The sequence below is a fragment of the Bos indicus x Bos taurus genome, chromosome 1 (assembly GCF_003369695.1).
Source record: "Bos indicus x Bos taurus breed Angus x Brahman F1 hybrid chromosome 1, Bos_hybrid_MaternalHap_v2.0, whole genome shotgun sequence".
In the NCBI taxonomy this organism is placed as follows: Eukaryota; Metazoa; Chordata; class Mammalia; order Artiodactyla; family Bovidae; genus Bos; species Bos indicus x Bos taurus.
In genome coordinates, this window is record NC_040076.1 from 87,692,563 (window position 1) to 87,764,651 (window position 72,089).

Here is a 72,089-nt window from a genome sequence, read left to right on the forward strand (position 1 = left end):
GAAAATAAGAACATTACTGTCATCATAGTAGAGAGAGTCAGCAGTAATCAAAAATCGTAGAATGTACTCGGATGCTAAGTTATGCATGGGAGCAAATTAACCTCAAAATCTTAGTGGCTTAACAGTACTGTGGTTATTTTTCACTTGATCAGTCAATTGTGGGTCCACTGACTTTCCAGGGTAGCTCTGACCCAAACAGGGACTCAAGAATCTAGTTTGCTTCTGTATTGTGACTGTTCTCTCAAAACCTGGCATCCAAATTGCAGGATCACATACTGGCTCTTAAAAACTTTGAGTTAGAAGTGACTGCAGCCATGAAATTAAAAGACGCTTACTCCTTGGAAGGAAAGTTATGACCAACCTAGATAGCATATTCAAAAGCAGAGACATTACTTTGCCAACAAAGGTCCGTCTAGTCAAGGCTATGGTTTTTCCAGTGGTCATGAATGGATGTGAGAGTTGGACTGTGAAGAAGGCTGAGTGCCAAAGAATTGATGCTTTTGAACTGTGGTGTTGGAGAAGACTCTTGAGAGTCCCTTGGACTGCAAGGAGATCCAACCAGTCCATTCTGAAGGAGATCAGCCCTGGGATTTCTTTGGTAGGAATGATGCTAAAGCTGAAACTCCAGTACTTTGGCCACCTGATTCGAAGAGTTGACTCATTGGAAAAGACTCTGATGCTGGGAGGGATTGGGGGCAGGAGGAGAAGGGGACGACAGAGGATGAGATGGCTGGATGGCATCACTGACTCGATGGACGTGAGTCTGAGTGAACTCTGGGAGTTGGTGATGGACAGGGAGGCCTGGCGTGCTGCGATTCATGGGGTCGCAAAGAGCTGGACACGACTGAGCGACTGAATTGAACTGACACACATTATTTTCTTTCCCAGCCCAAAGTCAATCACAAGGGTCATTTAACTGCAAGTGTCTAGGGAAATGTGGAGTAGCACATGCTTATTTGGTGAGCAGTATAGGACCTTGCATTGCTTCTTCTTCAAGTATAAGTCTTATTTTTAGGAAGGTGCAAAATAGCAACAACCTTTCAATAACATTTACTTTTTATTTTATTGGCTCACTCAATGTTGAACGTTGTCTTTTCTCCATTTTGGAATATTGCAAATCAAGATATGAGCAATTATGGATATATCTTTTCATGGACATTGGTTTTATTGACTTGTGTAAATATCTAGGAGTGAAATGCCAGAGTCTATAGGCAGTATATTATTAAATTTATAAGAAATGGGAGAACTGTTTTTGTTGGTTGTATCATTTTACTCTCCTACCTGTGGTTTATGAGAGTGTCAGTTGTTCCATATCCTAGCCAACATTTGTTACTGTCAGTCTTTTTCATTTTAACTGTTTTTCCCTGGTAGCTCAGACGGTAAAGCATCTGCCTACAATGCGGGATACCCAGGTTCGATCCCTGGGTCGGGAAGATCCCCTGGAGAAGGAAATGGCAACCCACTCCAGTACTCTTGCCTGGAAAATCCCATGGACTCAGGAGCCTGGTAGGCTACAGTCCATGGGGTCGCAAGAGTCGGACACAACTGAGTGACTTCACTTGACTTCAAAATAGCTTGAACCTTAGTGTGACTTAGGGGGATAAAGTCAGAGTAACTACACAAAATGATCCATCTTTTAGTGGTTTTTACAAAAAAACCCCACACAAATTGTAAAGAAAAATCACTAAAAATTGTAAACAAAGATGAAATAATTAAAGCTGCCTTGGAATTAATTTCAGAATTCTTGCGGACAATGATGCTATGGAATAGGAGAAAGTTTGATGATGATTTGGTACTGTAGATTCTGCTAAAATATGTTTTGCTTCAAAAATTGGTATCCAAGCTGAAACAATTGAACTTTTAAAAATAAACTGTTGAAGGACCCCTTTTTATATGCTCAAAACTTGTACTCAAACATGTTGAAGACAAACATTGATCTAACCTCTCACTGATTTTTGTTTACAATGTTTGTGAATTCATGTTTATCTGCAAAGTACAAACAAAAATATTTTCAACAAGATGATTAGTTTTTAGTGAACAGAATAGCAACTGAAAAGATTAATAAATGTGGTGAAATTTATCAGATATAAAGTTGGAAGGTGCTTATTTTCTGAATTTATTAGTTAATACTGCAGCATTTATTGAAAGCATTTCACCTGAAAAAAACTGCCTTTTTGCTTAGTATGTTTAACAGGATGGTAAAAATGACCACTTGTGAATGTTTTTACTGAAAAAAATACTATAAAATGCTTAGACATAAACCTACCTAATGAAGTAAAAGACTTGTTTGTACTCAGAAAACTATGATGCTGATGGAAGAAATTGAAGACAACACAAACAGATGGAAAGATATACTGTGTCCATGGATTGGAAGAATTAATATTGTTAAAATGACAACACTACCCCATGCAATCTACAGATTTAATGCAATTTTTTCATGGGATTCACCAGGCGAGAATACTGGAGTGGGTTGCCATGCCCAGGGGATCTTCCCCACTCAGGGATCAAACCCACGTCTCCTGCGTTGCAGGCAGATTCTTCACTGCTGAGCCACTAGAGAAGCTCAAAGTATGTATGCATAAACAGAAAATTAATTCAGAAAAACTGTTAGTTGTCTACCTAGGCATGATGAGTTATTCTCCTTAAAGGGCCTGCATACACTAGCTTTGGGTGATTGCTAAGCAACCATTGTATTAATTAAGTCATTTCTAGAAAAGAGTCAATTTGGTTTGTCCTTGGTAGTATTGGATGGTGTGTTTCAGCCAAAGAAACTGCCTTAATTTCCTGCAGTATTTGCCTACTACTAGGGTACATCTTCAGAGAAGTCAATGGCACCCTACTCCAGTACTCTTGCCTGGAGAATCCCATGGACGGAGGAGCCTGGTAGGCTGCAGTCCTTGGGGTCCCGAAGAGTCGGACACGACTGAGCGACTTCACTTTCCCTTTTCCCTTTCATGCATTGGAGGAGGAAATGGCAACCCACTCCAGTGTTCTTGCCTGGAGAATCCCAGGGATGGTGGAGCCTGATGGGACAGAGTCGGACATGACTGAAGTGACTTAGCAGCAGCAGCAGCAGGGTACATCTTGCTATAAATAGGTCTCATTGACATTTTAATTACAGTAAGTCCCCTACATATGAACAAGTTCCATTCTGACAATAAGTTTGTAAGTCCAACAAAGTTAGCCTTAGGTACCCAAAGAACACAGTCAGCTATATAGTAGTGTACTGTAATAGGTTTATAATACTTTTCTAATAATATATAAAAATAAACAAAAAGAATAAAGAAAACATTTTAAATCTTACAGTACACTACCTTGAAAAGTAAGGTAGTACACTATAATAGCAGCCATACAGGGCCTGGCATCCAGTGAACAGACAAAAAGAGTTACTGACTAGAGGAGGGAGAGGAGGTGGGAGATGGAAGAGCTGAAAGATCCTCAGCAATAGGAGTTGGAGCACAAGCTACAATTTCACTCAAACTTGAGGTTGACGGAACCCATGTTGGTATCTTTGGAAAGCTCTCAACTTGAAGGCTCATATATAGAGGACTTACTGTAATGCTTAAAAAATAAGCACACAATGTTGTGAATGTACTTAGTGGCACTGAACTAACAGTTAAAAATGGTCAAAATTTATGTTATGAATATTTTACCCCCAAATAGTCCTATGGAAAAATTTACAAGTTAACAGAATTTTAACATTAATACTTGGCTCAGCTCATCTCTCAATGTCAACCCTGAATGTGCTGAGGTTGACTGTGAAAGGATGTGACATTATAGCCTTAGCCAATCTCTTCCTAGCCTTTCTTGTCATGCAGGTGAGGTTGAGGGTGGGGTGGGGAGTGGTGGTGTGCCAGAGAAGGTCTCTCAGTTCAGTTCAGTCACTCAGTCGTGTCCAGCTCTTTGCGACCCCATGAATCGCAGCACGCCAGGCCTCCCTGTCCATCACCAACTCCCAGAGTTCACTCAGACTCACGTCCGTCGAGTCAGTGATGCCATCCAGCCATCTCATCCTCTGTCGTCCCCTTCTCCTCCTGCCCCCAATCCCTCCCAGCATCAGAGTCTTTTCCAATGAGTCAACTCTTCGAATCAGGTGGCCAAAGTACTGGAGTTTCAGCTTTAGCATCATTCCTACCAAAGAAATCCCAGCTCCTTCAGAATGGACTGGTTGGATCTCCTTGCAGTCCAAGGGACTCTCAAGAGTCTTCTCCAACACCACATCTCTTGCCAGTTCTGCTGTTACGTAGAGGGCAAGTCTGCGTACATGTTTTCTTGTGTGATTGGAGACCTCTGAGTTGGCAGCAGCGCGCTATTCTTCCTTCATCCTGGAGAAAGGAGCAGTTCAAAGGTTCTGTCGCAGCAGGTGGGACGATCCTGGATATTCTGGCAGCTCCCCTCTGCCACTCTTAGCAGGCAATCAGCGGACGGAGGGCAGGGCTGGAATGAAAAAGGCTTTGGATCTCAGTGACAGGAGATGAAAGTTGCGAAAACTCTGCCCAGGTTTCTGCTCTGGATCAACTTTCCAGGTTATAGGATGAACAAACTCTTAAGACTGGCGGTGGTGCGTCCTCCCTGGGACTCGTGCCTTTGTCCCCCACGCCGGCTCAGAGCCGCTGCGCTCACAGTCCCGGCACCTGCCGGGTGTGCACCCCACCCTCCCGGCGTGCTGGAGCCTCCTCCGCCGCCGCGGGCCCTGCTCCACCAAGCACATGCGCACTGGCGACGCCGGGCCGGCGCCTTCAGTCTCCTCCTCCGCCGCCTCCCGATTCCGCAGTCACTTCCTGCAGCTGTTTCCCTGTGGGTCCGTTTGGACTGACTTTTGACAGTCAGCCTTCAGCTGTGGAGGGGGCTCTGCCCGGCCAGCCGAGAAAGTTACGCGGAGGGAGGCGGAGTAGAATCGGGCCGAGCCAGGCGTGGAGGACGGACGGCGGCGGGCGTCCGGGGCAGGCGCGGCGCCCAGACTCCCGGCGCGTCCCGGGGGTTCCGGTAAGTGCGGGCGATCGCGAGCCTCGGGGCATTTAGGACATTTAGGAGCACCAGAGCGACCAGGCTAGCAGTTCCTTTCCGGTGCGGTCTTTCCACCTGCCCTCCACGTGACCGGCTTGCGGTGCTTTTATTTATCTGTTTGTTTTTAAAGCATTTCACGTGTACTGTTTGGATCCTCTAGCTGTGGAGCTGCCTTGGCCCTAGCGCTTGCCCCCGCCCCGTGGGAGACCCGGGATTCCATCTTTCGTGATGGCATCCTCATGGGTGCGTGAGTGCGTGTGCGTGTATGTGTGTGTGTGTGCGTGTATGTGTGTGTGTGCGTGTATGTATGTATATGTGAGTGCGCTCTCTTGTGTATGCATGCACGTTTTAGAAATGTAAGATATATGTGGGCGATGCTGAAGTATATGTAGCTCTGATTCAAATATGTGAAAGGTTTCCTAGGATTCGGGCCAGTCATAACTGAGACTGGAGAACATTCACCAGTTCACCAAGGCCTCTTCTTCCCCAGGTTCTTTCGTTCTTTTGGGTCTTCCTTCTGTGATATACCTTACAACTGATTATTGTTTTATTGTCCTCTCTCATTCCTTCTCGCTGTGTTCTGATGACCTCTGAATAATGCTCACCGTCTTTCCCTCATTTTCGGAATTCCCAGTTACAGACTTACCTAGTTTCCTGAGGTGCTAGTAACCTGTTCTCTTATTGTCTTTCCTTTCCTCCGAAGATTTCTCCAAATGAGAAAGTGGTTGTCTTTAATGCAGTATGTGAAGAGTAGGCCCTAGTTCGATCATGAAAACTATGCTATATGATCATTCCTTTTCTTTAAACAGGGTAGACTGAGAAGGTTTGATTTTCTTTATTGTCCCCTCAACTCTTTCCATACCAGGACATTAACCACCATAAATCCTTCATTTATGCTACTTCAAGCATTAAATTGAATGGCTTTTATGATCTGAGGAATATTTTATTTACATCAGGCGTCAAGTTAGTTTCTTTTAATTTAATGCAGTAGTTGAACAGACCTGAGTCCTATATGCTTTGAATCTATTTATATTCCACCATATCTACTTTCACTGAAGGCTTTGTTTTTAGATTTTTATTTTATGCTAGTTTTTTTTTTTTTTGCAAGTATAGTAATACCTGATGTAATTGTCTTGTATAGATACTTTTGGGGGAGTTGACATCATTTTGATTGTTAAATATTACAAGAAAGAATTTTGGACTATCTAGGTATTCTTTAAACATTAAAAGATAAAATGTGATAGTGGGTAAGTTTGTACTGTATGAGAATTTTTTCTTCAATTCAGGAGATTTTATCAGGCCTTTATTATGATGGAAGCCTGTAGACCACGCTGGGGGAGACACATGCTGGTATTTCCTCAAGTGGGAGTGAACTTTTATAAAACAAGTCCAGACATGTCTAGGCCATTGGTAACATTTGATTTTCTCTTTATATTGTGTATTTCCTTTATCAAGATGTTTTAACATCCTCCTCCATCATTTATCTCTGAGCTGGCAGCTTGTCATTGGCACTTTGGTATCCTTTTGTTTCTGTACAGGTGGTATATGTAGTCTTTTAATATTACTAATTGTCATGATTAGGTAGTTAAAATTTTTAAAAAGGGGTCTTTGTCCCCGTAGTTTTCTTTTTTAAAATATCCGTATTTGCCTTTGCTTTCTGAATGTCTTTACTTGGTTTAATTGAGAGGAATAATGTGATTATAGAGAACCTGACTTTTTAAATGTTCTAAATCTGTATTGCTTTTTAAAAAATATTCTCAGAGGTATGGACAGCATATTTCTGCTTGAGAATAAAATAACATTATTGTTTTTCTAAATATTATGCTTATTCAACAATATGCTTATATGCTTATTCAACAATATGCTTATATGCTTATATCAACAATATATGCTTATATTCAACAATAAGAAATATTGTTGAATACTATGACTAATGATGTATGTACTTTGCCATTTAGTACATTATTTTCCCATTGCACTGATAACCTCTCCTGCTCTAAGAGCCTGAATTTAGTACAAAAACTGTTATTTGGTTGAAATTTACAGGTGTAGATACTTATTAAGTGTGGTAAAAGAGATTTAACTTTTCAAAATTGTTCTTGGTTGATTTCAGTAAATCTATTATCATAAAACCTATACTTTTCTATTGCAGATGGAAAATTTTGGCACTTAAAATAGCTATGTTCAATTGACCAAAAAGAGGTTTTAATAGTATTGAAAGTGGAAGGAATAGAGGATTTTGAGATAAGGATTTTAATTTGGGTCAGTTAGAATCGTGGGAACTCAAAGCGCATAGTGTGGTTCATTTTGAGATACTCAGGGTTAGGGGCTTCCCTCATAGGTCAGTTGGTAAAGAAATCACCTTCAATGCAGGAGACCCCATTTTGATTCCTGGATCAGGAAGATCCACTGGAGTAGGGATAGACGCACTCCAGGATTCTTGGGCTTTGCTTGTGGCTCAGCTGGTAAAGAATCCGCCTGCAGTGCAAGAGACCTGGGTTTGATCCCTGGATTGGGAAGATTCCCTGAAGAAGGGAAAGGCTACCGACTCCAGTATTCTGGCCTGGAGAATTACCTACATCAAATAGTGCATGAAGTAAGCGTCCAGTGGGGTACTGGATCATACTGCCAGGGCCCCAGTATAATTCTAGTTCCTCAGTCTTTTCAACTATTTGCTTTCTCTTATAGTCTCTATTGTTTCCCTCAGAAAAACCCAGTATGTTCCAATCCCAGTTCAGTTTTACCTGTTTCTCCTGCCTCTGACCCAGATGGCAACTTCTAATCTTGAGTATCTCAAAATGAACCACACTATGCGCTTTGAGTTTCCACGATTCCAATTAACCCAAATTAAAATCCTTATCTCAAAATTTACTCTAGAGAGAGAAATAAAATACTCTGATTTTATAGGAGATTAATGAATCAATCTAAGGCTACATGAGGTGGGGTCTTCAACTTGAGCCTGTGGGGCACAGGCATGTAATATGAATAGAAGCAGCAGACTGAGTGGGCACTTGAGGCGGCCTAGAGAAGACAAGCTTGGGTACCCAGGACAGTGCCTCTCAATACTCACTAGCTATTGTTGCCCATGTAGGACTATGGTCCAAGTGTTGTCAGATCCCCCTTTTATCAAGAGGAGCCACAAATCTTTTGATTTTGAAATGTTGACAACCAATTCAATTTAAAAATGAAAGCAAAATGAAACACTGTGTATTCCAAACAGAGCACATCTGTGGCTGCATGTGGCCTTCAGGTTGTTTGCAACCTCCACTTTGAAGATTCAAATCAATTTTTTTGGTATTACTAGTTGATCAGAAGGTACATGTTTATTTATTTTTGTCACATTTAGTGACTCAAGAGGTTTTCCAAGATATTAGAGTATATGTCTAATATTAGCTATTAGATATATAGAGTTCCTGGATAGTTAAGCTAGTTCTAGAAGTGTTTGCAGTAGTTTGAACAGTGACACTCTTGATTTCACTGTTTTTGATATTATTTGGATGCAAAGATAGTTTGCATGAAAAGGGGATATTTGCTAAGGTTCTCTGCTGGTGGGATTTTTTTTTTTTTTGTCTATGTATGATTATCATCAAGAATGTTTTAAGTGTGCCTGAGGGAAGGGGTCTGGACTGGGTGACCTTTGATGTTCATTTCAGTCATGTGACTTTTAGATTTAATTAGCCATGGATGCAATGCTATTAATGTTCATGGGCCAGAGGGACTGCAGTTGGAACTGTGCCAGGCAAAATCAAGCCAAATCCATAAAGCTCTTCTCAGTGGAAGAGTGTTGTGTCAATGTGGATTAACAGATGGGGGAAGTGAGGGAATGAGGGAAAAGAAAGGGAGTCCCAGAGATAGTTTAGAGAAGTAGAGGAAGGAACCTATGATGTGGTCATTTACATATCATATTGCTGATGACACATTTTTAAGTTTTTTTTTTTTTTCAATATTTGCTGTTGATTCAGATTTGAAGACCTGACTTCTCCTCATCCTTTGGATGATGCCCAAGGCTTTTCTACCCAATGATCCTCTTGCAACACGCCGGGCTTCCTCCGCCTAAGCGGCCCTCATCCTCTCCTCCTATGTCAGTGGCCGCCAGGTCTACAGGAGCCTTGCAGCTTCCACCGCAGAAGCCTTTTGGGCAGGAGGCTTCCTTGCCTTTGGCTGGAGAAGAAGAGCCACCTAAGGGAGGGGAACAAGACACTGCCCTGGAGGAGCTATGTAAGCCCCTGTACTGCAAGCTCTGCAATGTCACCTTGAACTCAGCGCAGCAAGCCCAGGCTCATTATCAGGTAAGGGAAGAAAAGAAAAATCAAGCATCTAGTGGGAGAACATTTCAGGGCTCTGCCCAATTCACAGGTGTCTATGAAATGACCATTTGTGTCTGGAATAATACAATGGCTAAGTGTTTGGCTAAAAGCACAGTGTTGCTACTTTAAAAGAAAACATCACTTTTCGTGGAATGGGATTTCTTTCAACTTCCTACACTTAGCTGTGTGGCATCAGTTTACCTGGGGTTTTGTGTGCGTGTGTGCTCAGTTGCTTCAGTCACGTCTGACTCTTTGTGACCCTGTGGACTGTAGCCCTCTGGGCTCCTCTGTCCAGGGGATTTTCCAGGCAAGAATACCAGAGTGAGTAGCCATTCCTTTCTCTAGGGGATCTTCCTAACCCAGGGATGGAACCCACTTCTTTCACATTTCCTGCATTGGCAGACAGATTCTTTACCACTGGTGCCACCTGGGAAGCCATCTGTTGTTTTAGGCAAATAAAATCACCTATGCATGTTTGAACCTGTGGTCCTAAGGAGATCAGTTGTTTGAAGTATTGTGTACCATACTCAATTCAGTGTTAAAATTGTCTGAAAGAATTAGTTTTATAAATATTCTCTTCCAGCTAATGCAGTTTGTATCAGTTCAGAATATTCTTTGTCTATGAATCTTAAGCTTTTCCTTTTGACCTCTGTCACTGCTAAGGAAAACACAGGTATGTTTCTTGATTGTTTTCTGTATATAAAATTATGTCCTCTTTTTTTTTTGAGAAAAGAGATCTAAGAAGCCATTGAGGCCAAATGCCATTGAATGAAAATATGTTTTCTGGGTCATATTGATTTGACTATTTATTCTCTGCATGAATATCTGAAATAATAGGACAGTATGGTAGAAGGATATTTGTTAGGAAGATGTTTCTCCTGTTGTGCCTCTGTAACTTCCTTCAAGTTTTTATTTACTCTGGGTGTAAGTCTTTGCTGTTCTGTTTAGGGCTGATCTTCAAGGTGGCTAATTGCGTCACTTCATGATTGTACATCAGAGACATTTTAATGGTGAATTGTTTTCTTTGGGATTTAGGGGAAGACATGTTACTTGTATGGAGTTCCTGTTGTTGGCTTGATTTTGCCCTCCAACGCAAAGAGTTAATTATATCATCCGATCTTGGCATGTCGCTGTTGCTCCTTGACCAGTGTGTTCGTCGCTCTGTCGTGTCCGACTCTTTGATCATTATTGGTTCATAAAAGCCTCTTCTGGATTTATCTTACGTTTCTTTCTTTCCCCACCCCCCACTCTCATCCCCTCTGTGTATCACTTCCCATGACAGTGGTTTGACACGGCTTCTTCTTTTGCCAGTTTTACTTTTCGGTTGTGGCCTGTTAGGATGATCCATGTCAGATTCAACTCACAGTGCTATTAACAGCTTTGTCTTCATTTGTTTCTGTGGCATGTTTGGTCTTATGGCCTACGACTCATGGAAATCAAGCCTGGTTTCTAAAGTTTTGATTTTTTGCTGTTTAAACCATTAACTTGGGAGCAAGTTAATTGTGTGTCATATACACATGTAAGTACCATTTACAGAAAAGTTGTCTGCTTTCATGAGGGAAAACTCTTGGGCAATATGTAATTTAAATATATGTGCATGGATTGTACATACACCTCCTGCCTTTTTCCTTCCTAATATCTCTTTGTGACAGTGATGGATGCTTCTGGTTATGCATAGAGTTCAATTTGATCAGAGTCATTGGATTATAAGGCTTAAACTAGATAAGAAAGAGAACCAGAATTTATTTAGGTTTTTTTCTTTTCTTCTACACTTGTGTGTATGTGTGCTCTGAACTTTTTAGCTGATGAGTAATATATACTTAATTTCAGCTTCCTTGGTGATACAGTGAATATATGAATTAGAAAATATAAGAAAATGGAATTAAATTTTAGATAATCAGAATTTTTAAGTAGAAAAGTTGGAGAAGGACAGCCTGTTCTAGAAACAATTTAAGCAGCCAAGAACTGAGGAAAAGTAGAGTAGAGAAGAAGCAAACTGGTACCTAGAGAGTGGAACCTAATAGAAAACAACAAGTTTGAGTGTAATAAAAGCCAGTTCTTAAGAGCTCAGAAGCAAACATTTGAATGAAACCAGTGTTACTGCTAATTCTTAGGGGAAGAAGTTTTCTTCCTCTAAGAAACAAAGCAAGCTGTTCATGTATAAAAGTACAGAGCAGTTTCATTAGGATAGCATACTGCTAAGTCACTTCAGTCGTGTCCGACTCTGTGCGACCCCATAGAGGCAGCCTACCAGGTTCTGCCGTCCTTGGGATTCTCCAGGCAAGAACACTGGAGTGGGTTGCCATTTCCTTCTCCAATGCATGAAAGAGAAAAGAGAAAGTGAAGTCGCTCAGTCGTGTCCGACCCTCAGTGACCCCATGGACTGCAGCCTTCCAGGCTCCTCCATCCATGGGATTGTCCAGGCAAGAGGACTGGAGTGGGGTGCCATTGCCTTCTCCATAGGATAGCATAGAAGAAAGCTAATCCAGAAATGAAATCTGGATTTCAACCTGAGAGAAATGTCAGCATGCGAGAGTGTGGATCAAAGGGTAGATCAGAATAATAAATAATCTGAGTGTGAACACAACATATGTGGGTGCACCAACATAGGAAAAAAGCATAGAAATGTTATCCTGAAAGATACATCGAAGACTATACCAAGGGTACACGAATAGGCTGTGATTTAGGAAGTCTTCTAGAGACAAGGGTAAAACTAATGAGTGAGGCTTACTGAGGACCAGAAATGGGCAGAATAGCAATGATTGTACACTGATACAGCAAGGTGGCTGATGAGATGATGGAAATAAAGTTCTATTTCAACTCTAAAACATGCTTTGTAATTTTTTAATACTGACTGGTACCAAGACCACAGATTCATTATGTGTGAGATAAAATGGATCAGTGGTAGCCTATTTATAAGCTAGAAACACATTCATGTGAGGTAATAAATCACAGTTGATTACATTACTCAAAATGTTTTAGTCAGTTGATGCCATTGTTGAAATGTCAAAGTTTCAAATTGCCCAGGGTATTGTAAACAGCCTTCAGTCTGGTTTGTGTGGTGTTACGGTAGAGACTGACCATATCATGCTCCAGTAATCCAGGACACACAATGGAAACTGCTCAACAAATACTTCCCTTTAAGCTCACTGAGATTTTCCCCTGCCATCCTTGTGTTCCTAAGCTGGGGCTGCCTTAGTGATGACCCATGCACATCAGTGGTCATCACAGATTTAGTTCTATTCCTAGGACTTTTTAACCCAGTCAGCTTGCTTCAAAATAACGCTTTGCTATTGTTTCATTTTTAATGATGGTACATATTTTTGTGGTCTCAAAATGATGACTTTAGTTATAATTTAAAGTAAAACCTTTGGAGGAAAAATATGTATTCATTTTATTAAAATCTGTCTGTAGGCTTCAGGTGACTTAGGGTAAGCCAGACATGGAGCAACATAATACTGTTTCAGCAGCATAATTGCCCAGAGGAAGAATCACTTTAGGATAGAAGGTCATTAATAGAAATGTAAAAAGCAAAAAGCATTAGATAAATTTTGCTAAGGCCTCTACATTTTGAAATAACATCAACCATTTTTTCCTGTTAATTCATGTAACTCATTTGAAAAAGAACTAGTTATTCAAGGTACATTTTAAAAATCTGTCATCAACATAGATTTCTATTCATAATATTTAGTAGCCAAACAACAACATACCATAGTAAGTAGATTAATTTGAAAAACACAGAACACAGGGCAAAAAAGTAGTTCTAGAATTGAAATACATAAGGTAGTGACCTTAATTCATAATTCAGAGGATACAGCTGATGTTATCCCCAAATTTAAAGTACTGATTTTGGCACATACATTTTTACGTTGATCACCCAGCTTTGGATGATGCCAGCTTTGGATGGCATAATCTCTAATGTCAGCTAATGTTTATGTTTTTCGCTCCCCACCCCACCCCCATCCCCCACCCCCCCCCCCCACCCCCCCGCCAGATTTCCCATTTGATTGTTTTCCAGTTGAACTTGCAGTGTACTGAGAGTGGTCAAAATAAACTTTGTTGGTGGATAGAAGCTCTCTGTGACCCTGTTAGCTGGATCTCACCACCTTTCTGCTTCCCTGTCGCATCCTGCCTACATCTTGCACGCTTAGTCACTCAGTCATGTCTGACTCTTTGTGACACAGGGCAGGCGGATTCTTGACTGCTGAGCCACCAGGGAAGCCCCCTCCCTACCTGGTTTCTTTGCATTTCACAATAGATATCCTTTCTTCTTTACAAGGCTGATTCCTCACCCTGTGCTCGGGATTTCATCACCTGTCATCCCTTCTTTACCTCAATCAGATTAAAAACATGCTTAGGTTTTTTCCCCCATGTCAATAAAAATAGCGACAAAAACCTTTCCTTTCCTTTTAATTCCTCTTGTTAGCAATCTTTCTTTTCTTCTGTCCTTAAGAGTTCTGCTGGATATACTTGTCTTCTTCAAGTTTTCATTTCCCTACCCACCATACTCTGGTTTCCATTCTAGTATTCTAGTGAAATGGTCCTTTTCAAGGCTATCTGTGACATTAGAGGTGAAATCTAGCTCCTTCTCACTTAGCCTCTTTGTAGCATTTGCACTGGTAACAGTTTACTCCTTAAAACATTCAAAGATATTTTTCTCAAAATAATGCCTATAGAATAAAGATTTATAATGAAAAGCAGTAATCACCTGTTCTCACTTCCACAGCTATGCCCTACCTTTTCTTCTCTATTCTTCTTTCTGCCTCCCATCTTGGGTTGGCTCTAGTTTTATTTTGACAACATCAAGTTTTATAACATTTTTGTTTATTCTATAATCAGATTAAGTTTCCTATGCTTGATATTTGCAAGTTGACTTGAATTGTTAAAAATTGATATTTAGCTTTTGTATTATTAGTAGGGAAATGTTCAGTGCAAAGCTATTTATTTCTTTCTGTTTCCAATGTCATGGTTCCACACCACTTAAAAGAGATGTTCAAATGGATAGCTCTTTCTTGAAAGTCACCAGTTCCTCAAAATCATTCCCTTTTAGTTTCCTTCAGATGTGTATTATAACTTTGAAATAGCCTTTTGTTTTTCCCTGAGTTTCTCACACTTTCTTAAAAAAAATAGAAGATTCTTATGCCTTAAAAAAATCTGCTGCTGCTGCTGCTAAGTTGCTTCAGTCGTGTCTGACTCTGTGCGACCCCATAGACGGCCTCCTACCACGCTCCTCTGTCCCTGGATTCTCCAGGCAAGAACACTGGAGTGGGTTGCCATTTCCTCCTCCAGTGCATGAAAGTGAAAAGTGAAAGTGAAGTCGCTCAGTCCGTCCATGGGATTTTCCAGGCAAGAGTACTGGAGTGGGGTGCCATTGCCTTCTCCGTAAAAAAAATCTACTAGCTTCTTAATCTTTCTTTTTATTGTTTATAATCCATTTCACTTATCTTCATGAAACCCACTGATTGCTTGTTCTAATTTGAACCAGATACTTTACATTTGGATCATGACTTCATTGTGTATCTTTTTTTGTTTCCAGTAGTTTTTCATTGCTTTCATTTCCCCCCTTCTTTTTGTTACATGATATATCTTTATCATATCCTCATTTTCCCCTCCAAACTCTTGATCACTCTATGTATTGTGTGGAATCTCCTTTTTGCCCCCAGATCCTTCTGTCTTCTTGCTCCATTCTCAACTGGTTGCCCTCTGAGTTTGCTGCACAGCTGTTAGTTTTGAATTTTTCTTCATTGCTCTATGGCTTAGGTTGCCATTTTCTAAATATGCATGTTTTCCTTTTTTTATCCTATTTTGTTGGAGTACATCTTCACATTACTTGAAGGAAGAAAGGATAAATATAAATGTAAATTACAGCACATTTCTCTCTCTTTAAAGTGAAGTAGTAATGAGTGGAAAATAATATTTTTCTGAGACATCTTTGTGTGTCTAAAAATGTCTGTATTAGAACTTCATACTTGACAGTTTGGTTCCAGGTTGACTATTATTTTCCTAAAAGGTTAAAAGCTATACCGCATTGTGTGTGCATGTATACCTGTGTGTTTTGTTTTGTTTTGGTCTTCCTAGTGTTGCTGGAGAGAAATCTTATTCAGATTCTTTTTCTCTTGTGGGTGACCCACTTTAATTTTGGGCTTTTTTTCCCTGGAAGTTTTTCAGCTTTCTTTTTTATCCTTGGTATCTAAAATTTCAGAGTGATGGGTGTGTTTCGGTCTGGGTCTTCATTCATCTGTCCCTGTCAGCCCTAGAGGATCCTTTCAGTTTGCATACTCTCATTTCTCTTGAGCTCTGGGGAATTTTCTTTGATATGATTTCCTTGATAATATTCTTCTCTATATTTCTCTTTTTTTCCCCTGGTAATTCTATTAGCACTATCTTGGATTAGCTGGATTGATTCTTCATATTTCTTATTTCTCCCTTTTATTGAATTTCTGAGAGGTATTCTTGAATTCTAATGCTGTGTTGAATTTTTTTAATTTTGATAATCATATCTTTAATTTTTAGGGGTATATTGATTTATTATTTTCTTTTCTAGCATCTGTTTTATAGGATATTAGTTAATATATCATGGGGTCAGACTAGTGTTTAAGTTCTAGTACGAAATACTCACTAGATGTATGGTATTGGAAATATACCCTAATTTCTCTATGCCTCATGAAGATGGTGATGATAATGATGATACTTATCATACCTGCAAGTTAGTAGGTATAAAATATTTAGGACAGCCCCTAGTACTTGAGTGAGTCCTTAATTGTGTTTAGTTGTCCTAAGGTGCAATGGAGCAGGGTGGTTTGGACTCTGGAACAAGAGTATTCTCATTTCTGGCATTTACTTGTGGCTTTGGGCAACTTTTATTTTATTTTATTAACTTCTAAATGTGAATAGTTTTATTGTATAAAACGCTTCTTAAAAATTTCTGCATGCACCTCATCAGATTCCCCCAATATTAATATTTTATATACCTAAAGTATAGTTATCAAAATCAGGAACTCAATACTGATAACAACAATATTATCTGCTCTACAGACTGTTTTGTTGTTCAGTTGCTAAGTCATGTTTGACCCTTTGTGACCCCATGGACTGTAGCACACCAGGCTTCCCTGTCCTTCACCATCTCTCAGAGTTTGCTCAAACTCTTGTCCATTGAGTTGGTGATGCCATCCAACCATCTCATCCTCTGTCGTCCCCTTCTCCTCCTGCCTTCAATCTTTCCCAGGATCAGGGTCTTTTCTAGTGAGTTGGCTCTTCGCATCAGGGGGGCCAGAGCATTAGAGCTTCAGCTTCAGCATCTGTCCTTCCAATAAATATTCAGGGTTGATTTCCTTTAGGATTGACTGGCTTGATCTCCTTCCATTCCAGGGGAGTATCAAGAGTCTTTGCCAGCACCATAATTCAAAAGCATCAATTTTTCGGTGCTCAGCCTTCTTTATGGTCCAACTCTCACATCCGTACGACTACTGGAAAAACCATAGTTTTGGCTATACAGACCTTTTACATTTCATCAATTGTTTACTAATGTCCTTTCTCTGGTTCAGGGATTCAATCCTAGATAAATTTTTGCATGTAGTGTTATGTGTTCTTTAATGTGGATGGGTTAAATTTTTCTATGCTTTTTACTGTCTTGCAGTTTTTGAGAAGTTGTTTTGTAGAATGACCCAATTTGGGTTTGTTTGTTGTTTTCTTATGATTGAATTCAGGTTATGTGGGGTTTTTTTTTTGGACAGGAATACCACAGAACTGATGTTGTGTCTTTCCCATTTTTTCATATTGGAAAGGACTTGATGTGAATATTTCCATCACTGCTGCTGTTCACTTTTGATCACTGATTAAGGTGGTGCCTGCTGGGGCTCTCCTTTGTAAAATTACTGTTTTTCTTCTTATGTTTAATAAGTATCATATGGGGAAACACCTTGGGACTATGTGAATATTTCTCATTCTATTTTTACATAGTGATGTACATAATAGTGATAATAGCATCTATTAATGATTTTTCCCTGCAGTAATTATTACCGTGGTGTTTGCCAAATGGTGATTTTTCTGCTTCAATCATTCTTTCTATATTTATAGTTAGAATTTTACTTTAATGAAGAACTTTCCCAAATAATTAGTATCACTATGGATTGTAGATTCTTATATTAATTCAGGGATATAAATACTTACTATAATTTATTTTGATGTATTCACTGTCTCACATTTGACCAGTGTGTTTCCCTTCAGGCTGGTGCTTATATTCATTTGACATGTCCCCATTATTTTTGGTGTAGTTCCTTACTTTCTGACAGTACAAAGTATTCCAGGATTTTTTGGTACCTTCCCCATGTCAACCATTTCTTCAAGGAGCCAGTTTTTTTTTTTTAAATTGGAGAATGGTATTTAGAGACCAAAATCTGAGTGTTGGGTGTGCCTTTTGGTACTCGAGTGTCATTGCTTCTAGATCTTCTTATGATAGAGCTAGTTATATATGTTTCATTATACACAGCACACACATTCACACACACGCACACGTACACACTCACAGTACACATAAAAATAGTTCTGGGATTGATAATCTATGTCCTTTTGGAAAATAAGCATGCTAATGAGAGGATAATATTTATGTCTTGTTCTTTTGGTGTCTAGCATTATAGTGTGTAGTCAAAATACTGTTTTACAAAATTACTTAGGTTACAAAGATGCTGCTCTGCTAGTGTTGTCCTTTGTAAAGTTATTGTTTTTCTTTTTGTGCTTGGTAAGTATTATGGGAGAGATACTTTCAGACTGACTATGTGAATAGTTTTTTCCTTCCCTCCTCCTTTGGTGTGGTCATGTGATTTTTTCATACAGTTAGGCTTATTTCTGTTTGTACTTATTTCACTTTGGGTCTTCCCCAATTCTTGTTGACTTTGATTCTTTTTCTAAGCCTGTAGAATGTTAATATAGTTCTAAAAGTCAGAATCATACAAAAAGGTGTATTTATTTAGAGTTTTAATTCATTTTTATTGGAGTAGAGTTGCTTTACAATGTTGTGTTAGTTTCCACTGCACAGCAAGGTTAATCAGCTATATGTATACATATATCCCTCTTTCTTGGATTTCCTTCCCTTCCAGGTCGCCACAGAGCACTAACAGAGTTTCCTGAGCTATACAATAGGTTCTCATTAGTTATCTCTTTTATACTTAGTATCAATAGTGTATGTATTTCAATCCTAATCTCTCAATTCATCCCACACCCCCGCTCCCCACCTGGTCTCCATATGTTTGTTCTCTACACCTGTGCAAAAGGTATATTTAGAAAGGTGTCACATTATATCATCCCTTGTACTCCTTTTTCATTTTCTCCTCATTTACACTATTTTATATGATTTTACCAACCTGTTCAGTTATTTACTGTTTTACTACCTGATTTGTCAGTTTTTAATGGTATCCCAACTGTTGCCTATTACAGAATCAATGAGCTTATTCTACTTTCCTTTTCCCATTTTTGTTGCATTATTTCCATTGTGTCATAATGTATAATATTTAAACATTAATCTTTCACTGTCATCTTCACCTTTTTAGTGTTTGATACAGTTCAGTTCAGTCTCTCAGTCGTGTCCAACTCTTTATGACCCCATAGACTGCAACATGCCAGGCTTTCCTGTCCATCACCAACTCACAGAGCTTGCTCAAACTCATGTCCATTGAGTTGGTGATGCCATCCAACCATCTCATCCTCTGTCGTCCCTTTCTCTGCCTGCCTTGCCTTCAATCTTTCCCAGGATTGATCAATTTAGACACCTGAAAATAACATCAGTCCTTTTGGTGGTTTCCCCAGTCATTTCTTGGGTGAATGAAGTGTTAGTAGATTTTTCAAGAGTGCCTTTTAAGTACTGAATTCCTAAGGTCTTGTGTATTTAGAAATATTTTTTATAGTCTTCACATTTGATACAGGAATAGTTGGCTGGGCATAAAATCCATGGTTCACACCTTTATTTTTTAAAAAAGGCTGTTCCATTATTGCCTTGCTTTGTGTATTGTGGACGCCATTCTAATTCCTTAACCTTTGCAAGTTATTTGATTTTTGCCTGGAGAGTTTAAGAGGACTTTTTTTTTCTTTTCTTTGAAGTCTCATACAGTTTAAAAGATCGACTGGAGATTTGATTGTTCTGGGTTAATTTTCCCAGATACCTGGCATGCCTTTTCAATATGTAGATTCGGATCTTCATTTACTTTTGGACAATTTTAGACGCTTTTGAACAATTATAGTTTCAAATGTTAGTTCTGTTTGATTGTTTGATTTTGCTTTTCTTCTCTGGGGACTCCAGTTCTATATAAGTCATTCTTTCTTGTCTTCCACTTCTATTGCTTCCTCTCTTGACCCTTTACATTTTTTTATTTTTATCATTTTTATTTTCTTGACTGCTTTTCCGTCTTTCATCAATGCCTCTTACTACATTTCATTTGAGTCTATTCTTTGACAGTTGGGTTTACTCCTCATTTTGGATATAAGTACTTTTTACTTTCTAGAATTTAATTATCCTTCTTTTCATTTCTCATTATATTTTGCCTAATTTTTCTTTGTACAATTTGAATTCCTATTTCAAGGTGATTTTTTTTATATCCCCAAGTTTTGTTTGAATATATATTTAATTCTGTTTGGAGTGTTGTTTTCTTTTGTTTCTTTTTGTTTGTTTTGGAGGTGTAATTCATTTGCTGAGATGTATTTTTTTGGTAACTTTGTGTAGAATTGATTTCTTTTTGTGTATTTAGTATGTGGGTTTTGGGTAGTTTATGAGATTCATAATTCAGTGGCAACCTCTTCTATCACTGTAGCAAAGTCCAGTTCTTTAATAATTTTTTTTTTTTATGGTGGTCCGGAGAGTGTTTGTATGTCCTCTGATTTTTTTTTTAAAATTCACTTTTGACTGCACTGGGTCACTGTTGCTGTGCAAGGGCTTTCTCTAGTTGTGGTGAGCAGGGGCTACTCTCTAGCTGTGGCACGCAAGACCCAGAATGTGCGGGCTTCGGTAGTTGTGGCTTGTGGGCTCCCGAGTACAGGCTCAGTAGTTATTGCACATGGGCTTAGCTGCTCTGAGGCATGTGGAATCTTCCTGGACCAAGGATTGAACCTGTGTCTCCTACAATGGTAGGCAGATTCTTTGCCACTGGACCACCTGGAAAGTCCTGTCGTCTGAATTTTGCTTTGTTCTTTTTTGTCCTGAGGATGCTGACTTTTCCCATTGCTTCTCTTCCTCTTCACCTGCTTGTTGCCAAAGGGTGCTGCTCCCCTCCTTTTTGCCTTTTTCTCCTCTAAAAGCCACTTTGAAGATAGCCACTTCAGATCCTGTGTACATTTAAGTCCCTGTCTAGCAGTCGGTGACTGGATCATGCTTTAATATTTATAAAATTGGGGGATTTACTTTTTCTGGTGGTGGTTATAAAGCAATCTTAGCTTTATAATCTAGCTGCAAGCTCCTTCTCTGTGTCCTTCGGTTGTTGTTGGACTGCTCTCGCTTACTGGGAAGGCTTGTGGCAGGAGCATGAGTGATTACTCATTGGGATTTGATGTCTTTTCTTTTTTACTTACTGTTATTTTGGAGTCTGGGCATTCTGTGGCTTCTAGTTGTATGGAGGGCATGGATTTTGTGTTTTGTCTTTCTTATTGTTCTGTGTTGTTTGTGGAGGATGTATGGAGAAACGCAAATCTAGGCAGCCTCTATGGAGCTATCTGAAAACTCTTGGGTAAATGATTAACTCATTGAACTTAGTTTCCTAATGTGTAAAATGGGGACAGTAATTTTACCTACTTGATAGAGATTTCATGATGGTTAAATGAGATAATATTGATAAAGTGTTTAGAACACTACCTGTCACATGAGTGCTCAAAATTGTTAGTCGCCATTGTTATCATTAATGTATGGATGCGATATTTGCTCAAATACTGCTGTAGATACTGGTTTGGAATTAAATGCCTGATACTATCTAAGGTTGATCCCTCCTGTAATCCTGTGTACCTCATTTTCTTCTGCCTTTTTATGGACTGTGGTTCTGTAACTGTGGTATAGGTCCTGCATATCTGTTCTTTTGTTTTAGTGACTTCCTCCTGTTGCCATGCAAACAAGCCTAAGCCATCTTAAATTTTTTTTCCTACTGATTCATTTCCCCTTCTAACTCTGTACTCTGTTTCTCTGCTCCATGTTGTAGTAGAACTTGTCCGTATAGCTGCCTGTATTATACTGGTTGTCTCCATTTTCACCTCTCCCATTCTTTCCCTTCATGTGGTCTTTTATCCCCCACTACTCTACTGAAGTGGTTCTTACCAAGGTTATTCTTTATATCTGTTATATCTGTATCTTTTCAAATCCACTGTTACTTCTCTGTGCTGACCTGGTAGAACCATTCCTTTTTTTGTTATTGCTGTTTTAAAATCATTTTGAAGCCCCTCAGATACAAAAAATATTTGAAATAATATAATGGACATGTGTATTTGTCATGTAGCTTCTAGAATGAAAAGCTAGAGTCATCTAGCTTCAGTTCAATTGAACTTGTGTCCTTTCCCAACTAAGTTGCTCCTATCTGAAAGGTCAGTTTTCATTCCAGTCACAAAAAAAGGCAATGCCAAAGAATGTTCAAACTACCACACAGTTGCACTCATCTCACATGCTAGCAAAGTAATGGTCAAAATTCTCCAAGCTAGGCTTCAACAGTATGTAAATAGAGAACTTCCAGATGTTGTAGCTGGATTTAGAAAAGGCAGAGGAACCAGAGATCAAATTGCCAATATCTGCTAGATCACAGAAAAACTAAGAGAATTCCAGAAAAAACATCTGCTTCTGCTTCACTGACTACACTAAAGCCTTTGACTGTGTGGATCACAACAAACTGTGGAAAATTATTCAAGAGATGGGAATACCAGACACCTTGCCTACCTCCTGGGAAATCTGTATGCAGGTCAAGAAGCAACAGTTAGAAATGGACATGGAACAATGGACTGGTTCCAAATTGAGAAAGGAGTACGTCAAGGCTGTATATTGTTACCCTGCTTATTTAACTTATATGAGGAGTACATCATGCAAAAGGCTGGGCTGGATGAATCACAAGCTGGAATCAAGATTGCAGGGAGAAATATCGACAATTTCAGAAATACAAATGATACCACTCTAATGACAGAAAGAGAAGAGGAACTAAAGAGCCTCTTGATGAAAGTGAAATAAGAGAGTGAAAAAGCTGGCTTAAAACTCAACATTCAAAAAGCAAAAATCGTGGCATCCGGTCTCATCACTTCATGAGAAATAGATGGGGAAACAATGGAAAGAGTGACAAAGTTTCTTTTCTTGGGCTCCAAAATCACTGCAGATGGTGACTGCAGCTATGAAATTAAAAGACACTTGCTCCTTGGAAGAAAAGCTGTGGAAAGCCTAGATAGCATATTAAAAAGTGGAGACATGACTTTGCTGACAAAGGTCTGAATACTCAAAGATATGGTTTTTCTAGTAGTCATGTATGGATGTGAAGGTTGGACCATAAAGAAAGCTGAGTGCCAAAGAACTAATGCTTTTGAACTGTGGTGCTGGAGAAGACTCTTGAGAGTCCCTTGGATGGATAGCAAGGAGATCAAACCAGTCAATCCTAAAGGAAATCAGTCCTGAATATTCACTGGAAGGACTGATGCTGAAGCTGAAGCTCCAGTACTTTGGCCACCTGATGGGAAGAACTAACTTATTGGAAAAGACCCTGATACTGGGAAAGATTGAAGGTAGGAGGAGAAGGGGATGACAGAGGATGAGATGGTTGGATGGCATTACTGGCTCTTGGTTGGATGGCATCACCAGCTTGATGGACATGAGTTTGGATATGAGTCTGGAAGTTAGTGATGGAGAGAGAAGCCTGGCATGCTGCAGTCCATGGGGTTGCAGAGTTGGACACGACTAACTGACTGAACTGAACTGAACTGAGCTGCTTTTATGCTCCCAGATGTAGCCACTATACTAAATTGGTATTTTTGTCCCCCACCTCCCCTCCCACCACTTTTTTGTATTTTTGCTACATATATATCTTCCTACATAAAATGTAGTGGTTTCATATTTTAATGCTCACATTAAAGTGATTATGCCTACATATCTTCTTTTCCAATATGTTCTTTTTATTCAGGATTTTGTTATAAGAATCTTTTTTGTTGTCACACAGGGCCTAGTATTTGTATTTTAATCATAGTATAGTGTTACATTGTATAAACAGACTACAGTTTATCCATTATCCTGTAGTTGGACTCCTAAGTTGTTTCCACTTTTCAGTGGTTACAAACAGTCCTTCTGTGAACAGTCCTCATAGGTGAGTTAGTCAGTTTGGTCAGACAGTCATGTCAAAGTGTCCTGTCTGACTTTTGGCAACCCCATGGACTGCAGCACACCAGGCTTCCCTGTTCATCACCAACTCCAGGAGCTTGCTTAAACTCATGTCCATCGAGTCTGTGATGCCACTGAATCATTTCATCCTCTTTCTCATCCTCTTTTTTCTCCTGCTGTCAGTCTTGCCCAGTATCAGGGTCTTTTCAAATGAGTCAGTTCTTCCCATCAGGTGGCCAAAGTATTGGAGCTTCAGCTTCAGCATCAGTCCTTCCAATGAATTTTCAGGACTGATTTCCTTTAGGATTGACTGGTTTGACCTTGCAGTCCAATGGACTCTCAAGAGTCTTCTCCAACACCACAGTTCAAAAACATCAGTTCTTCAGCACTCAACTTTTTTTATGGTCCAACTTCCACATCCATACATAACTACTAGAAAAACCATAGCTTTGACTAGATGGACCTTTGTCGGTAAAGTAATGTCTCTACTTTTTAATTTACTGTCTAGGTTGGTCATAGGTTTTCTTCTAAGGAGCAAGCATCTTTTAATTTCATGGCTACAGGCACCATCTGCAGTGATTTTGGAGCCCAAGAAAATAAATTCTGTCACTGTTTCCATTGTTTCCCCGTCTATTTGCCATGATGTGATGGGACTGGATGCCATGACCTTTGATTTTTGAATGTTGAGTTTTAAGCCAACTTTTTCACTCTCCTCTTTCACTTTCATCAAGGGGCTCTTTAGTTCCTCATCGCTTTCTGCCATATGACTAGTGTCATATGGTGCCACTGATGACAGGTTATTGCTATTTCTCCTTGCAGTCTTGATTCCAGCTTGTGCTTTATCCAGCCTGGCATTTCGTATGATGTACTTCTGATATAAGTTAAATAAGCAAGGTGGTCATATACAGCCTCAACGTACTCCTTTCTCAATTTGGAACCAGTCCGTTGTTCCATGTCCAGTTCTAGCTATTGCTTCTTGACCTGCATACAGATTTCCCAGGAGGCAGGTAAGGTGGTCTGGTATTCCCACCTCGTGAAGAATTTTCCACAGTTTGTTGTGATCCACACAGTCAAAGGCTTTAGTGTAGTCAGTGAAGCAGAAGTAGATGTTTTTCTGAAATTCTCTTGGTTTTTCTGTGATTTAGCAGATGTTGGCAATTTGATCCCTAGTTCCTCTGCCTTTTCTAAATCCAGCTAGAACATCTGGAAGTTCTCGATTCACATACTGTTGAAACCTAGCTTGGAGAATTTTGAGCATTGCTTTGCTAGCGTGTGAGATGAATGCAACTGTGTGGTAGTTTGAGCATTCTTTGGCATTGCTTTTCTTTGGGATTGGAATGAAAACTGACCTTTTCCAGTCCTGTGGTCACTGCTTAGTTTTCCAAATTTGCTGGCATATTGAGTGCAGCATTTTCACAGCATCATCTTTTAGGAGTTGAAATAGCTCAACTAAGATTCCATAACCTCCACTAGCTTTGTTTATAGCGATGCTTTCTAAGGCCCACTTGACTTCACATTCCCGGGTGTCTGGCTCTAGGTGAGCAATCACAGCATTGTGGTGATCTGGGTCATTCAGATATTTTTTAGTATAGATCTTCTGCATATTCTTGCCACTTCTTCTTAGTATCTTCTGCTTTTGTTAGCTCCATACCATTTCTGTCCTTTATTGTGCCCATGGAAAAAGCAAGAGAGTTCCAGAAAAACATCTATTTCTGCTTTATTGACTATGCCAAAGCCTTTGACTGTGTGGATCACAATAAACTGTGGAAAATTCTGAAAGAGATGGGAATACCAGACCACCTGATCTGCCTCTTGAGAAATTTGTATGCAGGTCAGGAAGCAACAGTTAGAACTGGACATGGAACAACAGACTGGTTCCAAATAGGAAAAGGAGTTCGTCAAGGCTGTGTGTTGTCACCCTGTTTATTTAACTTATATGCAGAGTACATCATGAGAAACACTGGACTGGAAGAAACACAAGCTGGAATCAAGATAGCTGGGAGAAATATCAATCACCTCAGATATGCAGATGACACCACCCTTATGGCAGAAAGTGAAGAGGAACTAAAAAGCCTCTTGATGAAAGTGAAAGTGGAGAGTGAAAAAGTTGGCTTAAAGCTCAACATTCAGAAAACGAAGATCATGGCATCTGGTCCCACCACTTCATGGGAAATAGATGGGGAAACAGTGGAAACAGTGTCAGACTTTATTTTTCTGGGCTCCAAAATCACTACAGATGGTGACTGCAGCCATGAAATTAAAAGACGCTTACTCCTTGGAAGGAAGGTTATGACCAACCTAGATAGCATATTCAAAAGCAGAGATATTACTTTGCCAACAAAGGTTCGTCTAGTCAAGGCTATGGTTTTTCCAGTGGTCATGTATGGATGTGAGAGTTGGACTGTGAAGAAGGCTGAGCGCCGAAGAATTGATGCTTTTGAACTGTGGTGTTGGAGAAGACTCTTGAGAGTCCCTTGGCCTGCAAGGAGATCCAACCAGTCCATTCTGAAGGAGATCAGCCCTGGGATTTCTTTGGAAGGAATGATGCTGAAGCTGAAACTCCAGTACTTTGGCCACCTCATGTGAAGAGTTGACTCATTGGAAAAGACTCTGATGCTGGGAGGGATTGGGGGCAGGAGGAGAAGAGGACGACAGAGGATGAGATGGCTGGATGGCATCACTGACTCGATGGATGTGAGTCTGAGTGAACTCTGGGAGTTGGTGATGGACAGGGAGGCCTGGTGTGCTGCGATTCATGGGGTCGCAAAGAGTCGGACACGACTGAGTGACTGATCTGATCTGATCTTGTATGAAATGTTCCCTTGGTATCTCTAATTTTCTTGAAGAAATCTCAACTCTTTCCCATTCTATTGTTGTCATAGGTAGATCCTTATATGTATGTTTTCTTGAAGAGATCTCTAGTCTTCTCCATTCTTTTTCCTCATATGTATGCTTTTGTTTGGAATACCTGTAAGTAAATATCCTAGGTTATAATGTATCTAATTAGACTCTTTTTTTGAAACACCTTGTTCTAGACTTCCATAATGCCACAGTTGTCTGGTTTCCATTTTACTTCATTAACCAGACATTCTCAATCTCTTTTTTCTGGACCCTCATTCCTTAGGCTCTGTTTTCTATCTTCCCATTTCTTATGATCTTTGTCAAATGCAATTCAGTCATGTAACTGCTGTGCTTAAAGTGCTTCAGAGCCCCCTGCTGCCTCTAAAGTCCAAGGTCTATATCATCGACAAAACCATACACAATTAGCTCCCTGTGTGTATCAGCTCCTACCTCTTTTCCAAAGGATCCTGGAGAGCATCTCAAGCAGACTGCCGTTTCCTTACACTGTTCCTCTGTTAACAGTTGTCTTTCCCTTCATTCCTTACCTGCCTAGTAAACTTGCTCATTTTAAAAGATAACTCCTAATGCTCCCTTTCAGGGAAGCTTTCCCTGGTACTCTCAGGCAGAAGTAAGCCTTCCCTTCTCTTTGTTCTCTTAGCAGTTTGTTCCTTATTTGCACTCTAATAGTGATTTGTTCAGCCAACAAATATATAGTGATTGCCTGCTATGTGTTAGAAATTGTTCTAGAAATTGGGGCTAGAACAGTACACAAGATGGACAAGGTCCTTATTTTCAAGGAGTCTACATTCCAGAGGGTAGGAAAGAGAAAAAAATAAGCAAACAAACATTATTTCAGTTATAAATGGTACTATGATGAAATAAAACCAGACAGTGTGGTAATGTGATTCAGCATGTGTGTGTTGGGTGGGGGAAGTGTTGTTCGATGGGGGTGACACCTCAGATTGAGTAAGATGCTGTTTGATGTTGTTTGAACTGAGACTTGAAAGGTAAGAAGGAACCAGCCATGTAGAGATTGGAAAGAACATTTTAAGCAGAAAGAATGGCAAGTGCAATGGCCTTAGAGTCGATGTGTTTGGCATATTTTAAGTGTATGTGTTTGGTTGTCAGGCAGGAACATAATGAGGAGGCGGGCAGGGAGCTGTGTGAAATCAAATCTGAGAAGTAGACAGGGCCAGATCAAAAAGGGCTTACAGGAAAGATTCGCTGATTATATTTTAAGTGTAGTAGGAGGCCATTGGAAAATGTTAAGTGAGACAGTGACCTATCAGTTTGGCTGGTATGAGAATACTAGGAGGATGAGAGGGACACCAGAGACCATTAGGGGTTGTTGCCTACTGCAAGCGAAAAGAGTTGGTGGCTTGGAATACTGTGGTATTTCAGTGTCCATGGAAAGAAATGGAGTAACTTAGAATATATTTTAGAGGTAGGCTGACAGGACTTGCTGATGGATTGAATGTGTTGGCTTTAAGGAGGGATGGAATCAAGGAAAGGACTCCTTGGCTTTTCTTGAGTAACTAGGTGGCGAGTAATGTCATTTACTGACATGTGGATGAATGGTGGTGGCGGCAGTGATGAGATCGTTCTGTGGTGGGGAGGGAATTAAAATTTATGTTTTAGATATTTTAAGTTGGATATATCTTCCCTGGTGGCTCAGAGGTTAAAGTGTCTGCCTCCAGTGTGGGAGGCCCCACGTTCGATCCCTGGGTCGGGAAGATCCCCTGGAGAAGGAAATGGTAACCCATTCCAGTATTGTTGTCTGGAGAATCCCATGGATGGAGAAGCCTGGTAGGCTACAGTCCATGGGGTCACAAAGAGTCGGACACGACTGAGCGACTTCATTTACTTACTTACGTACTTAAGTTGGATGTGCCTCTTAGGTGGCTTTCCCATGTGGCACAGTGGTAAAGAATCTGCCCGCCAGTGCAGGAGATAAGAGATATGGGTTCAATCCATGGGTCAGGAAGATCCCCTGGAGGAGGAAACGGCAACCCAGTTCAGTATTATTGCCTGGAAAATCCCATGGACAGAAGAGCCTGGCGGGCTACAGTCCATGGGGTCACAGAGTCGGACACAGGTCAGCACAGCACACACATACACATGCCTCTTAAGGCTGCAATGTATGGACAGCAAGGAGGCAGTTGGCTATACGGCTCTGAAGGTCAGGGATTGTCTTAGTCTGTCTTAGGCTCAAACAACAAACATCTATTTCTCACAGTTGCAGAGGCTGGAAGTCTGAGATCAGGGATCTAGCATGGGTGGGTTCTGAGGTGCTCTTCCAGATTGCAGACAGCCAGTTTCTCCTAAATCCTTACATGGTGGAAAGCGAGCAAGGGAGCTCCCTAATATCTTCTTTTAAAGGCAGTAATTAGACTCTACCCTTGTGACCTCATTACCTCCCAAAGGTCCCACCTCCAACTACCATCCCATTGGGAGTTGATTTCAAAATAGGAATTTTGGAGGGACATAAGCAATCAGTCTATAACAGGAATAGTGATAGGTAATTTCAGGAATCGCGAACTTACTGATTGTATTTTAAAGCTATGAGACTGAGTAAAATAACCTAGGGTTTGTGTATGGATGGAGAGAAAAGAGGGCTGAGGGTAGTGCATTGGATACTGCAGCCTTTGGAGAATGAGAGGCTGGGAGGTAAGAGGGAGTCATAGAAGATGATAGAAGGAAGGAGTATCAATACTATTGTGCTTCTTAGAGTTACAGTATAATAAAGGCACACATGTGATCACTGGATTTGACTCCCTGGAAGTCACTGTGATAATGGTAAGAGCACCTTTATGGCATTTCAGGGGCCATAAGGTGGAATTTCACTCATTCCTTTAACTACTTACATATTTGTCTCCTCCTCTAGACCATATGCTAGCTAGTCCTTTTTATTTCTAGGGTTCAGCATATATAGTAGATGGTATATAAATATTTGCCTACATGTTTTGTTTTTACAGTGCAGTTTAAAGAATAATATACAGTTTAACCCTTATTTAGGATGCTTTTGGACTGCCCCTTCCCACCAGTTTTTATCAGCTCAGCCATAAGCTTGAGAATGATAAATTAAAGGAAACGTGATGAGAGAGGCAAATCCATTTTAATAGAGGTTCACAGTGTATCCTGAAGCCATCATGCTGTATGAAAAAGGGTCTTGCTTTGGATTTAGAAGGCTAGCCTCACGCTGCAACCCCACTGCTAGGCCTCGTGAAGGTGTCGGAAGCAAGTTCTCTATGCTGCCTGGATTGCAGTGTCTCAACTGTCATATATGAATAACATTAACAGATTCCTCTTTCAGGATTTTTGTGAGTGGCAAATGAGCTAATGCCCAGGAGAGTTCTTTGTAAGTAAAAAGATACTCTGTAAATGCTATTTTTGTAAAAGTAATTGGATTATCCATTTCATTACTGACTTCTAAAGTAGATTAGATCGGAGTGTCATAAAATTCATATTTAGGCAGTGGCGTATGAATGGCAACAAGTTGGGAGAGGACACAGATCACTAGAAAATGGTTGTTTTCCTGAAATATATAGGAAATTAATGTCTTTTGACTTTGTTCGCTTATCTCTCCCAGATAAATTTAATCATTCTGTTACAGTCAAAGAGTAGAGTCTTCTACTTTAAGATGTAATAAGCAAGTCTACCTACTATTTACCCCACTGTTGCATATCTCTGAAAGAATAACATGTATTTTTTTCTTTTTTAGTAAATATGTTAAATCAATTTGATACATCTTCCTCACAGTAATTACTCATTTCATTTTACTTCTAGGGTAAAAATCATGGTAAGAAACTTCGAAATTACTATGCAGCCAATAGCTGTCCTCCTCCTGCCAGAATGAGCAATGCAGTGGAAGCTGTGGCTGCTCCAGCTGTTTCAGTCCCTCCGCAGGTAAGACTGGAGTGTCGGGGTGGGAGCTGTCCCGTGCACAGGTGGTCATGGATGAAGTTTGTCATCTGTGTGTCCATCAAGGTACAGCTGAGCCAGTACTCCTAAAACGCCCTTCTTGGTGCTTTTAGCTCATTGATAACTGGATTTAATGCAAAAATTCATGAATCTGAAGACTTCTTATTGGATTTTGTTATGGTTCATAAAGTGATGAAACAAAATTATTTCATGAGGCTTTCTTTATGCATATTTGAAAATTCTAGGTTAAATGGTCCTGAATGTCTACATAAAGCCCTGAATGAAAAGAAAGATTTTTAAACATTTATCTCGATTGTGATCAATCCTACTGACTTTATTTTTTTTTTAAGATTTTTTTTTTATGTGGACCGTTTTTTAAAGTTTTTATTGAACTTGTTGCAATATTGCTTTTTTATGAATTTTTTTGGCTATGAGGCATGTCAGATCTTAGCTTCCCAACCAGGGATCAAGCTTGTGCTTCCTATATGGGAAGGCAAAGTCTTAACCACTGGACCACCAGAAAAGTTCCCCCATTGACTTTATATATGCCTTCCAGCAAGATCAGTTTCTTGAAGCTGCCCCTTTCTTCTGTACAGAGAGCCTGTATACACTCTTCCTGGACTTTGGTATCATGACCCACACTTGAGAGCCAAGTTCCATTTACTCTTTGGGAGACAGGTGTTTGAGGCAAGATATTCCTGTATTTTAGTACTTTCTGCAATATGGATTCTAATCTATCTTTGAAGTATTATTTTTTTATAGGTCATAAATGTGTGTGCTCAGTGCTCAGTCTTTCAATTGTATCTGAGTCTTTGAGACCTCATGGATTATAGCCCACCAGGCCCCTCTGTCTATGGCATTTTCCAGGCAAGAGTACTGGAATGGGTTGCCATTTCCTTCTCCAGGGGATCTTCCCAACCCAGGGATTGAACCCATTGAACCCTGGATTGGCAGGCAGGTTCTTTACCACTGAGCCATCAGGGAAGCCCCTTAGGTCATAAATAATAATAATAATTAATAATCACTTTGATGCCAGGTACTCTGCTAAGCACTTTTCAGACAGTACTTCATTCAGCCCCGGGACCAGAGTGAGATGAGGGATGTGCTTGACTTAGGCACAGAATTTAAGAGGGAGCTAAAATACTCAGTTATCAAGATAAATAATATATTTTTAAAATGCAAAATTAATGTGAAAAAGTCAGTAGTGAACAAAATGGCAAAAACTTAAAGATAGGATAAGTGTTATTGATTTTCCTTTTGCCTTAGGCTGCAATATGGTTTGGCATGACACTGTTGCTGATCCTGTCTTTATTTAAAATTTTGATATTTTGTTTCTCATTGATTTTGTTGGCTGTATGGCAGTTTTTTGATTTGTGAAAATATTCCACTAAGTATTTTTTCATCCTGATTGCTAAGTTTTCTAATGCTTCCTTATATTGGGTGCCCATGGCTCCTTCCTTGCCTCCTTCTTGGCCTGGGTCCTAACTTCATTTAATGCTTGCAACAACTCAGAGGTATTGACTTATTTCTCAATGTGTGCTCCATGGGCCAGCAGCATCGGTCTCACTTGGAGGTTTATTATAAGCCCAGGGAAGCCAGATAACTTGTTTGTGGTGGTACAAATTTTGTAAAGTGGGGCAATGATTTTTCTTGACCTTATACCTCTACTCCTAAACACCATGGTATAATTTTACTTTTCTGATTGTCAGTCCTTATGATGTGGATAGCAGTATCCACTGTTCTATCCTCCTGAATTTGTGCGGTAAATGAGATACGTTAAAAACAGAATCAGAGGACAGCAGAATACGCAGAGAGATCTTCAGGCTGAGGAGTTTTCCCAGTGCCAGTTCTTGAAGGCTGCTCGAGAATTGGATGGCTCCTTCCTGTTAGAGACTGTTTTCAGCTGGTTCCACCCCTCTGGGCAAACAACCATGGGCTTTTTTCATAGCACAAATCTTTATGATTTTTGAACACAGTTATCCTGTCCCCAGAAAATCTTCTCTTCCAGGTGAAACAATGCTGTTTGCTTCAGCTGGTCCTGATATGACACACTTTCCAGATTCTTTATTGCATATTTGATTCTTTAGCCAAAATCTAGTTTGGCGTGTTTTGTTAACCCAGCAGTAGTTAACTGAGTGCATACTATTTTCCAGGGATTGTGTTAGGTTTCCCTTAACTGTTTCCCAGCCTGAATACAGTTGTCTGGACCTGTTGGTTATTTCCCCCAAATTATACTGTATCTGTGGGTTTCCCTGATGACTCAGATGGTAAAGAATCTGCCTGCAAAGCAGGAGACCAGGGTTTGATCCCTGGGTCAGGAAGATCCCCTGGAAAAGGGAACGGTACCCACTCCAGTATTCTTGCCTGGAGAATTCCGTCAACAGAGGAGCCTGGCAAACTACAGTCCGTAGAGTCCCAAAGAATTGGACACAACTGAGCAACACGCACACACACACACTCTCTCTCTCTGTCTCTCTGTCTCTCTCTCTCTCTCTCTCTCTGTATGTGTTAGCTGCTCAGTTGGGTCTGACTCTTTGCAACCCCAGGGACTGTAGCCCGCCAGGCTCCTCTGTCCATGAAATTCTCCAGGCAAGAATACTGGAGTGGGTTGCCAGCTCCTGCTCCTATACATACTATATCTGTAGCTAATTTATAGACTCTGAGGATAGAGGTTTAGTTTTTATACATATCTGTGTGTCACTTTTGTATTAGGTTGCAAGCCCTATAAATAGTAGGCATTTAGTACATGCTTGTTAATGGATTCTGGGAAGACTTTTTCTCTCTGGTAATGTGAGTTTAGACCTTACCTGTGCTACCTAAATTTTCCTTGCTGGGTTTTTAAACTTCTTTTCTGAAATTTCTTCAATGAAAATAGCAATGAGGCATTCATCAGCTTGGTACACAGGTGATTGTAATGCAAAACCACAATTAAGTGTCTCCCAGTCTTTTCCTCTTTCTTTCTGAAACGAACAATTTCCTGTCCTTATAAAGCTGAGTGCTTATGGTCATGCCATAACGGGTTATTTTTCAGCTCTTAGAAGGAAGGAACTTTGAGAAGAGAACAGAGTCCACACTTTAAAACCTTGTTTGTTGTGTCTTTGCTGTCAGATGGGCTCCTTTAAGCCAGGAGGCAGAGTGATCCTGGCCACAGAAAACGATTACTGTAAGCTCTGTGATGCCTCCTTCAGTTCTCCGGCTGTGGCCCAGGCTCACTATCAAGGCAAGAATCATGCCAAGAGGCTGCGGCTGGCGGAAGCTCAGAGTAACTCATTCTCGTAGGTATTGCCGTTTTCTCTTAGGCCAGAGTGTTATGTGAGACTCACTGTCTCTAGAGAAAAAGAGTTGAAAGGGAGCCTTGTTTAGAAGTCTCACTCTTTTAAAATGTCTCTTCTCCAGAGACTCCTCAGAGGTCGGTCAACGGCGGACCCGAAAAGAAGGGAATGAATATAAGATGATGCCTAATAGGAGAAATATGTATGCAGTACAGAATAATTCAGGTATTCTGTGGCTTTTCACATGCCTTGGCTATGTTTTGCAAATGGTGTCCACTATTTTTATTTCCTTTATGGTAATAGATAGCCCTGAGAATTTGGGATTAGCTTTCGTTTTGTGGAATAGGTCTAGTGGCTTTTCAAGCTGGTGTTTATTTCAGGTCTTATTTATTTATTTCCTATTTAGTGTATTATTTATTTTGATTTTATTTAATTTTTTTTACATCAAGAATATGACTTTATTTCAAAGAACCAAGAATAAGAAATGAGTTAAATGGAAAGGTGATACATCCTTGGGTTCTAAGACCCAAAATGCAACTTTTAAAAAAGTTGAAGTATACTTGATTTACAAGAATTTCACATAACCGAGTCTGTGTTTTAAAGTGTCTTATCTTAGTGCCTTTATGTTACTTATGGTATTTGCCAGCTGAGATATTTAAATGTAGTATAAAAATGAAATATTTGGTTTCAGGCTGCACCACATTAAATCCTCAGTTATTAGGGAAAATAAAAATGGTAGCAGTGGTGTTTAACCAGGGGAGTGACTCAGATTATCTGGGGAATTTTTTATAAAATACACATAGTTGAACCATGACTTAGAGATTTTCAGTCAGTAAATTTAGAGTGGGACTCAGACGTGTGTGTGTTTTGCAAATGCTTCCTCAGTGATTGATACATACTTTTAGTTCACAATTACTAGTTGATAGGAATATTTTCTGCATTTTCTGATCATCTTCAGTAGGGAGAGTAGTCCTTCATCCTTTCCCTACCCCAGCCTCCAGTGCACACACATATGAGCAGAGGTCAATCATGTAAACAGTAAAACAAACAACAAATTGATTGGAAAGGCAAAAGAAGCATAGAAAAAGGGGACATATAAAACACAATTTAATAAGTCTCATGAAAGTCTGAAACATTTATCATTGTTGCAATAAATGTAAACTTAAAGTCCCAGTGAAAAGAAAATTGTAAGATTAGATAGAAAATATTCAGTTGAAATGAAGGAAGCCAGAATAGCTGTCTTAGCATTAGATTAAAAAAAAAAAGATAACAAAAACCTTTAGGACAGAAGGCCATTTAGACTTATGTTCTTGGATCAGAGTACAAGTAAATGAGATGTCAATAATATTAAAAACACAACATTTTTATGTGTTTGGAAGTTTTAAAACATTTCTAAATAACTCTCTCACCAAAGAAAAAATCATACTGGTGATTGAACATTCTTAGAATCAAATTGTAATAAAAATGTATCAAAATTTGTAGCATGTAGTCTAAGTAACATTTTGAGAAAAGCCTTAAATGTTTATTATTATAGTAGGAAAGCAGAAAAGTATTGAGCTAATGGTCCAACTTAAGTCAGTTATATAAAAAAAGAAAATAAAATTATCAATAATTCCATCAACATTTTTGTGTATATTACTTCTGTTAAAATGGACATGTGATCATATTTTGTGATATTCTTGTTCAGTGTAATGGCATATTATAATCAAATATTGTAATTACAGAGTTTTCTATAGCATTGTTTTTAGTGACTGTTTAGTTTTTCATTACATTCATTACTATGATTTTTTTGAATTTAAATTTATTTATTTTAATTGGAGGCTAATTACTTTACAATATTGTATTGGTTTTGCCATACATCAGCATGAATCTTCCACAGGTGTACACGTGTTCCCCATCCTGAACCCCCTCCCACCTCCCTCCCCATACCATCCCTCTGGGTCATCCCAGTGCACCAGCCCCAAGCATCCAGTATCATGCATCGAACCTGGACTGGCGATTCGTTTCTTATATGATATACATATTATACATGAGTTGTATGTTTGGATCTTTCCTTTATCCTTACCCTCCCCCAAAAAACTTTTATAAACTCTAGTTAAATAAATGTCCTCATTGATAAATCTCTATGCAAAAATTATCAACATTTTCTTAGTGAAATTCTTAGAAGTAGAATTTTTGGATTAAAGTATTAGTATAATGATATAACTTTTGATATAATGCTTAGAAATGAAAGTATTTCTAAAATTATATTCACTTTTTAAAGACATTGCCATTTAGAGTTTGGGTTTGCTCCACAGTAACATTTCTGACAATAGTTGGAAGAGTCATTTTAGCTTTTTAGACTGAACCTGTATAAAATTGTAATTTAAAAAAACCTGTTAACTTCCCATTTTTTTCAAACTAGGAATCTGTGAATTTTATACTTTGAGGTTAGAATTACAAATTACAGTGGTAATTGGTCAGACCATCATTCGCTTAGTGAGTATTTTGAAGTGAATATATTACTTTTGTCTCTTTGTTTCAGCAGGTCCTTACTTCAATCCCCGCTCTCGGCAGAGAATTCCACGTGATCTGGCCATGTGTGTTACTCCAAGCGGCCAGTTTTACTGCTCCATGTGTAATGTCGGGGCTGGCGAAGAGGTGGAATTCCGGCAGCATTTAGAGAGCAAGCAACATAAAAGCAAGGTGTCTGAACAGCGGTACAGGAATGAGATGGAGAATCTGGGCTACGTATAGGGATTGTCATATTCAGATGGAGCAGCTTGTCCTGCCTGTTGCTCGCCTTATGTCAACATGCCCTGCTTTGTGGTTCTTTTGATATGAGTACATTCCTCTGCTTAATGTTTATACATATAACCTGCAGTGGTACCATAAGGTGTCAGAATTGGGGAAGGAAGAGAATGTGCTTAAGTCATGATGCTTTTTCAGGTCAGTTGTGTTGAGCTGCTTTAAGCCTGTGACCTACCTACCCCATGAGACATACCTTTTTATCTTGACCAAGTTCTGGTCAACTAGTAGCCTGACCACATAGAGCTTTAACTATTTAAAAACTTCATATTCTTTTACAGTGTTAGTGTTATGTATTGTTAAATAATTTTATCGAGTTTTTGCTTCAGATCACAGTAAAAGCAGGTAAGCAAAGATTTTAGTTTCCTAAGGTTTCTTTGGAACTACCATCTCAACTCAATGAATTGTCAGTAGGATATACTATGGAAACTGCATTAGAATCTTGCCCAGAACAGTGTTTTCTGTTTATCATGTCCCTTCCTTATTGAAATGCAGGTTCTCGTGGATTCAGACACTTCTAATGTGTTTGTGTACTTCCAGATAGCGAAACTTGATTTTCAGTTGTGAATTTCGCACATTTAAATTCACCTTCTTTTCTCCTCTTTTTTTCTCCCCCAGTTGAATTAGCTTATCCAATTAGCTCATTTTCATGTCCCAGAACGGTGTTGTAGGTTTTCCAAGCCCCATATTTGAATATCCAATAAGTTTAGGATAGATGTGATTTTTTTTAATATATTTTTTTCAGCTGGTGTTGGGAAATGAAATGTATTTGATTTTTCAACTTAGAGTTACTTCATGATGATAACATGCACTTATGTGATGGTCTCAACCGTAAGTTCAGAACCCTTGATATTTGTTTTGATAGACTTTTTAGATAGACAGATCCTTAAATTATACTCACATTCTTCATTGTCTTGCTAATTTGTAGACTGTCCTGAAAAATATCACTACTTTACTATTTCCAAGAAAGAAAAGAATTTTTTTAAAACAGTTAATCAAATTTTAGTAGCATTTCCAATAGAAAAATACCTGAACTTTGGCATTATTCTTTATAATTCAGCTTCTTTGAAGATATAGATTAATAAAAATATAGATTACTTTCATATCTGATAATTAGAACAGTATTATTATTTTTGCTTTTTGTTTTTAAAATGAGAAGCTCTAGTATTTTGTCTAGATTAACCAATGGAGGATTCTATGAACTTTCACTAACTGTATTTTACTTATTTACTATATTTACATGGATAAGATGGGTGCTCATCCATACTCCTTTTGAAAGGCCATGTTCATAGAAGTTTATATTGAGCAATATCTTTGCACTATGGTAAAGTCACTTTTGATTGCTTATATTACTAATTAAAAATAAAACTCCTATTTTTCCTTAAAAATTCTATCGGCAAAAAGATAAGGAGAAGGAAAATTATAATCATCATTCCATTCCTTTAGTACTGCTGAACAATTTTTGAATTATCTAGACCCATATTTAAAATTAAGTTTTGTGATACTGGTACACTGGTACACTCTCTGGTACACTCTCAAGTTACCCTTCTGTTGAAGTCATGGTTTTTTAATTCTAAAAGTAGAATTACTTAGAAGTTTTATTTTCTCCCAGGAGCAGAAGAATGAAATAATGTTCTGTTGAAGTTCTATCGAGACCTGTGAATCAGTATAATAACACTTTTTGCAGTAAGCTATGAAGTATAATTGATTATTTTAGAGCAATTTAGAGCTTCTCTTATTGATTAGTAGGTTACTCATTTTGCTGCTAAGTGTAATTTTTTGGTAGATTTTAATATGACAGTGCTGGCCACATGGTTCTATGATTATTTAAAAATTCTTTTTTCCCCTCTCTGTGTGTGACTACATATATGTATACACATGTATATGTATGTGTGTGTATATATGTATGTAGTTGCATAAGTACACACACATATATAAATCTATGTATGTATAGTTTTATGTGATTCCATAGAGAAGATTTCATTGAATCCTTAGATAACAGTAAAAGATTGTGGATAAGAATTTACATTTTATACAAGTGGCATTCATCCACTTTCAGTTTTTTCTTTGCAGATAAAATTAATGGAATGATCTTCTCTACTGTCCCCACTTAACAATTTCGTTTTATATATGTAATAGCAGTGGACTTAAGGCCTTGGTGTTTTTCCTGGCCTTGCATATTCAGGTTTCTAGTCTCTCAGTGCTCTTAATGGATGTTATGAATGCATAAACGCATTTTCTTTTAAAGAAAAAAGTTAGATTTATAGTGTTATTTCTTACTTGTTCTATTTCTTTGCACTAAACAAGACTGATGTTTGCTTTATATGACACCTTAGAAACCATATTGCCTACAATAGCTGGGTTTGCTCCTTACTTTCCAAACTCTAGCAGTTGATAAATAACTTTCATGTTTATAAAGGTTACATACACATCCAAAAAAAGAATCACAAATCTCTATGACAGTGGGTTGTGTTTTGGGCTTGTTACCTTGCAACATTCTCCTTGTTCCATAGGTGAAACAGATGGTGACAGAGGTGTCAGAAAGGAAATGCATAGGTAAATACACCTCTGCATGCTACAGTTTCTCATGCTCATGCATTCCTTATGGACAGTGTTGTTTTTTTCCTGTCAAAGAAGGCTGTTAGTACTGCACTCAGTGGTATGTGATCTCTGTCAGTTTCGTTTAGTAAAATCAGGTCCTGCTCTGTAATATCCTTTAGAATTTGCACCCTGTGCTCCCCAGGAATCACATTAATATCTTTTTACGTACTGTATACAAGGATGGACAGAGGCCTAACCGATGGAAAACCTTTAGTCAAATAAGTAGATTCTAGTTCTAGATCTACAAGAAGAACGCAGAGCATCAAAGTCTCTTTGTGAATATCTTCATGTACTTTGTCATTCAGAAATCAATGTTGAAGATAACAATTAGAAACTCTTCTAAAATATCGAGGGCAAGAAGATGTAAAGGAAAAATTTTGGTGTTCCGATTAAAAGATTAGATTGCTTATGTCTTCTAAGTGTTTTTTCAAAAATACTCAGTTACAGAGCTGAGTGTGCCATGTGATCCTTCCAACTCCACATTGAACAGAAAATGTTTTGTTGGTTTTGTCTTTGTATGTCCTGTATTATAACTTGTAAATATGTGCATGTTGTTTATGACGTGTGTCTATTTGTCTCTTATTGCACTGAAATCTGCAAGGTGAATAACTGTCCTATACCATTTGCAAAAACTTCCTCCAACTCTTCCTCACTGTTGCCCCTTCTCCTTAGTTGATAAACTTAGAAAACCATTTAGAATTTTTTGAAACCCTGAGATTGAATGAAAAATCAATCATGGCTGTCTGAGATCATCTCCATGTCCCTCTAACTTAAACAGCTGAAAGGAAAGCATGAGATCTTCCACCTTATTTTATAGAGCTGTTCTGCAATACTGGTGTGCTTGCTTGTATCTATACTTTGAACTAGGATTAAAGATACATATATATACACATGTATGTGTATATACATATATATTGTGTATCTGATTAAATCTTCATATGTAGATAGACTCGAAGGATTAATGGTGGTTTTAATGATTCCCTCACTCCTGAATCAGCAGGGACTATGAACAACGACAGTTGGAGGACTGTTCAGTGACCCATGTAAAACGAGTCTCGCTTGTGTCAGGGGAGACATGTAACTGTTCTGCATAATGCCCTCTACAGAGAGGCCTAAGAGTGATGGATTTGGAACCTAATCTGTTTTGTTTCCTCAGTGTCAGAACACAGGCTGGAAGGACCTTTTAAAAACTTGGTGGGGCATATACGAAAGACAACAGAGCTACTTTAGAAGTAGAGAAATGTTTTGTCAGTATAGGTAAAAGTTTAATGCAGGCTTTTGAACAGATACTTTAAAAAGATTCCATCTTGCTGGCTTTTCTTTTTTCAGCCAGCCAAATCACCATTTAGATGTTTCATGCATCGTAAAGGATGTCTTGTTGCTTTAATTTTTTTGGTGGTGGACCCCTGTCATTGTGAGCTATCACTGTCAGTCTTACTAAATGGACAAATAGCTGTGTAAATAGCTTCTCATACGACATTTCTACTCATAGCTATTTGACTTTGTCTTGCCGCTATGAATGGGAGGATCATTTATCAACTCCCCTTCTGGGTAGCTACCAAAAAAATACTGGCTTATGGTCCCATGTGACCCTGTCTTTGTTAAGCCCAGATTATGAGTGCCTTTAGCAAGTTTTAGCATTTCACAGAAAGAAGAGATGATAGAATTATTGCCATTAGTCACAATGCATAAAATAGGAGCTTGGAATAACAAAGCTTTGTGTGAATTCTATGTTTTACATCTTTTTTTTTTATTCATGCAATCTCAATTTGATATTGAGTAAAACTATGTGATAATTAATCAGGAACCATACATCTTAAAAATGAATCCAGTTGTCCAAGGCTGGCAACGGTCATTGATTTTTTTTTTCCACTTTGATCTGCATTGTATTTATATGTAGTGATCGATAGTGTGATGGATTGGGAAGAGCTTGATATTGATGTTTGGAAAAACTTTATTTCAGTGTCATTTTCAAATACTGTCTTATCTAATACTGTAGAGAGGATAGAATTATGTATTTGCACATGAACTGAAGACTGTCATGCATAATACTTATTCATTGTGCTGTTATAGTTCATCTCTACATTTAAAACAGGTATCTTCACAAATCAGGTTCAAGATGTTTTAAAGTAAAATTTTCCTTACTTCAATGAATTTAAAATTCTAAATTGCCTGTACTCTTTGAGTCTCTAAAATGCACTGCTAAATTAATTTTACTGCAGAAATACTAACATTTTTCTTGACAGTTTATTATGAGAAATTTTAAATGTACCTTAAACTTAATGAATTTTACAGTATATTAGCACTAGATTCTACTATTAACATTTTCCAGTACTTATATTACCATATATTTGTCTGTCCCTCTGTTTATCCGTTGAACAATGGAGTTTTAAAAATATATACATTTTAGTGTAAATTTCAGATACTTGCCTAAACAATTCAGCATAGGCATAATTAGTTATAGTTTAATATCTGTTTACATATTAACATCTTTTAACAAGCAGTGTATGAAGTTGATAACCTGAGCCAGTTAACATATGTCTTTTTCTCCTGTGGACTTTAGCCTTCTTGTTTCTGTTTTTGTATATGCTTAGAGTGAGGGAAGACAACTCCTTTTCAAACTGAAGTTTTTTGGTGTTGGTCATTTTAATGCTTAATTGTCATACATTTTAAAGCTTCGTGTTAAGAATTTTTTCTTTATCCCTCTTTTTTGATGTATGTTTGCTCAACTATGCAGCTTCTTTAGAAAACTGTAAATTACTGGTTGGGGTTTATTAAATCAGCTTATACCTCATTTCAATCTGCGGCTGCGTTTTTCTCCTGGTATCATTTCTCGCTTTACTACTTTCACCTGTTCTACCAGAGAATAGAGCGGCATAAAGGGTCAGCCCCACAGACGATTAGCTGTTTAAAACAACTCTAGAAGAACAGATGGAGTAGTTTAGAAAGTTGAAACCATTCGTTTATCTAAAGCCTTTGAATTCCCGGAGAATTGTAACTGCCCATGCTTTCTCTTAGCCATAATTAGCAGGATTAAAAATGATTGTACTGTACAATGAGTTGTTGAAATTGTAAGCCTTAGTAACCATCTTTAGCTTTACTCTAGTACTGTTTAGGAAAAAATTATTGACATATGCCTTTATTTTTATGCCAATTATTTTGTGGACAAAATCAGAAGAATTTAAGTGACTTGTTGCAGATTATGAAGCTTCAGTGGGTAAGTCAGAACTGAAATTTTGATATCCTGGATTCATATTCTTGTGCTCTTTGATAAAATTCATGGCTTTCAAAATAAACACTCCCTTTAGGGTGCTTAAAATGAAACTATGTATTTTTACTAATTAGACTTTCATTTTTTTGGACATTTTACAATTCTTTGAACTTAAAAGATTTTTCCATGGTCATAGTTTCTCATTAAGTCAATGCAACTGCTAAAAATCTCACTTTGCTGTTAAATACTAATAATACAGGTTTTATCAGATTTCCTTTCACATTTACATAACCTTCATGATTCACTCATAACTCTTTCTGTGTAAGTGCTTAAGTGACCCCCTCACTAGTGAAAATAAATGTTCTATATCACTGATTATATGTATATTCTCTATATGATATATTTTTTTAAGGAAAAGAAACCCCATGTGTCCGGATGAACAATATTATCCTAGTGCAAAGCACATATAAAGTGGCTTGTTCTATTCTGAAAATCTGGCATTTACAGGAACAAAACTTTTAGAGTGGCTGGTCATTATTTTACCTTCTTTTGGTACTTGAGCATCTTTCTGTGGTTTTGTAAATGTGTGTCATTTTGTAAGAATTTCTTGTTGATTCTGTGTTAATTGGTGTCCACCTTGTGATATCCTCAGCTGACCATAGTAATTTAGTCTGGGTATGGGGTGTCTGCTTTGAAATGCCTTACTAGAGTGTGGCAGACTCTGCTCTAAAGCATTCCATGTGTCTGCTAAGACAATAAGTTGCCTCTCTCTGATGTATGCTCTAGATCCAGAAGCAAAACTAATTTTGCTTTCACTGTTAATGTTGCATTTTAGCTCATTGTTTTAAATTAGAGAATAAAATCGTGGAGCCGAGGGAAACTTTACAACCCTTCATTTAATGGCATGGCAAACTTTTAAAATTGCTTTTACTGTTTCCCTAGAATGATGTTTCTGATAAAGGATATAGCTGAAAAATGCCTGCCAGAACTGTATGAAATTGGGTTTGTTTCCTACAATTTCCCCTAAATGTCATACAGGGATTTAACATCTGTGTATGCTGTTGGGGCTTTGTGCCAGTCATCACTTTGGAAATCTGTGTTCTGAGGCTACATAAATGACAAAAATGTCTTGGGATTGAAGCCAATCAACTGTGAACTGTGAAATTGAAATTGCTCTTTTGGTTTTATTTTCTTAAGCATATTGCATAGAGAATCCTGAAAGTTATTTAAAATTTACACTGCTTCTGTTGATGGCTCATTTTGGCTGTGTATCCTCATTTATGTACTGATTTCTGATAAAGGCTTGACGTTATTATAGCAGTCATTTTGTGTTCAACTTAATAAAAGAGTTTCTGAGTCTTGTCTGCAAATCATTTGGTTGTGAGTTGGGGATCAAAGAAAGAAGGTGCATTGTCAGCACTGAGGTGCTGAGGTGTTATTTTTGATGCAGATGGTTGATGGCTGAGGATTCACCTTTTATCCATCTGCATGTAATTTGCCACCTGCTTCTAGAACTCATGGGGCTTCCGCAGTGGCTCTGTGGTAAAGGGTATGCCTCCAATGCAAGAGACTTGCAGGAGACGCTGTTTGATCCCTGGGTTGGGAAGATTCCCTGGAGAAGGAAGTGTCAGTCCACTCCAGTATTCTTGCCTGAGAAATCCCATGGACAGGAGTCTGGTGGGCTACGGTCTATGGGGTCGCAAAAAGTCAGCAGACATGACTGAGCCACAGGCCACAGCTTTTTTCTTGAACTCAGAGTATATTGTCACCTACTTGGGCATGCAGTAGAGTTGACCCTACCAAAATGGTAGATTTGACCACTACCCCATTCTACCATTGCTGGAGTTCTCCTCACTCAATTGGAGCAAGTTCTCAATTTTATTGATAGATTAATTTTTAGATTTAAGTTTAATCTTTCCTTCAAATTCTGAGAAAAGTTGCTTAGCAGGACTGTAACTGTTGCTTCTGGAAGTAAACACATATTAAGAGGCAAATATGCCCAATAATCTTTTGGGTGTTCATATATAAAATACTTTTGCAAATATAATCAGCTTACATACACAATGTATTATTGAGGAATGGTCTTTGAAGCACTCTGGTTGACAGCATGCAATGTGCTTTTCAGCTTAAATGCTCATTTTAAAAAGGTTAGAGCCCTGGAAGATGCTGTTGTGCTTTGTTTAATCGGGATGCAAGACACATACACTTACTGTCGTGGGAAAAATTCTTGTGTCTGCACAAAAAATGTTTCTGAATGAAGAGAACAGAGCTCATTGAATCTGTGTTGTAAAATACTCAAGGCATCAGCACATTTTATGAAATCATGTCCAAGAGATTTTTAGCTTAAAGTCATGATAATGAACATGAAAATAGTTTTTAACCACTTGAGCTTGTCAGATTTTCTTTCTTCAGGCATTTCTAAGGCTTATTTGTTTGCTGAAAATCTATTCAAGGTCAAGCACTGGGTGTTATCTTTTCAACTTGCCTGTGTGGAGAGGACTGACACTAAATGTTCGCAGTCTCTTATGAATTGATATAAGAGTGTTAAGATCAGAAATAGGTCTTTTTGTGATAAGTTTTAAGATTTTTATCATCTGAGGTGAGGATGAACCCACTGAGTTTTGTTCCTCTTGTGAGATATTCATAAACTGTTGAAAATTGGGAACTGCAAACAAGATAAAGGCAAGTAACTATTTTGAAGTATAAATATTATTTAATAGAGGTATGATTATGAGTTCTTACCCTCTACAAGGAAAAAAATTTACCTAAAAATATACTCTATTGTGTGTGTGTGTGTGTGTGTGTGTGTGTGAGAGAGAGAGAGAGAGAGAGTGAGAGAGAGAGAGAGAGAGAGATGTGTATTAGGGAGGAGTAAATGGAAATATGTATTAAGATGATCAAATACTTATAATGAAGTATGTCCAAAGGAACAGATGGAAATTTGCCACTGGAAGAAATATGCTCCTCCACGGGCACTCTGTAACTTCTGCTTGGCATTTTGGATAAGTCTTTAAGTACATAATTAGAGTTTCAAATGTGTTTTGGCTGGCAGCCATCCCTCCAGACAGGAACAAGATGTCTTTCATATTAGCTTCAGTTTTTAATCTTTGCTGATGCCGGAGGCCCTTTTCTATCCCTGTTTTCTAGAAGTAGCTTACTAGGTTATGGACTTTGACCAAAGGTATCTAGTGCCACCCTGTGGACTCTCTAAATCTTACAGTTAACCGTTTGAATGTGGTTGGTACACTATCTTTGAAGAAGGATCTTTGGCTTAAAAACCACCTAGTGGTGGGAAGGAGTTTTTATCTGTACACAAAGCAAAGGCAGGTATGTCTTTGGGAGATACTGAGTGTATTCTTTTACAGCTTTAGCTGCCAAAGTGTGCAGAGTGAGGAACGTAGCAGATCTGCATTCAGGATATATATGTTTGTATATATTTGCATATGTGAAAAGTGAAAGTGTTAGTCTCTTAGTTGTGTCTGACTCTTTGTGACTCCATGGAGCCTGTCAGGCTCCTCTGTCCATGGGATTCTCCAGGCAAGAATGCTGGAGTGAGTTGCCATACCTCCTCCAGGGAATCTTCCCAACCCAGGGACTGAAGCTGGGTCTCCTGCATTGCAGGCAGATTCTTTACCGTCTGAGCCACCAGGGAAGCTCCTGTATGCATATATGTGTATGGATTTATGATGTTTTTAAAAATGTCTATTTTGCTTTAAAGAATCCATCATTCACACATTTTTGGGTTTGTGAAAAACAAGCATGGAAACTGTTAAAATGATAATCAACAAAAGTCTAGAAGGAAAGGACTAGAAAAACCTCTCATTAAAGAAGATTGTTGAAAAATTTAAAAAATTAGGTACAGGGGCAAATGTTACCAGATGTGTAAATCATGCTGACAGTATACAAACTAAACTCCATGGTACTAAGCAAACATAATTTGCTTTGGAGAACATATTGTTTTCTGCCTCAATAAACTAGCAGTACAGAGACATACTTTAAAGTCTTTTATTAAATATTTTACATCCTTAGAATAAGTGCATGCTAAGATAACTAGCCAGTTCTGTCACCTGCGTGCTCTTGGGCATGCCACCTAACTTCTCTAAAATTCATCTACTCAGAGTTGGCGTATTAGGTGTGAATTCCAATTATTTAATTTCATCCCTCTTGGTCATATGGATAATTTAGAGAATTGATCATTGAAAAACTGGTTTTTAAAAAAGGAAAATCAGTTGAGTTTTTGAATAGGTAAGTCCTAATCTCACCCCTAAACTCATGCTCCCCTGTTTCTTCCCCAGAGGTGATCGCAGTTACCAATTTCTTAGATATTTTTTCCTAGAGATATGCAATGTAGTATGAATGGTGGTATTCCGTACACTTTTTCCAGTGACCCATTTGCCTTGGCAGCCATCTGGACCAGCAAGTGTGGATCTCATTCCTTTTGACTATGTGGTATTCCCTTGTATGATTTCCAAAGTTTCTTTTTGTTTTGGTCTTCCATTGATGGACATTCCTGGTAGCTCAGATGGTAAAGAATACTTCTACAGTGAAGAAGACCTGGGTTCAATTCCTTGGTTGGGAAGATCCCCTGGAGAAGGGAATGGTAACCCACTCAAGTATTCTTGCCTGGAGGAGACAGTGGAGCCTGGAGGCTATTGTCCATGGGGTTGCAAAGAGTTGGACATGACTGAGCGACTAACACTTTTCACTTGTTGATGGAGATATATATATATATATATATATATAGTTGTGATTTGTTTAAATTAAAAGAACTTTAAAATTGTAGTAAAATATACATAACAAAGTGTATCATTTTAACCATTTCAAAGTCTACAATTCAGTGGCATCATTAAGTACATTCATATTGTTGTGCAGTTATCATCATCCCCCAACTCCAGAACTGTTTTCATCTTCCCAAACTGAAACTCCTTAGCTCATTAAAAATATGCTCTTCCCTCTGAGCATGACAACCATCATTCTACTCTGTCTTTATGAATTTGACTAGGTTCCGTTTGTAGGCGAAGTCATACAGTCTTTGTCTTCTAGTGACTGTCTTATTTCATTTAGCATAATGTCCTCAGTGTTTATCCATGTTGTAGTGTATGTCAGAATTTCTTTCCTTTATAGGCTGAATAGCATTCAGTGTATGTATATACTACATTTTGTTTGTCATTTATCTGTTGATGGACATTGGGCTGTTTCTACCTCTTGGCTATTGTGAATAATGCTGCTATGTACAAAAATTAAAAACTTTAAAAATTATTTCACATATACAAAGTAGAGCAGATTACTAAACAGACATACATATACTCATCAACCAGTTCACCAGCACTATCAAATCCTAGCATTTTGCCACATTTTATTCTGATATTTTAAAGTACAGATTCAGCTGAAACCCACTGTACCTTTTCCCAATTTTAGTTTCATGCCTCCCCAGATAAATCCACATCTTGAATTTACTATTTCTTGTACATAATTATATTAATACCATATGTATTCATAAATAATATATAGTATTATTTATGATTTCAAAATCAATATAAATGTCATCATAATAGACAGATATCTCTGTCGTTTTCTTTTTTTCTCATTATTGTTTTTGAGATTTATCTATGATGATACATGAGAAAGTTGCTCAGTCGTGTCCAATTCTTTGTGACCCTATAGACTACAGTCCATGGAATTCTCCAGGCCAGAATATTGGAGTGGGTAGCTGTTCCGTTCTCCAGGGGATCTTCTCAACCCAGGGATCAAACCTAGGTCTCCTGCATTGCAGGCGGATTCTTTACCAGCTGAGGTACCAGGGAATGATAATACATGTAGCTATAATTTATTCATGTTAAATAGTATATAGTGTCCCACTGTCTGAATTCATCCTTCTGTCGATGGATGGTTAGGTGGTTTTTCACCTGACTTATCGCACAAGTAGACATAACATACATTTTTACTGTCAAATATTCCAACACTTTCGGAAAGGGAAAATGCTCCTTAAAATCCCCATTTCCGCACCCCACTTTTTCCTTCCCAGAGGTACCTGGTACTATTAACATACTGTGCATTCTTCCAAACCAATTTCTCTGTGTCTCTAAATATGTAGCTTTTATGTGTTGCTGGAGAAAATTTTTAAGTCCTTTACTTTCAGTATCTATTATAGTGCTTCTTATTCAACTATGTATTCTCATCTCTATTCCAGATTTGCTAAATTCTCTCAGGTGTTTCACTAGATATGAATTCACTCCAGCTTAAAAATATATTTTAGAGAATGAAAACAAAGTACCAAAGTTGAAGAGTTCACTGGTATAGCAGAATTGTATTTTAAAAGGCAAGCAGTGATACTTTAGTTATATGTGTCTTGTTTAGGATGATAAAACTATGAGGCAAAGCCTTTCCTGGGGATGAGAAACGTGCCTCTACTTTCTCACGAGGTCTCCCTTTTCCTTTTGTCTACTGCAGTGGGTCGGAGAAGGCAATGGCACCCCACTCCAGTACTCTTGCCTGGAAAATCCCATGGACGGAAGAGCCTGGTGGGCTGTAATCCATGGGGTCGATAAGAGTCGGACACGACTGAGTGACTTCACTTTCACTTTTCACTTTCATGACTCGGAGAAGGAAATGGCAACCCACTCCAGTGTTCTTGCCTGGAGAATCCCAGGGACAGGGGAGCCTGGTGGGCTGCCGTCTATGGGGTCGCAGAGTTGGACATGACTGAACGACTTAGCAGCAGCAGCAGCAGTGCAATGGGTCACAGTCAATAGCTTGGGGGATTTTCATTTGCCCTACTTTTCTGTTCCCTTTGTCCACTTGTGCAGGAGGAGGATGAATTTTGTTTCGTAGGAATTCTCTTTGATTGCTAACAGGACAGTATCTAGCCAGTGGGTTCATCGTCAGGGGCCTTACGAAATGCTCATTGTGTCCTGAAGGTGGGAGCTCTCAGAACGGCTGTTACCTGATGCCGTTCCATATTTCATCCACATGTTCCTCTGCCAAGTCCATCTTAGTGGACCGAGGAAAGAGAATGAGCAGCTTCATGTTTCTTCGCACATGATCATCATTTTATCACTTGGTAGCTGGTGAGGAAAACAGGAATTCATCTTTGGGCTCAAGGATTCTGCAAAGTCACTGCTAGTTAGGAAAAACTGTGGTCTGTGCTGGATTTCAAGAGACATTTATATGTTACTTTATAATTGCCCTATCACAAGTGCTTGCCACTTTTGGAATCATGGATTGATGCGCTGAAGAGTAAAAGTGAAACATCTGAGGATGGGGCCTAAGTAAAACCTGGCCATGATATTCTTTTCCTTTAAAACTTTCACTGGTTCCCCAATGCCTAAAACTTAAGTTCTACTATCATAGAATTAAATCAAAGCCTTAAAGCAGAGCTCACAAACCAGCAGCCTATGACTGAATTTGTCTTGCAGATATGTTTTGTCTGGCCCCACAGTATTTTAGAAAAATTAGAATTAGTTCTCAAGAGACCAAGATCAAGAGATTTAACATAAAATTTGGATTTGTGGACATTTTGTTGTTGTTGTTGTTGTTTAGTCTCTTAGTTGTGTCTAACTCTTTTGTGACCCCATGGACTGTAGCCCACCAGGCTCTTCTCTCCATCTAATTCTCCAGGCAAGAGCACTGGAGTGGGTTGCCATTACCTTCTCCAGAGGATCTTCCCAACCCAGGGATTGAACCCTCGTCTCCTACATTGCAGGTGGATTCTTTACTGTCTGAGCGACCAGGAAGCTGGATTTCTGGCTATATTGGTCAGCATTTCTGTAGAAATCAGATGATGTTTTGTGAATCGTGGCTATCCTTTTTGGATGGAGCATGTGATCTGAAAGTCACTCAGTTGTGTCTGACTCTTTGCAACCCCATGGACTATACAGTCCATGGAATTCTCCGTGCAAGAGTACTGGAGCAGGTAGCCTTTCCTGTCTCCAGGGGATCTTCCCAACCCAGGGGTCGAACCCAGGTCTCCAACATTGCAGGCGGATTCTTTACCAGCTGAGCCACTGGATGGAGCATGAGCTCTCCACTTTGCAACAACCACCTATCCCCACCCCCAACCCCACCGTATTGGACTCCTCTGGGGTTCTGGTTCTATAAGCCTGCTCTCTAACTCCCAGCTCCTCTGCTGGTGCAGGAAGGAATTCTCTAACCTTTCTGTTACAGGTGCAAACCTGTGAGTGTCAAGGTGTTAATACTCTATGCGGCAGTCCATTAATAATGAGGATCAAGAGCCAGTTGATAAATACTCCCTGTTTTTATGTCTCAGAGGGGATAATTCCAAGTTGAATTCTATATAGTAATTCTCTACAGCTCCTGGAGAGGCCCCAGTGGAATAGAACTGCAGTTTTCCACCACAGGGACCAGATCCTCCTGCACCTTGGATTGGCTTTCCCCACTCTTGTTTTTACTTTTTTTCCAGTTCCTCACTCTCATTCCTTGGGAACATCTCCTTAAAATAAACTGCTTGTGCTTAAACCCCTGTCACAGGCTCTGCTTTTTAGGTGGGCACCAAGGCTAAGACCTCCTGCCATTCCTGATTTTTTTAACCAGCCAGCCCTCTTGATTCATTCAGCTTCCCTTCCTGGTTCTTCAGGCCTTTGCAACTGTGATGCTGCCTTAGAGACTCACCTTTAGGGACTCACTCCATGTATTCTGGGCTTCCCTGGTGGCTCAGATGGTAAAGAATCTTCCTGCAATGCAGGAGACCTGGTTTGATCCCTGGGTTAGGAAGATCTCTTGGAGAAGGAAATGGCAACCTGCTCCAATATTCTTGCCTGGGAAATCCCATGGATAGAGGCACCTGGCGGGTCACAGTCCATGAGGTTGCATAAGGGGTGGGCTCAACTGAGTGACTAACGCTTTCCAGGTATTCTACATGATGACCACCCTGAGCAAGTCCTCAGATACCCCATGCAGCAGTAAAGCCCTCTGTAGTGCTGTTTCCTTTGCTTGAAACCTCACTCATGCAGCCCTGTGCTGATTCCCTGCACTCCTCCTTCCATCAGCAAATTCCTACTTGGCCTGCAAGGCCAGATTCAGTTTAGATGTCTCTGTGGACCCTTCCTTAACTCCTCCATACTCGAGCATCTTTAAAGCCTAAGGAGAGAGAGCTAGGAGAGAGGGAGAAATTGCAGACAGAGGAAGAAGATACTGATGGAGCCCACTCTTGGAGATGATGGGAAGGGCATTGGGGTGCAGATGCAGGTGCTTACTGCCAAAAGGAGGATTTTTCATTCTTGGAGATAGGAGTCATGAGAGCAAACATGTGCCAGGCACGTTCTAAGTGTTTCCAAAATATTTAACAAGCATAAGCCTTTCTTCCTCACAGGGATCCTTGTATCCTGTGAAGTATGTGTTATTATGATCCCCATTTTACAGATTAGAAAATTGAGGCACAGAAAGGTTATGTAACTGCCCAAGATCACTCAGCTGGTATGTAGTCAGGTCACCAGGTAGTCTAGTTTCAGAGTTCATGCCCTTGACCATGATGTCTTATTGCTGTTTGCCTTGCTAAGTTGCCTCAGTTGTGTCTGACTTTGCAACCCTATGGACTGTAGCCCACTAGGTTCCTTTGTCCATGGGATTCTCCAGGCAAGAATACTAGAGTGGATTGCCATGCCCGTCTCCAGGGGATCCCAATGCAGGGATCGAACTCAGGTCTCTTCCCACTAGCACCACCTGGGAAGCTCTATTGCTTCTTAAGGGAAGGTAATGTAGGAAAAGCATACGTATGGAAAAGGAAGCCGAGATGGGTGATGTTAATTGAGAAGACCTTAATCTTCTCGATGGAGCAGGACACAGAGACAGTGTGATTATCAGAGGTGGTGACCCTGTTTGATTTGGACTAGAAAGTGAGAAAAAGAAGGAAGAGCAAATTGGTCTTGGTCTTGTTTTTCAAAAGCTCCTAAAATATCAATAACACTATGCCTGCCTGTTGCACATTGTCTAGACTTGGCAACTAAGCTTCTACTTTTGCCAAACGGTTGGTGTTCCTTGTGGCACTTCCAAAAAACACAGCACTTGACACGCTGAGATATTTTGAAAGTGAAATAGGAATGGACCTCGGACTGTCCAGAACATGGGGATTATGCTTCTGGAAAAAGGATCTTTGTTTTCCACAGCATTGCTATAAACACCTAGGAAGGATTTGGGAGTACTTTGTGGTTTGGCATAGTCTGGGTGGTTTCCAGAACAGAGGGGCACCGGTTTCCATGAGAATGGAAAAGATGTCTCCAGCTCAGCAAATTCTCATGCCCAGGAGGGTTTATCCACAGCTGTGCATCTCTCTGTGGAATGTGGGGGGACCTGGGAAGTTTTGCTTCTATGTGTGCTATTGTCTGCTTTATATAGCTATCTTCAAAGTTTTCACATCCTTGACATTAAAGAAACATTATATTCTTGATGTCTGTGGGAGTCTTTTATCTCATAAACCACCCCATGGGGACATACACAACCAATTCATCACAACATGAGAAGGAATATAGCTGAATGGAGTCATGGAGTGTGCCTGATTCAGGAATGTAGCACTCAACTTACTACATTAACACATTTAGTCAGGAGCCTAAATCGAAACAAACAAAACAACCAGAAGTGTGGATGCACATATGGGGAAGATAATGGGAAAAAATGTCAGAAAGGGAATTTGCATTTTTTCCACTGAGGCTGGTTTTTCCCATGTTTAGTTTTGTGAAAATCATGTTTGCATCATCCTCTTTGTCTTATGGACCAAGGCTAAAAGCCCTTTAGTTGTGGCAATTACCTTTCACTCATGGGATGGCAGTGAAAGTTAGAAAAAGAATGAAGAATAACATTCTGAAAACAGTCAGGCTCTTTTAGCCTTAAAGCTTCTTGAGATGAGTAGTGTCCAGTGGACTCCCTTCAGGGGTCTGGAGTAGGTTAACCTGGGCTTGAGTCCAGATATCTGCATTTTTAAACATGTACCTAAGATGAAGCTGACGGGGATGTTCATGATGCCCACAGTGTTTTAGAGGGAAGGTTTTTGTTTTAAAACATAAGAAAATGAACAGAAGATATCATTTTAAAGCTTTAGTTAACTTATTGCTGGGATTATTAAGATGAGTAACCTGGCAAAATCTCTGTACTTTGGATGAGTTTGTCTAAGTTATCAAGGTTTCTTATGTACACTATTCCTAATACATGTTGTTCCGTCGCCAAGTCCTGCCTGACTCTTTGTGACACCACGGACTGCAAGCACATCAGGCCTCCCTGTCCCTCACTCTCTCCTGGAGTTTGTCCAAGTTAAGTTCCATTGAATCGGTGATGCCATCCAACTATCTCATTCTCTATCTCCCTCTTCTCCTTTCGCCTTCAATCTTTCCCAGCATCATTCCTAATAGATAGTGTCCCTTTATTATCCTTTTGTTGGCTGCAGAATCTGTAGTTCTAGGTCCATTTTACCTGTAATTGTGTCTTCTCTCTTTTTAATCTTTGTCAGTCTTGCTAGAGGCTCAATGATCTTATTGATCTTTTCAGAAAACTAGTTCTGTGTTTGATTTTTCTCTATTGTTTTTCTGTTTTCAGCTTCATTGATTTCTTCTCTTTATTATTTCCTTCCTGAACCCAAAGTAAACTTTGGTTTTATTTTTCTTTTCCTAGATGGCTGAGGCCAGAGCTTGGAATATCAATTTGAGATTCTTTTCTTGTATCTGATGTATGCATTTAGTGCTATAAACTTCACTCTCAGCACAGCTCTAGTGCTAAGATATTGTGTTTCCACTTTTGTTCAGTTGAATATATTTTTAAAAATTTCACCTGAGACTTCCTTTTTGACTCATGGATTATTTAAGAGGAGTGTGTTGCTTAGCTTCCAAGTATTTGGAAATTTTCCTGTACTTCTATTTTTTGATTTCTAGTTGATTCCATTGTGGTCTAAGAATGCTGCCTGATTTAAAGTCTTTTAAACTTGGTGAGGTTTGTTTTATAGTCCAGAAAATGGTCTATGTTGGAAGAACTTGAAAAAAAATATGTATTCTACTGTTGCATGGAAAATTCTATGAATGAGTAGATCATGGTGATCAATAAATTTTATTTTTGTTAGGCAGATTTTTTGTTTGTTTATTTTTGGCTGTGCTGAGTCCTTGTTGCTGTGCGCAGGATTTTCTTTAGTTGTAGCAAGCTGTGGTTACTCTTCATTGCAGTGTGTGGGCTTCTCATTGCTTTGGCTTCTCTTGTTGTGGAGCAAGGTCTTAATAGTTGAGGCACACAGGCTTAGTTGCCCAGTGGCGAGTGGAATCTTTCTAGAACAGGGATCAAACCAGTGTCCCCCGCTATGGCAGGCGGACTCTCAATGACTGGAACACCAAGGAAGTTTGGTTGATAAGTTTTTGAGTTCTATATCCTTGCTGATTTTCTATCTAGCTCTTCTAGTAATTGTTGAGAAAAGAGTGTTGAATTCTCCAACTGTAATTGTGAATTTGTCTATTTCTTCTTTCAGTTTCATCAGTTTTTGCATCATATATTTTGAGTTTCTATATTTAGGACTGCTATATCTGCTTGGTGGATTGACCCTTTTATTATTATATAATGTGTCTTTCTATCTAGTTATTTTCTTTGCTCTAAAAACTTCTTTATCTGATACTCATATAGGCACTATTGTTTTTAATGTTTTCATAGCACATTTTTTTCTGACCTTTTACTTTCAACATGTTTACATTTTGCTATATGAGTTTCTTGTAGACAGCACATTAGTTAGGTCATGATTTTTAATCCACTCTGCCAACCTGTGCCTTTTAATCATTGTATTTAAACCATTTCCGTTTAATTATTGAAATGTTAGGATTTAAATCTGCCATTTTATTTTATCTTTTATTTTCTTTTCTCTCTGCTTTTTGTTTCTGTTTTCTTTTTCTTGCCCTCCTGTGGGTTACTTGAACATTATTTAGACTTCATTTTTATATAATTATAGTTTTGGTGGTATCTCTTTGTTTAACATTTTAAATGTTATGCATATCTAACTACAGTTTACTAATATTGTTTTTACTGCTCCAGGGGCTTCCCCAGTGGCTCAATGGTAAAGGATCCACCTGCAATGCAGGAGACACAGGAGACTTGAGTTCAATCCCGGAGTCAGGAAGATCACCTAGAGGAGAGCATGGCAGCCCACTCCAGTGTTCATGCTGGAGAACCCCATGGACAGAGGAGCCTGGTGGGCCACAGTCCATGGAAAAGCAAAGAGTTGGATACAACTGAGGCAACTTAGCATGAACTCTGTCTTAACTGTTTCCTTCACATACATTTAGAATCATGTCAGACAGTCTAATAGTTTTTGCTTCAACTCACTAATATAATTTAGAATACTGAAGAGCAGAAGAAAAATCTATTATATTTATGCATATTTTGGTTCTTGTATTTCCAAGGTTCTTACTTTTATCATTTCCTTTTTGTTAGAGAAGTTTCTTTAGCTATTCTTTTAGACTAGGTATGTTGGTGACAGATTCTCATAGTTTTTTTTCATCTGGGGATATATTGGTTTTCTCTTCCTTCCTAAAGGTTATTTTTGCTTGATGTAGGATTCTGAGTTGACAGTTCTTTCTTTCAGCACTTGAAAAATTAAGTGCCACTTCCTTCTGGCATCTATGGTTTCTAATGAGCAGTACACTTTCCTTTGAATAGCTTGTTCCTATAGATATGATGTCATTTCTCTCTTACTGCTTCCATTTTCAGAAGTTTAATATGTTTTGACATGGATTTCTTTGGATAATCTTATTTGGAATTTTCTCCCAAACTGAACCTGTGGGTTTATGTTTTCTGCCAAATTTGAAAAGTTTTCACCATTAATTCTTTTTTTTTTTTTTCGACTTTTATTTATTTATTTTTTTCTCTCTAATTTTATTTTATTTTTAAACTTTACATAATTGTATTAGTTTTGCCAAATATCAAAATGAATCTGCCACAGGTATACATGTGTTCCCCATCCCGAACCCTCCTCCCTCCTCCCTCCCCATACCATCCCTCTGGGCCGTCCCAGTGCACCAGCCCCAAGCATCCAGCATCGTGCATCGAACCTGGACTGGCAACTCGTTTCCTACATGATATTTTACATGTTTCATTGCCATTCTCCCAAATCTTCCCACCCTCTCCCTCTCCCACAGAGTCCATAAGACTGTTCTATACATCAGTGTCTCTTTTGCTGTCTCGTACACCGGGTTATTGTTACCATCTTTCTAAATTCCATATATATGCGTTAGTATACTGTATTTATGTTTTTCCTTCTGGCTTACTTCACTCTGTATAATAGGCTCCAGTTTCATCCACCTCATTAGAACTGATTCAAATGTATTCTTTTTAATGGCTGAGTAATACTCCATTGTGTATATGTACCACAGCTTTCTTATCCATTCATCTGCTGATGGACATCTAGGTTGCTTCCATGTCTTGGCTATTATAAACAGTGCTGCGATGAACATTGGGGTACACGTGTCTCTTTCCCTTCTGGTTTTCTCAGTGTGTATGCCCAACAGTGGCGTTGCTGGATCATAAGGCAGTTCTATTTCCAGTTTTTTAAGGAATCTCCACACTGTTCTCCATAGTGGCTGTACTAGTTTGCATTCCCACCAACAGTGTAAGAGGGTTCCCTTTTCTCCACACCCTCTCCAGCATTTATTATTTGTAGACTTTTGGATCGCAGCCATTCTGACTGGTGTGAAATGGTACCTCATAGTGGTTTTGATTTGCATTTCTCTGATAATGAGTGATGTTGAGCATCTTTTCATGTGTGTGTTAGCCATCTGTATGTCTTTTTTGGAGAAGTGTCTATTTAGTTCTTTGGCCCATTTTTTGATTGGGTCGTTTATTTTTCTGGAGTTGAGCTGTAGGAGTTGCTTGTATATTTTTGAGATTAGTTGTTTGTCGGTTGCTTCATTTGCTATTATTTTCTCCCATTCTGAAGGCTGTCTTTTCACCTTGCTAATAGTTTCTTTTGATGTGCAGAAGCTTTTAAGGTTAATTAGGTCCCATTTGTTTATTTTTGCTTTTATTTCCAATATTCTGGGAGGTGGGTCATAGAGGATCCTGCTGTGATGTATGTCGGAGAGTGTTTTGCCTATGTTCTCCTCTAGGAGTTTTATAGTTTCTGGTCTTACGTTTAGATCTTTAATCCATTTTGAGTTTATTTTTGTGTATGGTGTTAGAAAGTGGTCCAGTTTCACTCTTTTACAAGTGGTTGACCAGATTTCCCAGCACCACTTGTTAAAGAGATTGTCTTTAATCCATTGTATATTCTTGCCTCCTTTGTCGAAGATAAGGTGTCCATATGTGCATGGATTTATCTCTGGGCTTTCTATTTTATTCCATTGATCAATATTTCTGTCTTTGTGCCAGTACCATACTGTTTTGATAACTGTGGCTTTGTAGTAGAGCCTGAAGTCAGGTAGGTTGATTCCTCCAGTTCCATTCTTCTTTCTCAAGATCGCTTTGGCTATTCGAGGTTTTTTGTATTTCCATACAAATTGTGAAATTATTTGTTCTAGCTCTGTGAAGAATACTGTTGGTAGCTTGATAGGGATTGTGTTGAATCTATAAATTGCTTTGGGTAGTATACTCATTTTCACTATATTGATTCTTCCAATCCATGAACATGGTATATTTCTCCATCTATTAGTGTCCTCTTTGATTTCTTTCACCAGTGTTTTATAGTTTTCTATATATAGGTCTTTAGTTTCTTTAGGTAGATATATTCCTAAGTATTTTATTCTTTCCGTTGGAGTAATTTTTCAGTCCCTCCCTGTCTCTCCTCTCGTTTTAGAATTCTGATGACATAAATGTTCAGTCTATTGTTTTCTACTGTTATCCCACAATATCCCTGAGGCTATGTTCATTTCTTAAAAAATATTTATTTCTTTCTGGTTGTTCAGGTTGCATAGTTTCTATTGTTCTAGCTTCTATTTCACTGATTCTTTTCCCTGTTCCTTTCATTCTGCTCTTAAGCCCATTCATTGAGTTTTTTATTTTGGTTATTGTGTTTTTCATTTCTAAAATTTTCATTTCACTCCTCTTTATATCTTCTATTTCTTTGTTGAGGTTCTCAATTTTTTTCATTTGTTTCAAGTCTGTTAATTATTGCCAACATCCATTGGTTTATAGAAAAGCAAGAGAATTCCAGATAAGCATCTACTTCTGCTTCATTGACTATGCTAAAGTTTTTGACTGTGTGGATCACAACAAACTGTGGAAAATTATTCAAGAGATGGGAATACCAGACCACCTTACCTGCCTCCTGAGAAATCTGTATGCAGGTCATGAAGCAACAGTTAGAACCAGAACATGGAACAATGGACTGGTTCCAAATTGGGAAAGGAGTACGTCAAGGCTGTATATTGTCACCTGGCTTATATAACTTCTATGTAGAGTACATCATGTGAAATGCCAGGCTGGATGAATCACAAGTTGGAATCAAGATTGCAGGGAGAAATATCAATAACCTCAGATATGCAGATGATATCATCCTTGTGGCAGAAAGTGAGGAGGAACTAAAGAGGCTCTTGATGAAAGTGAAAGAAGAGAGTGAAAAAGCTGACTTAGAAGTCAACATTCAAAAAGCTAAAATCATGGCATCTGGTCCCATCAATTCATGGCAAATAGATGGGGAAACAATGGAAACAGTGACAGAATTTATTTTCTTGGGCTCCAAAGTCACTGCGGATGGTGCCCACAGCCATGAAATTAAAAGATGCTTGCTCCCTGGAAGAAAGTTACGACAAACCTAGACAGCATATTAAAAAGCAGAGACATTACTTGGCTGACAAAGATCTATATAGTTAAAGCTATAGTTTTCTAGTAGTGATGTGTGGATGTGCAAGTTGGACCATAAAGAAGTCTGAATGCCAAAGGAATTGATGCTTTTGAACTGTAGTGTTGAAGACTCTGGAGAGTCCCTTGGAGTTCAAGAAGATCAAACCAGTCAATCCTAAAGGAAATCAGTCCTGAATATTCATTGGAAGGACTGATGCTGAAGCCGAAACTCTAATACTTTGGCCACCTGATGCAAAGAGTTGACTCATTGGAAAAGACCCTGATGCTGGGAAAGATTGAAGACAGGAAAAGAAGGGCACCACAGAGGATGAGATGGTTGGATGGCATCACTGACTCATTGGATATGAGTTTGAGGAAACTCTGGGAGATGCTGAAGGACAGGAGAACCTGGTGTGCTGCAATCCATGGGGTTGCAAAGAGTCAGACATGACTAAGCAGCTGAACAACAACAACAAATTATTGCCCATTGAGCTATTTTGTGATAGATAATTAAAACTATTTGTCAGATAATTCTGTCATCTCAATGATGGCATCTATTTATTGTCTTTATTTCATTTGAGATTTTTCTGTTTTAGTATGACAGATGATATTCTATCAAAATCTGATTATTTAGATTGTATTCTGATATGAGACCTTGGATCTTAATTAAACCTTCTGTATTAACTGACTTCCTGAAGGAAAAGGAGGGGCAGAGCCTCATGACTGCTGACACTGGAAGTTCCGGTTTCTCACTTGGCATCAACTGACATTCAGGAGGGGGCTCTTTATTACTGCTAATCAGGGATGGGAATTCTGACTCCCATGTGGCCTCCAGTGACACCTGGCTAGGAGGATTTGGAGTGCCTTGCTGCTGCTCTCCAGTTAGCTTCAACTGACACCCTGAGGGGAGAGTGGCCCCATCACTGCTGGGCAGTGGTGGGAATCCTGACTCATCAGCAGGCTTCCTCTGATTCACACCAGGGGAATGTCAGGGTGTACTAGGTGGGGTTGGAAGTCTAGGCTCCTATGTGATCTCCACTGACACTGCTGGAGTGGGGTCCACATTACTGGCTGATGGGAATTCAAGACCAGGCTCTCTACTCAGCCTTCTCAGATACAGCCCTGGCAGGGGTGTTGGGACAGCTGGTGAGGGTGGAAGTCTAGCTTCCACTCAGCATTTGCTAGCATGGGTGGGGTTGGGAACCACAGGTTTTTCTGTGGTGTTTGGCTAGGGTCTAGCTGTTTTTGTCTAAAAGTTGACTATCTTGCTTGGCTCCCCTTCTTGTAGACCTTTGGCTAGACACAGCAGACTTTTGTTAGGGCTTTTAAAAAATCTTCACTTGTTTACTGAATAGCTGGCTTACTTAGCTGTAAGTCTGGGATATATGAGGCAAACAGAAAGCCCAGGGTACTCTTGACCATATCATTCCTTGGATCTGGAGGCCCCTAGCCATTCTTCCTTCTTTTCTTCACCTTTCTGATTATTCATATGTTTTACATATAACGTATTACTTAGCAAGAGGAGTAGAGAAAAGTATCTCCCTCCTCTTCTTAGGAGCAGAAGTCCAGGACTTTAAAAATACATCTCCACAAAACTAATGTGAACTAGATACTCTTTCTATTATATTTTATTATGGGCTTCGCTGGTGGTCAGATGGTAAAAGCATCCGCCTACAATGACGAAGACCCAGGTTCGATCCCTGGGTTGGGACGATCCCTGGAGAAGGAAATGGCAACCCACTCCAGTACTCTTGCCTGGAAAATCCCATGGATGGAGGAGCCTGGCAGGCTACAGTCCATGGGGTCGCAAAGAGACGACTGAGTGACTTCACTTTCACTTTCTTTCGTATTTTATTATAAGGATTCTCTTTAGGCTATAAGCCCCTGAAAAGCACCACTTTTAATTGTCGTATTATATAGCATTGCTTCAGTGGGCTTTAATTTGTTCAACTAATCCCTTTTTTGGACATTTGGACTCTTTTCAGTTTTAATCAGTGTAGATAACATGAAGTAAATATACTTTCTCATGATAATTGTCCAATTATTTGATTATTTTCTTAGTATATTATTTCTAGAAAGGAATTTGCTAGATCAGAAGGAAAAAAAACAAAACAAAACGTTAAAAGGCCCTTGATACACATTTGTTGCCAGAACAGTTGTACTGATTTTAGCTCCTAGAAGCAGAGTATGAGAATGCTAGACCTACTGTACTCTAAGGTTGAATTTTATCGGTTAGAAAATGTGCTGATTTAAAAGGAAAAAAAGAGTATTTAGAAATTTTAAACAAGATTTCTTTGATTAATAGTGAGGTTGAAGTTGATTACAATACTAATTCAATAACTTCACCACCACCAAGGAAGCTTAAAAAATAAATAAATCATCGTGGGGACTTTCCTGGTGGTTCAGTGGTTAAGAGTCCACCTGCCAGTGGACTTGCTGGAAGACCCCACATGCCACAGGGCAACTAAGCCCATGCAACACAGCTACTGAGCCCATGCGCTTCAACTACTGAAACCCAAGTGCCCTAGAGCCCATGCTCTGCAACGAGAGAAGCTACTGAAATGAGAAACCCGTGCAATGCAATTAGAGAGTAGCCCCTGCTTGCCTCAACAGCTGCTGTTCTGCATGCAGCAATGAAGATCCAGTGTTACCAAAAATAAGTAAAAAATTAAAAAAATCACCATATTCAGAAGATTTAAAGCTTGATAATATATTATGGTATTATATAATATCATAATATGATGCTGCTGCTGCTAAGTCCCACCCCACTCCAGTACTCTTGCCTGGAAAATCCCATGGATGGAGGAGCCTGGAAGGCTGCAGTCCATGGGGTCGCTGAGGGTCGGACACGACTGAGCGACTTCACTTTCACTTTTCACTTTCATGCATTGGAGAAGGAAATGGCAACCCACTCCAGTGTTCTTGCCTGAAGAATCCCAGGGACGGGGGAGCCTGGTGGGCTGCCGTCTCTGGGGTCACACAGAGTCGGACACGACTGAAGCGACTTAGCAGCACATTATTGCTGCTGCTGCTGCAGCTGCTAAGTTGCTTCAGTTGTGTCTGACTCTGTGTGACCTCATAGACGGCAGCCCACCAGGCTCCTCTGTCCCTGGGATTCTCCAGGCAAGAACATTGGAGTGAGTTGCCATTTCCTTTTCTTAATATCATGCTAATATATCATAATAAGATATTACATGAATCTACATATGTGATAAAATTACATAGAATTGCATACTCACATAGAAACGTATACAAATGAGCACGTGTAAAATACGTAAAATCTGAATAAGGTCTGTGGTTTGTACCAATGTTAATTTCTTGATTTTGATACTGTACTGTGGTTCTATAAATTGTTACCACTGGAGAAAACTGGTTGATGGGTACTTGGGACCTCTCTGAACTATTTGTAAGTATTGATAATCAGTATCTTGTGTTTTATTTTCATAAACATTCTTTTGGAGTGTCTGAATCAGTCTGTCTCTTAAACTAGTTTCTTTCAAAGTTTTTCTGTTTAGATCAGGGACAAAAGAAGCCTCTATTCTTGTCACACCTGAATCTAATTTGGAGACTTGTCCTTGGTCAGGAGGAGGCCTCATTTCTACTGGGCGTATCAGATGTCTGGTGAGGGCATTGCTGCATGAAACCAGGAGTTGCTAGTTTCCACTCCACTTTTCTACTGGGTAGGACATTGTGTCTCCAGTCATTTCACTCTAGCTGAAAATGAAGTCTGTTCTGTCCTTTTTTTTCCCAGAAGGGGATCTCCTAATTATCCACAGACCCTATGACTTTGGGGACTTATGAAGAGTATTAACAGGGTGGTCTCCAATCAAAAGTAAGAATAGGTACATAAGATGAATGTTTTAAATAGTAAATAATTCTCTAAAGACTATAATAATGGTAAAAGGAGTTGCTGCTAAAAAGAGATCAGTGTGTAAGAGTATTCCTAGGCTGTCAGGATTTTCCCTGTTAGGCGGGACCAGGGTCAGGACTTAAAAGATTGTTTTTGAATTATATCTGCTACCATCATAATAAAAATCAAAATACAACTTTCACAGTTATGATTTGGGTCATATAAAACATACTCACTTAGACATCAAAGTTAATGTGCCTTGTAGTTATATTCCCAAAGGAGAGAATTGACAAAATATTTTATCCAGAAGAGATCGGGCTTTAGCAATAGGCTTGTGTTAACAGATCAGAGAAGGTGATGGTTTCATTGGACCTTGAATTAGTAGGTTGGAATTTGGAATGCCACGTCCAGTTTGTGACATCACAGTTTAATGTGGCAAGAATATAATAGCATAGTTTCTCTAGTTTGGGTCTCAGGCCACCTGCATCAGGAAGAGAGACATAAAGATTCTGATTCAAGTCCCATCCTAGATATTCTGGCTACATCAGAACATAGGATCAGAGTGGGCCTGGCAGGCTGCTCATCTTAACAAGCATTCCAGGTGATTCTGAGGCATAGCTGAAGTTTGATGTCAAAGCACAGTTCTTAGGGTTTTAAGATACCCTAGAAACCATGTAATCAGAATTTCAAAGGGAACTGTAGCTATTTAGTTTGGACCAGAGTAGGCTTGGGGAGGGATTGGTAACTGCCTTCATTTTTCAAGAACTGTCACAGAGACATTCTCACCACTCTGAGGACCAGTAAACGTGAGTTGCGTGCATGCTCAGTTGCTTCAGTCATTTCCGACTCTTTGCAACCCTATGGACTGCCCATGGGATTCTCCAGGCAAGAATACTGGAGTGAGTTGCCATGCCCTCCTTCAAGGGATCTTCCCGACCCAGGAATTGAACCTGCATCTCTTACGTCTCCTGCATTGGCAGGCAGGTTTGTTGTTGTTGTTGTCTTTTCACCACTAGCGCCACATGGAAAACCTAGTAACTGTGAGTTATATGGAGACAAGTTTCATCTCAATGGGCTTCCCTTGTGGTTCAGCTGGTAAAGAATCCGCTTGCAATATGGGAGACCTGGGTTCGATCCCTGGCTTGGGAGGATCCCCTGGAGAAGGGAAAGGTTATCCACTCCAGTATTCTGTCCTGGAGAATTCCATGGACTGTATAGTCCATGGGGTTGCAAAGAGTCAAATACAACTGAGTGACTTTCACTTTTCATCCCAGTGGACAAAGAAAAAAATTCAGTCGAAGGCTACAGAATCATGGGGAATGGACCAAAGGTCTACGTCTCTAAAACATTTCCCAAGAATCTGTGATCCTATGTCATTTAATTGGTTCTTGTGCCTTCAGAAGAATGTATGTTGCAAAAATCTTCAGAATTCACATCTTCCCTTGTTAGCCCTTGGTCACCAGTGTGTTAACTGCTTTCTCACTCTCTTTTAAAAAAAATCCGTTGCCCATGCCGTGTGGCATGTACGATCCTAGTTCCCTGACCAGAGATGCAACTCGCATTCATTGGAAGCATGGAGTCTCAACCATGGGACCACCAGGGGAGTCTGTGCTTTCTCTTTTGAGGTGCTTTTTCGGATGAGACCTAAATCCCTCTTGATATGCTGATCCTCCTGGACACCTAAGATATATCCAAAGCTGAATTTGAAAAGTTACCAGGCATCACAGTGTCATGGATTTTTTTTTGGAATTCTTCTGCTTCTTAAATGACAGCCCCACTCAGCAGAAGAGCGCCACTGACACGAAGCCTCGCTCTTCTCCATTTTATAATCACCCTCACCTTTTATTTCTCGTCATACTTTTGCAAAATAGCTGTAGTTATTTCTGCCTACTCCTTCAGTTTTCTGAGGTGATTTTGAATGTGTTGTTTTGAGTAAATGTCTGAACTCGGTGGCTCAGGATTACCCTTATGCTACTTGACTGGCTTCTGTGAACTTAGTGAACCTCTTATCCATTCATTCTATGGGCTTCCCTTGTGGCTCAGCTGGTAAAGAATCCACCCGCAATTCGGGAGACCTGGGTTCAATCCCTGGGTTGGAAAGATCCTCGGAGAAGGGAAAGGTTACCCATTCCAGTATTCTGGCCTGGAGAACTCCATGAACTGTATAATCCATGGGGTTGCAAAGAGCTGGACACGACTGAGCGACTTTCACTTCACTTCACATTTCACTTATCCATTCCACTGTGTCTATGAAGATTACCAACTCTTTCAGGATGATGTATGTGCACCCACACTCGTGTGTGTGTGTGTGTGTGTGTGTGTGGTGTGATAGAGAACTGACTGACAACAATGGGCTCTAGGATCCTCCTCTTTCCAGGTGTCCTAGAAGATGGGGCAAAGAGTATAGTGAGAGGGAAGTTGCACTGTAAAAGTGAATACTTTTAATATTTATCAGAAGGGCAGATTATGGGAGAGAACAGAGCCCGTACTTAGCCAGCATTTTCAAAAAGGAATTGGCATTTCTAAGTGAAGAAAGTGTATATGTACCTTGGTAGAGAAATCTTTTTCCTGGCAGGTGACTTGTGGTTTCCTATAGAAATGCCTAAATGTCTTGGCTATTGTTTTTACTGCCAACGGTTCTGATACCAAATATTTAGGTTTTCTACATCAAGCAATTCTCCAATTCTCTGTGGACTCCAATGGGGGCTGTCCTACAGTTTAATTCAATTTGACAATAACTACCCAGAGTTAGAGACCCCTGAGGTTAAGGACTCAGTCCCATAAAACAGCCCTTTACTTGAAAAGCAGGTAGTGGGTCCCCAGGTAAACCACTCTTCTCTATGACTTGGCTACAAATCTGAGGCTTCCCTGAACCCCTCCTCAGGTTTGATCATTTGCTATAATAGCTCACAGAACTAAGGAAAACACCTTACTACTATTACTGGTTTTTTTGTAAAGGATATTATAAAGGGTGCAAATGAACAGCTGGATAAAGAGGTACCATAGCATGAGTCTGGAAAGGATGCAGGAGCTTCTGTCCTCACAGAATTAGGGTATGCCACCTTTCTGGCACAGGAATGCATGCACCAAACCAAAAGCTCTCTAAATGCTGTCATTTAGGGTTTCTATGGAAGTTCTATTATGTGGGCGTGATTGATTAAATCATTGGCCATTTGGTAATTAACTCAATTTCCAACCCCTCTCTTTGTCTTGGAGGTCAGGGTGGAGCTGAAAGTTCCAACCTTCTAACCAGTAACCAGACTGAAACTATCTAATAGTCCACTGAGAGTCACCTCATAAATTCAGGTGGGGTTGAAAGTGACTTACAATGTATAGCAAAAGAATCCTCTCACCCCAACCACTTAGGAAATTATAATACAAGGGTTTTAGGAGCTCTGTGCTAGTCTAGTATCAGAGACGAAATCCAGATACATATATTTCTTATCTCCTGCCAATGCAGAAGACATAAAGAGATGCGGGTTCGATCCCTGGGTCATGAAGATCCCCTGGAGAAGAAAATGGCAACCCACTCCAGTATTCTTGCCTGGAGAATCCCTTGGACAGAGGAACCTGGTGGGCTGCTACAGTCCATAGGGTTGCAAAGAGACTGACACGACTGACGCTACTTAGCACTCACAGAATATCAAAATCCTGTATAATCTTGTTTCATTAAAATTTTCACTTTCTTAAAAGCAGAGTAAATAATAGGAATAACTTGCTATGGGGGCAGGTGATTGACTAATGAAGTTAAACTTATTTGAAGTTCTCAATTATGTTGGAAGAGAAAGACTTATTGGTGTTGAAACTAATAGTTATGCTTTTCCTAATGATAATTTTTTTCTAGATGATTGTAAGTATCAATGAATTCTGGGATTTTAATCTCCTTTCCATAATTTAAAAAATTAAATACTATGTCTCCTCTATAGAGCTACAAATTTTGGAGTTCTTGCTGAGGTGAAGGTCACTCATTGCAAAATGCCTGGTCATTACATCTAACACTGTAGAGCACTTTGCATCCAGCTAGTGTGTTCACCAGAGAAGGCAATGGCAACCCAGTCCAGTACTCTTGCCTGGCAAATCCCATGGATGGAGGGGCCTGGTAGGCTGTGATCCATGGGGTCTCTAGGAGTCGGACATGACTGAGTGACTGACTTCACTTTATTTTTTCACTTTCATGCATTAGAGAAGGAAATGGCAACCCACTCCAGTGTTCTTGCCTGGAGAATCCCAGGGACGGGGGAGCCTCGTGGGCTGCCATCTATGGGGTCGCACAGAGTCAGACACGACTGAAGCGACTTAGCAGCAGTAGCAGCAGCAGTGTGTTCACAGCTCGAATTTTCTCCCGGGATCTTACAGCAGCCAGGTGAAGTAGGCTCAAGATCAGATGTTTCAAGCTTTGGGGTTTGCTGTTTAGTGATTCTGCTGTTCAGTGAGCAGAAAATCCTGATTCTGATTTAGCTTGCCTGTTCTTTTGTGGCCTTCCCCCCCGCTCCCCACCCCCCCCCCCCGCACCTGCTGTAGGTGGGACAACGTCTGCCATGCATCGTCGCCTCCCAGACCCCAGCTCCTCTTATCACAGTCACTGAGTCTGCATCACAGAGGGGTCCTTGCCTCTGAAGTGTAGCATCTTAAAGTTCTATGAGGCTATTTTGAATAAAGGTCTCGGCGAGGAGGTCATTTCTTCTTCTTGCACTGTGTTTTATTCATTTCCTGTAGGATGAAGAAAGTAAAAATGAAAAGTAATAAAAATCTCATTGTGTGTGCAAGTGTGTGTGAATGTGTGTTAGTTGCTCAGTTGTGTCCAACTTTTGTGACCCCATGGACATAGCACCCAAGGCTCCTCTGTCCATGGGATTCTCCAGGCAAGAATACTGGAATGGGTTGCATTTCCTTCTCCAGGAATATTCCTGACTCAGGGATCAAACTTGGGTCTCCTGCAGACTCTTTACCATCTGATCCATCAGGGAAGCCCTAAAAACAAAACAAAACAAAAAAACCTCATTGATTTGATAATTTTTTTTTCAGTTATAAACAAAGAGTGTGTGTGGCACATAGTAGACAATCAGTAAATACCTGATGAATAAATGAATGAATGACAATTGACATCCATCCTGGAGGGTAGTATGCGTGGTTGAAAGGAGTCTGAGCTCTAGAATCAGACTACCTGGGTCTGAGGGTCTGAAATTCTGATGTTAGTAGCTGGGAGGTCTTAGACAAATCACTTAATTTCTCTTTGTTAGTTTTCTTATCTGTAATATAGGGATAAAATAGTCTTTACCTTGTAAAGCTGCTGTGAGGGTTAAATGAGGTAATAAATATAAAGGGCGAAGAATAGTGTTAAGTGCATTTCCAATATATAATCTCATTTCATCTTAACAGACATTTGATAGTGTAACAGGAAACAGATCTATTTCTGAATCTTATGGTGGAAGAATCTCAAGTTCAAAGGGCCGGTAAATAGTAAAGATGGGTCTAAAATTCACTTCTGATTCCAAAGTCTAATTTTCTAGATTAGAGTTATTTGTTCAGTTTTGAAAATGATTAAAAAACAACAAAAAAGGCAAATAACTTTGATTTCAGCAAAGGTTACACCTCTTTTTTTTTAAATTTTATTTAATTTTAAACTTTACAATATTGTATTAGTTTTGCCAAATATCAAAATGAATCCACCACAGGTATACCTGTGTTCCCCATCCTGAACCCTCCTCCCTCCTCCCTCCCCATACCTTCCCTCTGGGTCGTCCCAGTGCACCAGCCCCAAGCATCCAGCATCGTGCATCGAACCTGGACTGGCATCTCATTTCATACATGATATTTTACATGTTTCAATGCCATTCTCCCAAATCTCCCCACCCTCTCCCTCTCCCACAGAGTCCATAAGACTGATCTATACATCAGTGTCTCTTTTGCTGTCTCGTACACCGGGTTATTGTTACCATCTTTCTAAATTCCATATATATGCGTTAGTATACTGTATTGGTGTTTTTCTTTCTGGCTTGGTTACACCTCTTTTATAAGGACAGACTCCCTTTCTGTAGTGGAAGGAGATGAAAAGAAGTTGTGTGAAGTACCAAGGATGAGAACAGCCCCTACCCTCACCAAAACCCCTCAGGGCCTCCAGTGAAGAGGGAAGGAAGCAGTTTAGAAGAACCCAGGAAAAGAATCAATCACTTCAGTTTAAAACTACATAATACCGTCTTTATTCTTTAGTGTTAGCACTGAGCTTTTGCTGAAAAATGGCTTTGCTTTAAAATGCCCTAATGTTTCCTTTTAATTTGCATTTCCTTCCTGCCCAGATGCTACTGGCAGCGGCCCAGAAGTAGTTGCACTGCAACAACTATGCTCCAAGCACCTCAGTGTGGATCTCGGAACTGTCCTTTTACATTTGGTTCTTTGCATGATTTGTCAAACTTTGCAAGTTGTGCAGCAAAGCTCTGCCAAGAAAGAACAGGAAGTTTGGGCTGTCCTCCTGGGTTTACTGTTATCTTATAGGTTTTCAGCAACCGGAATCAAGCCCTGGTGAAAATATTTAACACATTAACAGTTTAGAATTGTGCTCAAGGCTCTAGGCAATAAATATCAAAAAACCGAGCAACCAGAGGACCTGGGCACATTATTTATACATTTGGTGAGCTCATTCACTCACCCAGGGAAATCAGGCACAAGTCCGCCCGCCCAAGGTTAATTTTATTTTCTTCTTAGCCAGGAACAGGGTGTGCTATGACACACAGAGAGGAATGAGGACTTTTTAATTGGCGAAGAGGAACTTCTGCTGCATAAGGAGATATTCCAATGGCTGGAGGTCAATAGAGTACTTTAGGATTTTAAAATCCTGCTGTGTTCACAGTTTAATATGAAATCCTCCACGTTTATAGCATTCACTAACCCTGCACTAACTGCTTAGAAACAGAAGAGGGCATCTCATCATGCCTTTTGTCAAATTTATTTTTTCTTCAGAATGAAAAGAAAACCTGTCTTTGAAAATGAACAGCATTTCCTCTTTAGAATGGATGAATGAAAATATTCTGTTAATGTTTTCAAAAGCTTTAATGTGACTAAAAATGCTGCATTTGGCTTCTAGCTGAAGACTAGTAATAATAAGCTTTTTATATTGTAGTGAAAATGTGAAAGTGTTAGTCGCTCAATCGTATCTCTTTGTGACCCCCCGGACTATAGCCCGCTAGGCTCCTCTGTCCATGAGGTTCTCCAGGCAAGAATACTGGAGGGGGTAGCCATTCCTTTCTCGAGGGATCTTCCTGACCCAGGATTGAAACTGGATTGAACCAGGGTCTCCCTCATTGCAGGCAAATTCTTTACCGTCTGAGCCACTGACGTAGCTCCAATTACATTACATTTAGATTTTAACAAAGTAGCACATAAATACCCTTCTCCCACATTGTTTTGTGAAAGTGAAAGACGCTCAGTCATGTCTGACTCTTTGTAACCCCAAGGACTGTAACAGTCCTTGGAATTCTCCAGGCCAGAATACTGTAGTGGGTAGGCTTTCCTTTCTGATTCAGGGCATCTTCCCAACCCAGGGATAGCAGGTGGGTCACCTTGCTCCACACCCCCCAAAAGTTCTCATGTTCAGATTCCAGTTTTCCCCAGAACGTTCTAAGGGTCAGTGAGTCTTCTAAAATTGTATGCAAAAATGCAGATTTGTGTATTATTTTCTGGGGAAGATTTGTAGTTTTAAACATACCATCTACTTTCTTTCTCAGACTACACCCCAGGAAGTTTCCATGTTTAATTTTACTTTATACTAACTGATTCTTTATTGAACATTCTGTGTATATTAAAAGGCTCAGTTTATGATACCCTGGACAAAGCCTGTTTTAACAAACTCCACTGAACTGAAAAGCTCAGGAATTTCCTAATAATTTAAATCATACCATTATGGAATACAAGGCAATAAACGTTTTGAAAGTTTTTGGTATTCTTTGTATTAAGTTCTAGTCAAAGCTGTAAGAGAACTTTTCAGTCTAACCTGGTCACTTTGCTTACTGATGCCAGAGAGGAGCAGAGTTCTGTGCAGTGTTACACAGGCAAAGTGTGTTGTGTAAATGTTCTGGACTGTAACCCAATTTTCAAATTTGTCGTCCACTATTCTTTGCCCTCAGTCTTGCTTGGTCCAAAGCTTATATTAGTCCCAAAATACAAAGGGCTCTTAAGTTGCTCTGCTCATGTATGTGTGTGTGTGTGTGTGTGTGTGTGTGTGTGTGTGTGTGTGTGTGTGTGTGTGTGTGTATATATATATATACATATATATATAGTTTGTTTGTGTTTATAGTGTTTTGAGTAGTTTGATTCTCTAAGTGAACACTTTGCAAACAAATATATTTTGTCTCTTTTCCAGGTATCCAAATTGCTTCACCTGTCAGTGCTTTAATTCAGTTTTATGAAATAATAAATTTAATGAAGACAAAGTGAGTTTGAAAGCAGGAAGGAGCTGCTAGACCAGATGGGGTAGGAAAAGTTAGCTCCAGATTTGACCCCTGGAATTTTAAAATACTTACTGTGTAGCCAGAACCTGATGTTCACTGTTTTATTAATGTCTTCTTCAGTGGCCCCATTTGAAACTGGCTTTTTGTAGCATCCTCTCTATTTCTATGGAACCTTGATATTCAAACTGGGAATTTTCTAAGAACTATTATCCTTGCAAGGAAAAAAAATTCCTTGTCATGTGAAATGTATCATTCTTGAGGCTGACCCTCTATCCCTGAGCTCCAGGATTGAAGTAAAGATGAGGAATCTTTGTAGCATACATTACTTGGTAATTAAAAAAAAACAAAACTTGACATTTTGATGTAGCTATTTTGAGTGGGTTGATCAAATCCACCAACATAATGTCTAATTTTGCCCTGGGAGTCTCCAGCAGACATCATAAACTACCCTGGCGTTGAAAGTAGAGCCTTTGGAAACCAGAATGGCCTAGGATGAGTCCTCCCTGGGACTACAGTTTTCACATTCCAGGTAGGGCTGAAGTGCAGAGATCTCCCTGTCTTGCTGGGCAGTGTTTCAGTGAATAGGTTGCTTCCAGGATAGATAATTAAGACTCACTGAGTGTTGATCAATGGTATTCATGCCATGTATTTCCTCTTTACCACCTTAATGGAATGTGTATTTCATTATGCATTGAATCTAATAGCTGTCTTTGGTCTATTTTTGTAAAAATTTTAATGATGCTTTGTATATTCCTTTGAATTAGGTACATTTTAATTTTCTTTCCTTG

At 39.4% G+C, this 72,089-nt stretch overlaps 1 protein-coding gene across 3 annotated transcripts; it reads left to right on the top strand.

Annotated features, from left to right (window-relative positions):
- The first annotated feature begins 4,730 nt into the window (after nucleotides 1-4,730).
- Nucleotides 4,731-43,628, top strand: ZMAT3 (zinc finger matrin-type 3). 3 transcript variants are annotated; one of them, XM_027540505.1, is made up of 6 exons: nucleotides 4,731-4,986; nucleotides 8,970-9,296; nucleotides 30,253-30,372; nucleotides 33,496-33,662; nucleotides 33,784-33,884; nucleotides 36,184-43,628. In XM_027540505.1, exons 2-6 carry the CDS (start codon nucleotides 9,027-9,029, stop codon nucleotides 36,393-36,395), a joined length of 870 nt encoding a protein of 289 aa, XP_027396306.1. In that variant the 5' UTR covers nucleotides 4,731-4,986; nucleotides 8,970-9,026; the 3' UTR covers nucleotides 36,396-43,628. The 3 variants fall into 3 exon arrangements, with proteins under 3 accessions (XP_027396306.1, XP_027396320.1, XP_027396312.1); XM_027540519.1 differs by having other exon boundaries at nucleotides 4,732-4,986; nucleotides 36,187-43,628; XM_027540511.1 differs by lacking the exon at nucleotides 4,731-4,986 and adding an exon at nucleotides 5,117-5,250.
- Nucleotides 43,629-72,089: the final 28,461 nt, after the last annotated feature.

Coding starts and splice junctions, on each gene's coding strand:
- ZMAT3 (XM_027540505.1), top strand. CDS start 9,027: ATGATCCTCTTGCAACACGCCGGGCTTCCTCCGCCTAAGCGGCCCTCA. Junction 30,373..33,495: donor CTGTTTCAGTCCCTCCGCAG/GTAAGACTGGAG, acceptor CTTTGCTGTCAG/ATGGGCTCCTTTAAGCCAGG. Junction 33,885..36,183: donor TGCAGTACAGAATAATTCAG/GTATTCTGTGGC, acceptor TCTTTGTTTCAG/CAGGTCCTTACTTCAATCCC.